The following is a 72,089-nucleotide window of genomic DNA, read 5'->3' as shown; positions in this document are numbered from 1 at the left end:
GAGACACACACACTCACTGGCACAGAGAGAGAGACACACACTCACTGGCACAGAGAGAGAGACACACACACACACACTCACAGGCACAGAGAGAGAGAGAGACACTCACTGGCACACAGAGAGAGACACACACACTCACTGGCACACAGAGAGAGAGACACTCACTGGCACAGAGAGAGAGAGAGAGACACTCACTGGCACACAGAGAGAGACACACACACTCACTGGCACACAGAGAGAGAGACACTCACAGGCACAGAGAGAGAGAGACGCTCACTGGCACAGAGAGAGAGAGACGCTCACTGGCACAGAGAGAGAGACGCTCACGGGCACAGAGAGAGAGAGACGCTCACGGGCACAGAGAGAGAGACGCTCACGGGCACAGAGAGAGAGACGCTCACGGGCACAGAGAGAGAGACGCTCACGGGCACAGAGAGAGAGACGCGCTCACGGGCAGAGAGAGACGCGCTCACGGGCACAGAGAGAGAGACGCACTCACGGGCACAGAGAGAGAGATGCGCTCACGGGCACAGAGAGACGCTGTCACGGGCACAGAGAGAGAGACGCTCTCACGGGCACAGAGAGAGAGACGCTCTCACGGGCACAGAGAGAGAGACGCTCTCACGGGCACAGAGAGAGAGACGCTCTCACGGGCACAGAGAGAGAGACGCTCTCACGGGCACAGAGAGAGAGAGAGACGCTCTCACGGGCACAGAGAGAGAGAGAGACGCTCTCACGGGCACAGAGAGAGAGAGAGACGCTCTCACGGGCACAGAGAGAGAGACGCTCTCACAGGCACAGAGAGAGACGCTCTCACGGGCACAGAGAGAGACGCTCTCACGGGCACAGAGAGAGACGCTCTCACGGGCACAGAGAGAGACGCTCTCACGGGCACAGAGAGAGACGCTCTCACGGGCACAGATAGAGACACTCTCACGGGCACAGAGAGACACTCGAAGGCACAGAGAGAGAGAGAGAGACACTCGATGGCACAGAGAGAGAGAGAGAGAGAGAGAGAGACTCGATGGCACAGAGAGAGAGAGGCACTCGATGGCAGAGAGAGAGAGAGAGACACTCGATGGCACAGAGACTGAGAGAGAGAGACACTCGATGGCACAGAGACTGAGAGAGAGAGAGACACTTACTGGCACAGAGACTGAGAGAGCGAGACACTCACTGGCACAGAGAGAGAGACACTTACTGGCACACAGAGAGAGAGACACTTACTGGCACACAGAGAGAGAGACACTTACTGGCACTGAGAGAGAGACAGAGAGAGACACTGGCACACAGAGAGAGAGACAGAGAGAGACACTCACTGGCACACAGAGAGAGAGAGACACTCACTGGCACACAGAGAGAGAGACAGAGAGAGACACTCACTGGCACACAGAGAGAGAGACAGAGAGAGACACACTCACTGGCACACAGAGAGAGACACACTCACTGGCACACAGAGAGAGACACACTCACTGGCACACAGAGAGAGACACACTCACTGGCACACAGAGAGAGACACACTCACTGGCACACAGAGAGAGACACACTCACTGGCACACAGAGAGAGACACTCACTGGCACACAGAGAGAGACACTCACTGGCACACAGAGAGAGACACTCACTGGCACACAGAGAGAGACACTCACTTGCACACAGAGAGAGACACAGAGAGACACAATCACTGGCACACAGAGAGAGAGAGAGACACAATCACTGGCACAGAGACAGAGTGAGAGAGAGAGACTCACTGTGAATTATTTCACAGATTCAAGTTTCCTTCTGCCTCCATGATATTCTGTATTTTCAGTACTTCTGTTAAAACTGCATCCTCACATCCCACGTTATTGAAAAAGAAACAGCAGCCCAGCACAGCTCAGCTCATTTGTAGTCATTTGCACTTCCCGTGCTGCTGCTGCTTCTTCTTCTTCCAGTAGTTCTTTGTACCATGTGACCAAACAGTCACATGGTCTGCTGACATCACCAGAGTCCTTCTACTGGGTAGGAACTAGCCGCTACCGTTAATATATGTTTCAATAAAGACACAGAAGCAAGGAGTACCTGTGTGTTTTGCCTCCATCTTTATATATATATAAATTTCTTATATACCTGGTTATCCTATCCTAATAATTCAAATGGCAACAACCGTGAAGGAGCCATTGCAATTCAACAAGACCAAGATACTCTGAGCCGTCGCTTTAATCAATTGATTGGCCTCTCAGAGATGGTAAAGGCTGCTTCTCTTTGTGAACTGATCTGCATATGGCTTCCACAGACACTCAACATCTCTTTTCTACAGAAACAAGTTAATTATACAATGTCCCCACCGCACTGGCCAGGAAAACCAATCCAAACAAGAGCTGTAATTTTCACAGTTCTCAACTATACAGATAAAGTCAAACTACACTACACTCCCGTACCAGGGCCACAAATTGCTCTTGTTCCAGGACTTCTCAGCTGTGGTCACACCTAATAGGCAGCAGTATTCTTCAAGTTACTTGGAGCTCTACAAGAAACAAGTAAGATTTACACCGGGGCGGACTGGGCGTACCAAATATAAAAGACTATGCTAGAGCCTCTATATTATCTCAGGCCATACTCACACAACTAAAAGGGGCCGAAATAGAAGGATGGTATGGACTGGAGCTCGACCTTTTGGGTGAGACTACTCTCCTGCACCTCTTTTGGCCAATACAAAGCTACAGGAAACAACATATAAACAGTTGTATACTCTCAGATATTCTTAAAGTATGGGAAAGTTTTAAAGAAAAATATAGGAATCAAAGATAATTTGATACATTCTCTTTCATTATCAATTTGTTCAAATCTAGTATATGACCTTAATCTAAATACCTGGTAAGGATGTGGTATTCAGACTATCAGTGACATGTACGACACAAGAAATATCAAAACGTTTGAAGCCCTAATTCAGTCATACATGATTCATAAAAAAGAGCTGTTTACGTATTTTAGACTAAAGGGCTTCTTACTTAAATATAAAAATAACAACATGTCTGATTCAATAAAAAAATTAGAACAAATGTTAGGTTTACAATTACAAAAAAAAATCCGGTGTCATCAGCTATGACACACCCAGCACTGGAGAAATGGAATGATGACCTAAAGTTATCATCCAATAGGGAAGACTGGAATAGGTAATTGAAAACAGTTAGAGAATCTGTTCACTGTTCACATCTGTCTCAACTTAGTGGAACTGCACTACAAAATACTAAACCGTTGGTACTTAGTCCCCATCAGAATAGCTAAAATGTATCCGCAAGCATCAGAGAGGTGTTGGAGATGTGAGGCTGGCAAGGAAATTTTACTCATATCTGGTGGTCCTGTTACAAATTACTAAGCTTTTGGCAAGAAATTGCCACACAACTTAGAGAAATAGTGGGAGTAAACTTGGATTTCGAACCTGCAAAGTTTTTGTTACATCTAAATTTTCCTTCTATGACAAAAGAACAAAGTGTAATAACAATCCATGTATTAGTTGCAGCTAAACTAAGTATAGCAAGGTATTGGAAATCTAAAATCACTCCGTCCTGGTTTTCAGTCCGGACTCAATTGATTTACCAACTTAAAATGGAATCTGGAATTAAATACTGTAAAATATCAGCTAAACCAACAAATTGGCACGACTGGATGATGAGGTTTCCTCCATCAGAGGTTAGGGAGTAGTAGAAAGTGAAAAATCCCTTGTTCCCTGCATACCTACCTTATTAATAGATCCAGAGCTCATTATTGGAGGAGCATTGTCTTTTAACCCCTTAAGGACAATAGGGGTTATTACTCGTAGTATATTGTGGGACAATGGCTATTTTAACATTTTTCAGTGTTGCTGTTTAGCTGTGATTTTCTTCTTTCTCATTCCGTGCTCCCACACAAATTATATATTGTTTTTTTCAGGACACACGGGGCTTTCTTTAGATACCTTTCATTTTATCATATCATCTAATTTACTATAAACAAAATGATAAAATATGGGGATTTTTTGTTAAAAAAATTACTTTTTCTCACTTTTTAAACAAAAAACGTTTACTCATCTGCAAAAATGAATGAAAAAACCTGCTAAATAGATTCTACTATTTGCCCTGAGTTTAGAAATACCCAATGTTTTTATGTTTTTTTGCTTTTTTCTGCACGTTATGGGGCAATAAGTACAGGTAGCGTTTTGCTATTTCAAAACCTTTTTTTCTAAATCTGGTAATTCTTCCCCCCATGTGCCATTTCGGGCATCTTTGAAGCCGGCCAATGCAATTTACCCCATCAAATCATATATTTTTGAAAACTAGACACCCCAAGGTATTTGAAATGCTGGTATTTTAACCCTTTCCATGCACTAATTTTACCACCAGCCTTTGTGAAACTTTATGGTAGTACATTTTTTTTGTATTTTTTTCACACATGTTGTACTTCAGGTATAAATTTATCGCTCCTGGTATATGTCCGTGTCAAACAACACCCCAATATGTGTTCAGTAACATCTCCTGAGCGCAGTGATACCCCCATGCATGGGTTTGTAGAGTTATTTGGGAGGTAAAAGGCCGCCTTTGTGAGGTGTGTATTTTTATGCCATTTAGACATCTGATCCTACTGCCCCCATGTCCCATATTTGGGACATCTTTGAACCCGGCCAATTCAATTTACCCCATCCACTCATGCATTTTTTAATATGAGACACCCTATGGGCATTTGTAATGCCAATATTTTAACTCTTTCCATGCTGGAATTTTTGTAAAGATAAAGAATTTTAGGACTTGCTTATTAAATATTTTTTTGGTGACGGTGGGGATTTTTACATGTTACCATATTATTTTTATTTTTTAAAAACATTTTTGAACAATTTTTTATTTATTTTTTTTACACTAATCACTCATTAGTGAGCTCGGCTCCATAGACCTTGCATGGTTGGATGCAGTACCTGCATTCAACCCGCAGGAGGAGCTCGAGAGTTCTCAAGAGGGTCTGGATAGATTATAGACTATTGTTGATGCCATCCTGTGAATGACGGCAACGTCGTTTACAGGATGGCACTTGTGGTTGCTCCTCGGAGCAATCACAAGGCTATCGGGGTAGGGGTCTAGTGTTACTGACATGCCTCGATATCGAGGCACATCAGCAACACCGTTTATGCTTAGGAAGCGATTTCGATCGTTTCCTAAGCTGTTTTAGCCGGGCCATTTTTCTTTCCTCCCCGGATCCACGGTCAGCCTCACTTGTGAGGCTTCCGTGGATGCTGCAAAGCCGGCGATCGCGGCGAAAACGCAGCGATCGCGGCGATGCAGCTATTTAACGGCAGCCCGTACATGTACAGGCATTGTCGTTATCTCGTTGCACGGCAACCCCGTACATGTACGTGGATTGTCGTTAAGGGGTTAACCCACCTGAACCGTTTGTTTATTGTTTTTTATGTCCATCAGGTTATCTCCAATCTATAGTTTTGATTTTGGTAAAAGATGTGATAACTTGAAAGAAACTCTACAAGCATCCAAAATATCTTAAATATATAACTAATGAATATTTGTTTGTAATATGATTTGTAATCTAATAAACTTGTTTACACTTTTGTATCCCACCAAATTAGGAGTTATCTTCTTTGATACGCCGGAAGAAGCACACAAATTTCTCCAAAATGATTTGGCCCTCTAGCACACTCTTTGGGGAATGTAAGGTCTCCATCTCCTTCTTCTCCCTCCCTCTCCGGGGGCCTCTCTTTATGCTTTATCCAGTGGGTGCTGCGCCTAATGTAATTGCAATATATCTCAGGTTTTTTTTGCATTAGTTATGGTTATCATTAGACTTGTGCACCAGGGGGCTCTTCATGTTCGTCTTCGTGCTCGTCTTCGAGGGAAAAAAAATCTTTGTATGAATGTCCACGAATATTCGCCTGAAAAGAAGACAGGAACGGGCGAATATTCGTGGACATTCTTCGTGCTCGTTTTATCTTTGTTTTCTCCCGGTTGCCTAGCAGGGGTTAATACGGGGTTAAGAACACATCGGAGCAGCAGCAGCAGCAGATGCGTTCGCGCCGTGAAGGTACGTGTGTGCAACTCTATTGGTCGCCGGAAGGCGGCTGGTCTGGCATCAACAAATGAATTGCAGAATGCACTTCATTCGTTGATGGCAGGCGAGCCCCCTGCCGAAACGACCAATAGAGTTGCACACACGTACCTTCATGGTGCTATCCGAGGTGTACACAATACACATTGCCCGAAACTGAGGGCCAAGTTCCTCCGAGCAGTTGTCTTGTCTGAGACCTAGACAAATGCTCCAAGGAACTTGGCCTTCTTTATTTATCATACACAGTCACACATCCATAGATGTTTAATAAAAGAATAGGGATTATTTTACACCACTTTTTTATTGATTTTAGACCACTTTTAAATACGTGCCTAACATTTGCTACCTATTTACAATGGCATACTTTGCAACAACCCAACTTTTACTGGACAGGACTGGAAAAAAGCAGGACTGTCCACGAAAATTTTGGGTGTGTTGGCAGGTATGCGAATGGAAAAATGTGGTTTAAGAGTATTAGCAGTGCACTGTTTTGGTTAAAGATGTATTATGTCTAAATAATAATTTAATTATATAATTTTAATGGGTGTTAAAAAAAAGGAGTTTATTTAATTTTATTTTCAAGTTATATTTATTATTTACTTTATTATATTTATTTAATGTTGTAGTGCTACCCTACCCAGCTATACCTACCTACGTGCACTAGCATACCTAGTTTAGCTAAATTTGATGGGACAGGACTGCAAAAAAGCAGGAGTGTCCACGAAAATGTTGGGTGTGTTGGCAGGTATGCAAATGGAAAAATGTGGGACAAGAACTAAAAATAGCTAAGGGTTAATGTACGGTTATGTTTAAGCGTATTAGCAGTGCACTGTTTTGGTTAAAGATGTATTATGTTTAAAGAATAATTTTATTTTAATTTTAATGGGTGTTAAAAAAAATGAGGGGTTTATTTAATTTTATTTTAAAGTTATATTTATTATTTACTTTATTATATTTATTTAATGTTGTAGTGCTACCCTACCCAGCTATACCTACCTATGTGCACTAGCATACCTAGTTTAGCTAAATTTGATTGGACAGGACTTGAAAAAAGCAGGACTGTCCCTGAAAAAGTTGGGTCTGTTGGCAGGTATGTGGATGGAAAAATGTTATAGGGTGAAGTGTGAGTTATAGCGTTAATGCTAGTGAGTGTAGAAGTGAAGGCCAGGGCAAATAACAGGAGGAAAGGTCCTTGTGATTTGTGAATTGTACGTGTGTGTGTTACGTGTGTTATGTGTTATGTCATTGTGTTATATGTGTTATTGTGTGTGTTATGTTTGGTTGGTTGTGTATCAGACGGAAAAAATTTAATGGAAATGGAAAAGGCGAATGAGTGAGCAATTGGCGACCCACTCACCTGTTTCACCCCAAGGCAAAGCATCCAAACAACTGTCAGTCCTAGACGTTTGGCAGCGGACTTCCAGAGCTCAGACACTAGGCCCTAGCGTAAATTAGCTACACTGGCAGAGGTAGCAGGCGTTGCCACACCGCAAACAAGTGCAACCAGGGGGTAGAAACTACCCTGAACATTTTGGACATTTGAGGCATGATTTCAGCCAGGAAGCGAACTGGCAAAAGATGCTGGCACCACCAGCAGCAGCATTGGGAAAGGCGAATGAGTGGGCAATTGACGACCCACTCACTTTTTTCACCCCAGGGCAAAGCATCCAAAGACTGTCAGTCCTAGACGTTTGGGAGCGGACTTTCAGAACTCAGACACTAGGCCCTAGCGTAAATTGGCTACACCGGCGGAGGTAGCAGACGTTGCCACACTGCAAACATGTGCAACCAGAGGGAGAAACTACCTTGAACATTAGAGAAAAATTAACTTTCCAAGCTAAGAGCTGAGTAACCCAACTTGGGCAGATTGAATTTAAGAAAGGCAATCTGCTCCATCAGATGAGGTGCCATGCGTGAGCGCTGTGGACTCAGTATGTTTCCAGTCATAGAAAACACACGTTCACTTTGAACAGTGGTTGTCGGACATGATAGTAGCTGCTGCGCAACCCATGAGAGTGCAGGCCACACACTCTTCTTTTCATCCCAGTAGCTAAGAGGATCAACATTAGGCGCAGAAGGAACTTCACAGAGGTAAAGTTTGACCATTTCAGCAGCACTACTCTCCTTTCTTCTGCTAGCTCTGTCAGATGGTCCAACTATACTCCCAAGTGCCTCTTCCCAAAACGCAGCTGCTCCACTCAGCTGTATTGTGCTGCTTGTGGCACTGCTGCTGCTGCTAGGAGTAGCAGACAACATCATCTCTTCCTCCTCCTGCACCTCTCCCTCCTCGGACAGCATTCCCATTTTACGCTTCCAGTCACGTACCTTTTGAACCAATTGCTCTCGGTAGCTACTGAGAACATTGAATTTCATTGCTAGCTTTCCCTTAATTCTTGGATCACAAAGGCACGCTAGCATCATTTCAGGACTTTCTTCCATGCGTTTGCGAAGGTGTACTTTTAGCAGATCCTTCAGCTTCCTGACTATGGCTGCTACATCAGGATGTAGAGTGCCACCTTGAACAGCCTCATGGTTTTCAAGGAACATATCCATCTTGCTGCCTAGATGGGAGAACACTGGGATTGCCTGGGCCAGACTGGCAGTGTTTGAGCTTAAATTTTCAGTGGCATCCCTGAATGGTTTAAGGACTGACACTAGCTGGGCGATCACTGTCCAATCCTCCCTATTCAATGGAGATGTAATCCCAATATTATGCTCTGAGGCAAGATTATGGATTATCCTCTACTGCTCCAAAATCCTCTCCAGGATCTCTAAAGTGGAGTTCCACCGCGTACTGACATCCTGTCATAGGCAGTGTACGGGAAGACCTGCCCTCTCTTGCTCTTCCCTCAAAAGTTGGCTAGCCTTAACACTATGGTGAAAGTGCCCAGCGATCTTTCTGCAGCGGGACAGAACTACTGCTGCTACATTAGTTCCTTCTGACATTGCTGCCTTCACTACAAGATGGATGATGTGGGCTGCACAGCGCACACCAACAATATGACCATCTTGCAGCGCTTTCACCATATTGGCACCTCCGTCAGTTACCACAAAACCAACTTCAACATTGGTGCCCACCTCTGCTCCCACCCAAAGGCTAAACATTTTCCTTATTGCATGCAGAATATTTTCGGAAGTGTGCTTTTCATCCATCACTTCTGCATGGAGAAGGAATGATCGGTAGCCTGGTGCAGCAGCTTCCTTAGACACACCGGGCTGCCACCAGTGTGCTGTCAAAGAAAGAAAGGCATGCTGCCCACTAGGTGCACTCCACAAATCTGTTATGAAATTAACAGACTGACCAGCAGCCTTGGGAAGCTCCTCTTTCACTGCTGAAACACAGGACCGATACAATGAGGGGACAATGTTCCTACTGAAAGTGGAACGTGACGGAACTGTGTATTGTGGAGCCACAGCCGCCATCAATTGTTTGAAAGGCTCCCCTTCAATCACGGAGAAGGATGCCCCTCCAACAGCAATGAACTGACCAATAAGTCGTGTTACTTTATTGGCCTGCTGTTTGGGCATTGATCTCTTGGAGTGGAATGCCCCAAATTGTTCCAGGGTGGGCTGGACATGCAGTGCTCCAATCTGCCTTGGTCTCTGTCTGCCAGCACTAGCTGCTGCTGCTATTGGCTCAAAAGCAGCTGTTGGGGTTTTTCCACTCTCTCTGGAGATGGTACTAGTTGTTGTTGTAGTACCACGGCCACCAGCTATGCTGCCTGCACTACGTTTTTCTTCTGCATCTTTCCCCAATAGAACAGCCATGTGTTGAGTGCTGAGGTGATGCTTCATGCTAGCATTGGTAAAATGGCCAGACACTTTCCCTCTGCTTATTAGCTTCCCACAATGTTTGCACTTTCCATAGTGCCCTTCTTTGACATTTTCAAAGTGCTCCCAAATTGGGGGGCGCATAGCCTTGGAGTGTGCCTTGGGTGCTGCTTCTACTGCTCGGGGTGGATGAACAGCGGCAGAACTAGTGGTGGTGGCACTGGTGGTACCAGTACTGGCCATAGTGGGACTGCTAATTGCTTTAACTCTACCAAATTTGGTAGGTTTTGCTGCTGGTGGTGGTGGTGATGATCGTAGTGGAGAAGGTGGAGGCTCAGGGGAAAATTGTGCACTAGTCATTTGTACATTGCTCCCTGAGGAATCTGATTCCTGACCACTCATCTCCTCTACTTCCTCTGGCTCATAGTCTAGTTCTTCATTAGCCAGATCAAATGGAATTCCTGCTAGGCTGGAGCTAAGACTGATATCATGACTTGTAGTGCGAGCAGGAAGAACAGACTCTGCACTTGGCCTCTCAGTCTCAGGCTCCTCTGGTACCTCGCTAGGTGGAGTTCCACTATGTGTAGCCCTCTCTCTAACTGTCTTTACAAAAATATTGTAAGGACTTGGTGGCTTGCTAGAGGTGCTAGGAGGACATGGCGTGGTGGTATCGGTGGGAACAGTAGGCGCAGCACTAGTGGTGGTAGAGTTGGTGGTGTTCCCTACGAAGGAATGAGATCCGTAAAAAACCATAGAGCTTGTGGGCCTAGCAGCACTACTACTGCCTGCTTTTGGTGCCTTTCCTTTACTTGATGATCCTTCAAGCAATGCTTCCCCAAACGATAAGCGAGAGCTTGGCCTACTTGGTCGACTAGACTGACGCAAAGGCTGCATCTTAGAACTGGTGGTGGTGCTGGTGGTTGTGGTAGATGGAGCTTGTCCTTAGTCCCAAAAGGAGGATCCATTTCAAATTGTGTGTTGTGTGTGTTGTGTTTAAAACTATAAAAAAAAAAATTTAAAAAAATATTTAAAAAAAAGGGAAAAAAAGGCAGAGCACTCTGCCAGAAATGCCTTATGCCCCCCATTTAACACTCCCCTGCCCCCCCAACTTACCGGTGCTTCAGACTCCCCTGTCATGCAGCCTGGGCAGCGTGTAGATGTCTACGCGATTCGCGTAGACAACTTACGCTGCAGCCGGAAGGAGGTGTGGCTAGCAGCGGGGGTTGTCTGCGTCCATCGCGCAGACCTTCCCCGACTGTCAGAGAGAATTCCCTGCACCGGTGCCGGTGCCGCGAACTCTGATCTCTGACAGCCGGGGAAGGTCTGCGCGATGGAGGCAGACAACCCCCGCTGCTAGCCACACCTCCTTCTGGATGCAGCGTAAGTTGTCTACGTGAATCGCGTAGACATCTACACATTGCCCCGTCTGCACACGGGGGACTCAGAAGCACCGGTAAGTGTGTGTGGGGGGGTTACAGGAGGATCCAGCTGCGGGGGATCTGGATCTTAGTCGTTTCATAGTCAGACCTATTTGAGGTCTGATTATAAGACGACCCCGATTATAAGACGAGGGGTATTTTTCAGAGCATTTGCTCTGAAAAAAACCTCGTCTTATAATCGAGCAAATACGGTAAAATGTCACAGCAAAACAGTTAGCTTCACTGCTTGCTGAACAAAAACACTCACTAGCCCAACAAGTTCACTTCACTGATGGACTGAGGTGAGCAAAACACTAAGGGTACTTTTAATAAAATTAAAATAAAATGTAAAATGAGAAAATCTTTGCAAAACACAGCACTTATGCGGCTGCACTCACTAGCCCAACAAGTTCACTTCACTGATGGACTGAGGTGAGCAAAACAAATGAAATAATCTTCGATTCTTCGTGGTTGTGAGTCTTCGTCTTCGCCTACGTTGTGTCGGCACTGTATTCTGTTCTACGTTTCTTCGGAACGAACAAAAAAACGGACTCTTCGTGCTCGTTTTCATGTTCGCCCGAAGACGAATGCACAAGTCTAGTTATCATTGTTCAAATAGTTGTTTGCTTGTTGCAGGCAGTTGTGCACCATGTTTTCTTTTAAAATTGAAAAAAGTAAAGTAATATTTTATACAGGTACCATGTACTTCTCAAAATCTAGAGGGTTGCGACCATGTGTCAGGCTAATCATATCTCAGCCCTTACTGGATGTCGGAGTGAGAGACACACATGTCAAAAAAGCTGAATGTTTGAATATAGGTATATTAAACAAAGCAGATACATCTCACCATAAGTAGCAGAGTAGGAGGCATATCAAGTATACAGACTACTGGGGAGTATGAAGTTAGAATAGTTCAGGTAAGAATCCAAAAGGGTTTGGGAAAGGGTAGAAAACACGCAGGGCCAGCATGACTGGGCTGGCCATAAATTGCCCAATGTATCTTTTTAGGTGGTAGCCCAATAAGGACCCCCTGTTAGGGGATTATATGAATGTCCTCTACTATTCTCCATCTATACTTCCTCACTTGGAAAACTTAACGATAGCTTTGGCTTCAAATACCATCTATATGCAGATGACACACAAATCTATCTCTCCACCACCAATCTCTCTGCATCTGTCCTCTCTCAGATAAGCAGCTGCCTATCTGGCATCTCTTCCTGGATGGCCTCTCACCACCTCAAGATAAACATGTCTAAGACTGAGCTCTTTCTAATCCCTCCCTCTAACTCTATTCCCCTTTTTGACCTTTCTATCACTGTCAACGGTACCACTATCTCTCTACACCACAAGTCCGCTGCCTCGGAGTGACCCTAAACTCAAACCTATCTTTTATCCCTCACATCAACTCACACTCTAAATCCTGCCATAACCAACTACGCAACATTTCCAAAATTCGTCCATTCCTGACTGCCAGCACCGCAAAACGACTAATCCACTCCCTCGTAATCTCCCGTCTAGACTACTGCAACAACCTACTTACCGGCCTCCCTCTTTCCCGACCATCCCCCCTTCAGTCTGTCCTTAATGCCTCTGCCAGACTAATCTATCTCACCCGATGCTGCCGCACTTCTCTGCGAGTCCCTCCACTGGCTCCCCATCCATAGCAGAATTAAATTCAAAATACGAACTATCCTACAAAGCTCTCACTAATGCCACTCCCCTCTACCTATCCACCCTCATCAGCAAATATACTCCAGCCCGCCCTCTAAGATCCAACAATGACCTGCTCCTTGCATCTTCACTTATCAACTCCTCCCATGCCCGCCTACAGGACGTCTCTCACGCAGCACCAACCCTCTGGAACTCTCTTTCTCGTGCTGTCCGACTCTCATCAACTCTACCCTCCTTCAAGTGCTCCCTAAAAACTTTTCTCTTCAGGGATGCCTACCACTGACATAAACATCAAACTTCTCTATCACCCACTTACAACCCTTATCTCGCCCTACATTAACATCATTCTCTAACACGCAGTCTTCGCCTCCTGTTTCTCACTCCTTATGCACCTAGAATGTATCTGTATGTCAATTGCTGTATTATACTTGTTGTTCTCTGTAAACTTTTCATCTTGTACAGTGCTGTGGAATCTGTCGGCGTTTTATAAAATAAGTATAATGTTAATAATAATTAATAATAATGTTATCTATTACCCCTCCAAAGGGGTATTTATTTCTTCACAGGGGGGATTTACCTTCAGTTTTAGAAAAGTTATACAGAGTGAAGTTCCCTGGGGTTTCACATTTGCTTACTTGGATCATGGAGGTGCTCCTTGATCAGCTCCGCTCCGCTGCCTTGGTGCATAGGGATTCCTGGCTGCAAGGAAGAGTGGGTGAGATTTTACATCCCCTTCAATCACCCTCCATTGTTCCACCTACGGCCCCTAGCCCCCCTAGGGCATCCAGGTTGAGGGCCAGTCGTCCTCCCTCTGTTTTATCCCGGATCCTGCCCCCCCTGACCCCCCCTGCTGCACCTCTCCTTGCTCCCCAGGTGGCCAAGAAGCAAAAAGGTTTCCCACGCCCGCCCCTGCTACTGCTGCTGGGATAGCTCCCATTGCTGCCAGTCTGCCTGTCCCATTTCTGTCCCCGCTGAAGAAGCCTGCCTGTGCCACCCTCTCTCCCGTACAGAGTGTCTTACCTGCTCGTAGTGGCCAATTCAGCTGGAGAGTTTGGTCCCCTGTCGGTCCCGCAGTGCCATTCGGTGATCCCAGGCCCTCATCTTCAAGCTGGGGCCTTGTTGCCCTAGTAGGCCGCACATCCGGGGGCTCGCATAGTGAACCGCGGCCGTCCAGAGACGGGAGCAGGTCACGATTGCGATCCCGTGACGCACCTCCGTCTGGGCCTGACGCAAGGAGGAGGAGTCCCTCGGCATCCCATGGGTCTCTTCTCGGGGTACCCAGGCGCCATGTTGCTCCAGGCACACTCCAGCAGGCCTTCTCAGTCTCAGGGGGTGGGGCCGGCATCTCCTGCTACATCCAGATCTACTGACAGAATGCCAGAATTCTCACGGTCAGTGCTTGGCAGACGTGGAGGTCACGGATGGAGCAGCAGGCGTTCCCTTTCTCCTAGGTCATCTAGCAGACAGCATCACAACACTGTTCCTGCGTCTGCGGCTCCCAGGGGTGACGGACGGGTCCGATCAGCTCACTCAAGAGGTCTGGTGGACGTGGCACGCTGCAGCAGTCCAGAACTGCTTCCTGATTTGCATGCTGGGATGCATGTTCCTGCGCCTACGACTGGCCCTCAGTCCAGGGGTGAGTCCTTGGTTTCTTCTCCTTTACCTCCTAAAGCTCCGGGACCCATGGGTCCTTCCTTGGGGGGGTGTCAGGTTTCTGTGAGTGAAGGGAGCGTATTATCCCACTTAGTGTCTGGGCTCTGGGACGTGCTTCGTGTGGTGGAACAGGGCTATTTCCCAGCTTCAGCATCTCCTTAGCCTTACCAGTTTTGGAGCATTATGCGCCTGCGGAAGAGGTTCCAGCTCCTCTGGCTCCCTCTCCTACTATTGGTGTTAGTGAGGTTGCTGCTGCTAGGGCTCCTACCGCTGCGCCTGTGACGTCTGAGTCACCTGCTGTAAGGCTTGGGGAGAGAGATGAGTCCAGTATGCAGAAAAAAACACACCAGGCGAGATGCAACAGGATCTGAAAGCATCGAGGTCTGTATACGGAGCCGGGATCGGTAAACGGAGAGCAGCATAGACCAGTACACAAGCCGGGTTCACAGAGAGTAGTGTGGTCCAGTATACAAGACAGGTTCAGGTTCATGGAGAGTAGCGTGGTCTCCGGTACACAGGAGATCGGGAAAGCCTTTAAGTAGACCAGGGTCGGGACAATAGAAGGCCGCAAGGTCAAAGGAATAGCCAGGATCGATAACTGTAGACAGAAGAAATTCACAAGGAACGCTATACTCGGCTCAGTGCTGGGTTTTAAACTTGCCGCTCGGGGGATACTCCGCACCCGAGCGTGAAGTCATTCAGGCGTGTTCCCCGCGCGCGCCCCTAGAGGCAGACACGCTGGCTGTTGAGGAGGAAGGAGATGCGTTGTGGGATCTGATACCCGCGGCTAGCGGGTATTCAGGTGAGTGGCTTCGTTGTGGTCCGTGTCTCGGACCCTGACAGTTTCCCCCCCTCCGGCCTCTCTCAGGGCCTGGTCTTTCCGGATGGCGATGATGAAATAATGAGAGTAGATCTGGGGCATGTACGGTATGAGCAGGTTCCCAGGAATCTTCATCTGGGGCAAACCCCTTCCATCGGATTAAATATTGTAATCTCCTACGGTGATACTTGAAATCCAAAATCTCCTCCACCTTGTATTCAGTGGCGTCATTGAAAAGTACAGGAGGAGGTGGATTAGGGTGTCGTCCTGGAAACGGATTGGACCTCCATGGTTTGACTAGGGAGACATGAAACACCGGATGAACGGACATAGATTCGGGCAATTTTAACTTCACCGCCGAGGAGGAGACAAGACGTAGGATGGAAAAAGGTCCGATATACCTGGGACCCAACTTCTTCGTAGCACATGTGAGTTTGAGGTTCCTTGTGGAGAGCCAAACTTTGTCGCCTGGATGGAACAATGGAGCAATACTACGATGGCGATCTGCAAAATGCTTATAGCGATACTGGGCCTTGGTCAAGGCGTCACGTAAGAGCAGGTAATTCTTGGTAAGTTTACATACATGTTCAGAAACGGAAGGAACTGGGCTAGATATAGGTCCTCCGGGTAGCATAGTAGGGTGATAGCCGAAGCTGGCAAAAAACGGTGACATATTGATGGATCGATGTATATGATTATTGTATGCAAATTCAGCCAGGGGCAAATACTAGGACCAGTCGTCCTGCAGGTAAGTGGTGTAACACCGGAGATATTGTTCGAGTGTCTGGTTAGTTCGCTCAGTTTGGCCATAAGTTTGAGGGTAAAAGGCCGAGGACAGGAAGCGTTGGATGTGGAGTTGCTCACAAAAGGCCTTCCAAAAATGTGAAGTAAACTGGGAACCGCGATCTGACACAATGTCGGTAGGCAATCCATGCAGACGGAAAATCTCTTTGATGAACAGGGTGGCTGTCTCCGTGGCTGAAGGAAGGTGTCCGTACGGAATGAAATGAGCCATTTTCGTAAAACGGTCGACCACCACCAGTAATGTGGTCAGGTGGTTGGACGGAGAGAGATCAGTAATAAAATCCATGGATATGTTTGACCATGGTTTAGAGGGTACTGGGAGAGGTCGCAGAAGGCCGGCGGGTTGTTTGGGTAGCTCTTTAGCACGAGCGCATGTAGGGCAGGAAGAAACAAATGTTTTTACATCCTCTCTTAATGTTGGCCACCAGAAAGTTTGTTGAATGAGATCCTGGGTCTGTGTGATTCCTCCATGTCCAGCTATAGGTGTGTCGTGAAAGGCTTGCATGATCTTTAGTTGAACCTCTTTCGGGACATAGATGAGGTCTTGATGATAGTAGAGACCTTGACGATCCTGTAATCCTGGAATATCAACAGGATTATTATGTGCGGAGAAGCGTCGGACCGAGTCCCAAATTGTGCATGTGATAATAAAATGTGTGGGAGATAACACTGTGTCTGGATCCGAAGAGTGTATAGCAGGAGCTTCATACATACGGGAAAGAGAATCAGCTTTAGTGTTTTGGGACCCAGGACGGTAAGTAATATGGAGTTGGAAACGAGTGAAAAACAAGGACCACCTTGCCAATCGAGATTGAAGGTGTTTAGCGGAGCGTAGGTATTCCAAATTTTTATGATTGGAAAATACAGTGATGGGGTCCAGTGCACCCTCCAGGAGATGGCGCCATTCCTCCAGGGCCAGTTTGATAGCTAATAATTCCCGCTCCCCTACACAATAATTCCGTTCGGCCGGAGAGAGAGACCGGGAAAAGTAAGCTACTGGGTGAAGTTGTCCGTCTGCAGCAGTGTCGGAGGCGTCCACTTCCAAAGTATAAGGGCATTGGGGGTCTGGCATCTGGAGAATAGGTGCTGAGATAAATTTATTTTGAAGACAGTCGAAGGCTTTCTGTGCTGCATCGGTCCATGCGAATCTCGTATTCTTGGAGGTGAGGGCGGTGATCGGTTGCACAAGTTTGGAGAAGTCTCGGATCAACTTTCGGTAGTAGTTGGCAAAACCGACAAATCTTTGTACCCCCTTCTGATCTGTAGGAGGCGGCCAATGCAAAATAACTTGAATCTTCTTAGGATCCATTTGGATATTGGTGGGTGAAAGGACGTAGCCCAAAAATTCAATCGTTTGGACCTCGAATGTGCATTTCTCAAGCTTAGCGTACAGTCCATTTAGTCTAAGCCTCCTAAGTACTTGACATACGTGTTCCCGGTGTACCTCTAGAGATGGGGAAACAACTAAAATGTCATCTAGATATACTATCACATATTGATCCAGGATGTCGCGAAAAATTTAATTGATGAAATGCTGGAAGGTAGTAGGAGCGTTACACAATCCAAATGGCATCACGAGGTATTTGAAGTGTCCGTAACGAAATCTGAAAACACTTTTCCATTTATCCCCCTTGTGGATTCTCACCAGATTGTAGGCTATTTTGGTGAATATCTTGGCTCCTCTCACGTGTTCAAGTAGTTCTGGGATGAGAGGTAGAGGGTATATATTTTTCACTGTGATATTATTTAACTCCCGGTAATCAATGCAAGGCCGGAGTCCCCCATCTTTTTTGTGGCCGAAGAAGATTCCTGCTCCTGCGGGGGAAGTAGAGGGTTGAATGAACCCTTTAGCCAGACTGTCATCAATATATTCAGAACACCATGAGTTCTGGTTCAGACAATGGGTATATACGACCAAACGGAATGGCTGCTCCTGGGTAAATTTCTATGGGACAATCTTAGGGTCGCGACAGAGGAACTCTGTCAGCCCCCTTTTTCTTAAAAACATCATGGAAGCATTTGTAAGGCAGTGGTATCTCTTGAGGAGAAGGGGAAAGGTGAGTGAGACATACTGCTGTGTTCCTCAAACAGGTTTGATTACAGTGGGTGGATGAAAAACGGAAAACCCCTGACTCCCAGTTAATAGAGGGGTTGTGGGTTCTTAGCCATGGAAGACCAAGAATAACAGGAGATATGGGAGAAGGGATGACGTCAAAACAGATGGTTTCAAAATGTCTATCTCCAATTTGAAGTAGCAAGGTGGTGGTCTCCCAGATGATAGGACCGGTCTTCAGAGGGCTGCCATCGACCAGTTGAAAGATGTTTCTTTCGGTGAGTCGGTATGGAGAGTGACTGTACGACTTCATGGTCCATAAAGTTGCCACTAGCCATGGAATCCACCATTGCCAGAAGGTTCACGGACCTCTTATTCCACTGTACAGATACAGGGAGAGAGAGATGAGACGAGAAGCTAGACAGTTTCGTAGTAGTGACATGTAGAAGAGTGGTGGGTTCCTTACCCTTGGAGAAACGAGCGCGAGATCTGCAGTCCTTGTGTGCGTGGCCTGCTCTACCACAATAAAGACAAAGTCCCAACGATCTACGTCGCTCTATCTCAGCAAGAGGCAAGGGTCCTCGGACGATGCCTATTTGCATAGGCTCCTCTGGAGGGAGTGGAGAACCAGCTGTGGGGCCGAAGGCCAGGTAGTATTTGAAGATACACGTTCCAGTCTTCTCTCTATGAGACGGCGGTCGATCTGGGTGACGAGTTTAATGAAATCCTCCAATCCAGAAGGAATGGATGTATGAGCAAGCTCATCCTTGACCATCTCAGATAGACCCCAACGGAATTGATCATGAAGAGCCGGTTCGTTCCATGTGGATTCGAGGGCCAGACTCCTGAACTCTGTAATATAGTCCTTTACAGGTCGTCTTCCTTGCTTGAGGGCTCTTAATGTAGCAGTAGCTGAGGATGTCCTGTATGGATCATCGTAAAGGGTATCCAGCGCCTGCCGGAAGTAAGGCCAGGAGTGGAGGAGCGGGCTACGGCTATGAAGAAGGTGGTGAGCCCACAATTGGGATTCGTCGGACAGAAGAGAGATTACGGTATGTATCTTGACATAGTCCGTGGTATAGGTTCTAGGCTTTAAATTGAATAGAATCTGGCATGACGTAATGAAGGACCGATATTTATTTCAGTCCCCGAGAATCTCTCCGGAAGGGGAACCTGAGGTTAGAGGGCCGAGGCTCCTTCCAGCATAGGTGCCTGGGGGGCCAAGGCTGGTTCGGCTGGAGCATTATGTTGTTATTGTAGCGCGTGCATCTGTTGCCGTAGTTGGTTATGACTCGCCTGAAGCTCTTGAAAAGACTGATTCATAGTAGCCAACTGTTGGGTCAGAGTAAAGATGGCATCAGTAAGTCTTGCATCAGTAAGGCTCCATAGCGGGCTCAGTTATTATGTAAGGCTTGGAGAGAGGAGTCCAGTATGCAGAAAAAACACACCAGGCGAGATGCAACAGGAACTGAAAGCAACAAGGTCTGTATACGGAGCCAGGATCGGTAAACGGAGAGCAGCGTAGACCAGTACACAAGCCGGGTTCAGTTTCACAGAGAGTAGCGTAGTCCAGTATACATGCCAGGTTCAGGTTCACAGAGAGCAGCGTGGTCAAATAACAAAGCCAAGGTCGGTACTGTGACAGGGCTAGGCTAGCTGGCTCATATGTTCGTGATATCGTGACCCGGTAATATTTTATAAGACGTTTTATTGTGTAACCGGCCCAGAGACTGATGTGGCTGCAGCTCCAGCCTTCAAAGGAATAATCCTGTAATCTGGCTGGGGCTCTTAATCAGCAGCACAGCCCTGTCTGCCCAGACGGCACCTGCACTACAGGGGGGATAACACAGGTGGGGGAACCCATTGTATTCCTTAATCCCCTCACCTGATACATGTCACGGACTGGGTCCAAGCTGGTGACTGGAAGGACCCAGCGCGCCCGATGGTTGTTTGCAGGAGTCTCGATGCAGTAGCGGAGTCTGGGGCAGGGCCTGGTGCAGGGTGACCACACTCGCCCAGGCGTAGAGCACCTAGGATAGTGCAGCCAAACACCAGCGCCCTGATATGGCAGCAGATGGAGTCCAGAACACAATGAATCCTGCAGGCACCCTGGAGCAGGCATGAAACATATCACATGGATCACGAGCAGGATGCTGCAGGCTGGGAGAATGAAGGCTAAGCAAAGGGTTAATGTAGCAGACACAAAACAAGCAAGGGAAAGAGAGACCAGGCAAGAAACATGATATGAGATATACACGAGAAGTGGCTAGAAACATGACATGAATAGCGTAAAGTATAAACAGGCACAAGACAAGGAATAAACATAACCTGACAAGACATACATGTTACAGGGCACAACAAAGGACAGGGAAGAAGGCAAGGAACACAGGGGAAGGAGTGAGGAGCCGGAACCCTCGGACGCTTCTCCTATAAGCAAGGATAGGACATATTAACAGGGACATGGGGAGAGGAGAGAGGAACCGGAATCCTCAGATGATTCAAGGAAGAAGGGCAAAGGTACATAGGAGACAGACAAACATGAATACAGAAACTAGCCTAGGACTACAAGATAACTATTGGAGATTTCGTCACATGATATGGCCATAGTATGCTTAGCCCACCACTACGCCAAAGTACTCCAATGACGGTGGGTCCTAACGCTAATCCCTGCTGACAAAGATACAAAACAAACCAAACATGTAAACCAAACACATAGCACTGAGACATACCTTAGACTGCAGACTGCAGACTGAGACAAACAGAACACACAGGTGGGGCACACCTAATAAAGGAAGCAGAGCTAAAGCAAAGAGCCGGAGCAGAAGCAAGGAATGGAAAATAGAACAAAGCAAAAGGAAATCCAGGAATGGATCAAAGCAAAGCAGAAAAACTACAGCAGGACAGATATGCAGCTCCGCAGCCTGGGCAGACCGTGACAGTATCCCCCTCCAAAAAGAGCGGCCTCCGGACGCGAACAGAAACATCAATAGAAGGAGGGCCCGCCCTCTGACGGGAGAACGGAGGAAACAAGTCAACCCAGGAACCAGCATACAGAGTCCGAAAAACGTAGGAGTCCTTCGATGACCAGCACTGCCGCTAGTAGACAAATCTCCTCCAAAAACAGGAATCAGAATGACTGTACAGGATTGAGGAAGTAGTCTCTAGCTGACATTTAGAGCCAGACGAAGGCAAGGTAGATAAGCCACTTGACAAGGCAGACACGGCAGGTAACCCACTTGCTGGGCAGACACAACTGGTACAGGTTCAAGCACAGGCACGGTTTCAGGCACAGGCACGGGTTCAGGTTCAGACAACAGGTTGCCCACTTGCAGGGCACACGACAGGTTGCCCACTTGGAGAATACTCAACCAGGGTAGCCCGGATACAGGCACTCATACTGGGAGTCCATAGTGGGACGCTGGCCGCAACTCAGGAAACCCTCTTTCAGGGTACACGGCAGGTTGCCCACTTGGAGAATACTCAACCAAGGTAGCCCGGATACAGGCACTCATACTGGGAGTCCATAGTGGGTCGCTGGCCGCAACTCCGGAACATGACAGGAAGCCCACCGGAAGGGGCAAGCTTGGCAGGAAGCCCACCGGAAGGGGCAAGCTTGGCAGGAAACCCTCTGGAAAGGGCACGCTCGGTAGGAAGCCCTCTGGAAAGGGCAAGCTTGGCAGGAAACCCTCTGGAAAGGGCACGCTCGGTAGGAAGCCCTACGGAAAGGGCTCACACATCAGGAAACCCTACGGAAAGGGCACACTCGGTAGGAAGCCCTATGGAAAGGGCTCACACATCAGGAAACCCTACGGAAAGGGCACGCTCGGTAGGAAGCCCTACGGAAAGGGCTCACACATCAGGAAACCCTACGGAAAGGGCACGCTCGGTAGGAAGCCCTACGGAAAGGGCTCACAAGTCAGGAAGCCCACCGGAAGGGGCGAGCTTAGGAGGAAACCCCTTTTGATGGGGTGCACACGATTGGATAGCCCTCTGGCCGGGCTGGAATGCTGCAGACAGGTACGGAGGCCCACTGGAAGGGCAGACGGATACGGAGGCCCACTGGAAGGGCTGACGCTGCAAAGTCCACTCCGCGAACTCCTGGCCTTTTACCTGCGGCCATGTGTCACGGACTGGGTCCAAGCTGGTGACTGGAAGGACCCAGCGCGCCCGATGGTTGTTTGCAGGAGTCTCGATGCAGTAGCGGAGTCTGGGGCAGGGCCTGGTGCAGGGTGACCACACTCGCCCAGGCGTAGAGCACCTAGGATAGTGCAGCCAAACACCAGCGCCCTGATATGGCAGCAGATGGAGTCCAGAACACAATGAATCCTGCAGGCACCCTGGAGCAGGCATGAAACATATCACATGGATCACGAGCAGGATGCTGCAGGCTGGGAGAATGAAGGCTAAGCAAAGGGTTAATGTAGCAGACACAAAACAAGCAAGGGAAAGAGAGACCAGGCAAGAAACATGATATGAGATATACACGAGAAGTGGCTAGAAACATGACATGAATAGCGTAAAGTATAAACAGGCACAAGACAAGGAATAAACATAACCTGACAAGACATACATGTTACAGGGCACAACAAAGGACAGGGAAGAAGGCAAGGAACACAGGGGAAGGAGTGAGGAGCCGGAACCCTCGGACGCTTCTCCTATAAGCAAGGATAGGACATATTAACAGGGACATGGGGAGAGGAGAGAGGAACCGGAATCCTCAGATGATTCAAGGAAGAAGGGCAAAGGTACATAGGAGACAGACAAACATGAATACAGAAACTAGCCTAGGACTACAAGATAACTATTGGAGATTTCGTCACATGATATGGCCATAGTATGCTTAGCCCACCACTACGCCAAAGTACTCCAATGACGGTGGGTCCTAACGCTAATCCCTGCTGACAAAGATACAAAACAAACCAAACATGTAAACCAAACACATAGCACTGAGACATACCTTAGACTGCAGACTGCAGACTGAGACAAACAGAACACACAGGTGGGGCACACCTAATAAAGGAAGCAGAGCTAAAGCAAAGAGCCGGAGCAGAAGCAAGGAATGGAAAATAGAACAAAGCAAAAGGAAATCCAGGAATGGATCAAAGCAAAGCAGAAAAACTACAGCAGGACAGATATGCAGCTCCGCAGCCTGGGCAGACCGTGACAATACATCCCCTGTATACTGATGGGATTTGTGATGGGATGTGGCTGATGGGATTGGGTTCGGTGCACATTGAATTGAGATTGTATAAAGTTCTGTGTGTTTGTAATAAAGAGGGTTCTTCTTGTTTTGCTACGAATGGTGGCCTGACTGATCCGTGGATAGCTGAGTGCTATCACTTACTGGTGATTCCTCAGCCCTCAAACAGGGGTACCCAGCCTTGGGTACGGTGACCCTGTAACATTGGTTGGCAGCGGTGGGAAGAATCCCACCACTTCGGTGAAATCCAAACCACCAACTGGGACAGAGACCTCAGATTTATGGAGTGGGTCTATGAGAATTGAAGACGAGAGACACCAAGAGATCTCCTGGAGGTTTGTAGCAATACAAAGGCTACCCTGATTGCGGACTGCAGAGAGATGGACCAGCACCAGGATGCCCCAGAGGAGAGCCTCGGACTGAGTGCTCTACAAAAGAACATTCTATGGCACTTATCCCTGTACCCAGGAGGGGCTACAGGTTACAGATAGACCAGGTTACAGCCGAGGTGTGTGAGCTGGAACATCAGCAGTGGCAGTTAGAGTCTGCGCCTGCAGACTGGAGGGATGATTTCTCCCATCCCCACTTTGAATCATACTGGGCACAGTACTGGACAATGTGGGATCTACGAGTTCCACTCCTGGGGGAGTATCCATTGCTGGAGTGGGAAGACGAATTGAGGGGTCTCATTTATGCAGAGCTCGACCTCCACAGTCGGTACCAGGGTTTCTCCCAGAAGTTAGCAGGTGAAGACCAAAGCGATCCTCTGATGTTGTATAGCCCCGTCGAACCAGGACTGATATATGATGCCTTCCAATTTGACTCGTCCTTTGGAAGCCCCTGCCAGTACCGCAGGGATGCAATCTGGGACAACAGGGCAGAAGTCCTGGGTTACACTATTCCCCCCCGAGCTGGAGGCTACTATGGATTTCCTGGTCCAAGAGGAATGGCAGCTCAAGAGGGACTATAACGAATTGCTGCGGAGAGTGGAGCTCCAGGAATTACAAGGAGACCTAGAGCATGATACCCCAACTTGCAGGAGTGGGACAGAGGTCCTCCACATCTACTCCACAGCCCCTGCCCTGGCAAGAGGAACCGAGGTCCTCGTCGGCAAGAAGAAGCGGAGGAGGAAGCCAAAAGCTCCGACCCAAGTCCCCACCAACAACCCTGGCTGCTCTACCCCGGCGGAAGAGATGACTGTCCCTGCTGTCCGGTTCAAAGTCCCTGGTCGAGTAAGTGGCACAATCCCCCTCACCAAACCCCTAGCTATGCCCGTAGAAGCCAGTGCCCCAGACTGTCCGCCTGATTTCCCGAGTGTCCTGGGAGAAGCCCAGGTCACTGCCCCAGAGGTTCCCTCTGAAGTCCCCGGTGACCCGGTAGAGGCACCGTTCCCTGACCTAGCGAGGATGCCAGAGGGGCTGCCGAGTTCCCTGGGTCCTCTCAGTAGCCTGGCGAAGGCCCTGGTCCCTATCCCTGTGTTCTCCAAAGTGTCCCCTGATTCCCTGAGTATCCTGGGAGAAGCCCAGATCCCTGTTCATATGTATCACCCTTGTCTTCCCGAGATGCCCGCAGAGCTGCCTGGCCCTGCGTGCACCCCTGAATTTCCCCGTGTCCTGATAGCGGCACTTATCCCAGAGAGGGAGATTGAGGGTCTGCGTAGCCCTCCCGGTGCATCGGTAGTGACACTGGTCCCTATCCCCAAAGAGTTTCCTGTGTCCCTGGATGAAATTCAGGTCCCTGTCCCTGATTACACCCCTTCTGTGCCTGAGATCCCAGCAGAGTTGCTGAGTGCACCCAGTAACCCCGTAAGGGTACTGGCCCCCAGCCATGACAATGCCCCAAACCTGCCCGCAAAGACCCTGATCCCTGTGCCTCTTTCTAAGGTGCTTTGTGGCCCAGGAGCGGCACCGGGTGTAGAGGTTGTATTTCCTGTTGGCTTTTCCCAGCTCCCTGCAGAACCACCGGTCTCCAAAGATACCCTTGGTAGCTCCATACTAAACCCGGTACCCATCCAATAGTGTCCCCTGGTTCCTCCAATATCCCAGTAGAAGCCCCTTTTCCTACCTCTACGTGTTTCCCAAGTGGCCCCAGCCAGATCAGCAGGGGTTTCTTTCCATGCAACCGCCCTGGCCTAGCAGCTGCCCCAGACCCAGTTCCCAAGCCCAAGACTAGGGAGCAAGAGTCCCCAGGTGCCCCTGTTACCCCGGTGAGGAGGATAGCCATGTGCCCCCAGCTGAGCTGGGACCGTCCTCCAATTCACAGAGGACTACTGACTATCTTTTTGGGCAAACAGGGCCCTGGCCCACCTTCTATGGATGCTTCTGACAAAAGAGGGCCATGAACTAAGTCCTGCACCATTAAATTTGTCCACTCGGACAGCCTGCAGCAGACCCGCGTGGATCTGCCTGGTCTGCCGGACCGTTGGTCGAGGGGGAGATCTGTGACAGGGGCAGGCTAGCTGGTTTATATGTTCATATGAAGTTTAGCCGGGTCACGGAGCATTTTTATGTCCAGTTCGTGATATTGTGACCCGGTAATATTTTATAAGACATTTTATTGTGTAACCGGCCCAGAGACTGATGTGGCTGCAACTCTAGCCTTCAAAGGAACAATCCTGTAATCTGGCTGAGGCTCTTAATCAGCAGCACAGCCCTGTCTGCCCAGACGGCACCCGCACTACAGGGGGGATAACACAGGTAGTGGAACCCATTGTATTCCTTAATCCCCTCACCTGATACATCCCCTGTATACTGATGGGATTTGTGATGGGATGTGGCTGATGGGATTGGGGGTTGGGTTCGGTGCACCTTGAATTGAGATTGTATAAAGTTCTGTCTGTTTGTAATAAAGAGGGTTCTTCTTGTTTTGCTACGAATGGTGGTCTGACTGATCCGTGGATAGCTGAGTGCTATCTGTATGAGGGACTGACTGGTGATTCCTCAGCCCTCAAACAGGGGTACCCAGCCTTGGGTTCGGTGACCCTGTAACAGGTACACAGGAGATTGGGAAAGCCGTTAAGTAGACCAGGGTCGGGACAATAGAAGGCAGCAAGGTCAAAGGAATAGCCAGGATCGATAACTGTAGACGGAAGGAATTCACAAGGAACGCTATACTCGGCACAATAACTGAGCACTGAGCTAAGCTCAGTGTTGGGTTTTAAACTTGCCGTGACGTCATTCAGGCGCGTTCCCCAGCGTCTCCACTCGGGGACAGATAACGTTTGTTGAAGGTGCACGCGCGCGCCCCTAGAGGCAGACACGATGCCTGTAGAGGAGGAAGGAGATGCGTCGCGGCTAGCGGGTATTCAGGTGAGTGGCTTCGTTGTGGTCCGGGTCTCGGACCCTGACACCTGCGGAGGATCCCCCCAAAGATAAGGACCCAGTTAGACTTGCCGACGCTGCTCATGGTGAAGTTTATGTGTGCTTTGATGGTCCCTTTGGGGCGCATCTGAAACAGGAGGTTTGGGACTTCTCCTAAAGAAGTTTAACCTGGATAGGGTTTTGAAGTCAGATGACAGTAAGAAGGAGGATGGGGAGAAGAGGCTTACCGACTCATACCTCGCACCTTTTTGAATAGGCCAGTGTAGTTGGCGAGCATTTTGTTACATGGTCTGTTTTGTTACATGGATTCTATCCATGAATCGTACCGTCTGTACGACGAGCAGTTCAGCCCGCGTATGGCTATGAGACAGGGTATCAGGTGGGATCACAAGGATATCTCTTTGTGGCTCGTGGTCAGAGCACGGTCCAGCCCTTACTATTGGCCGCCAGGGGCTCAGCGCTGAGCGGATCCTCAGCCTCTGCTAGAAAGGGTACATGCTGGCAGTACAACAACAGTGCATATAAGTTGGGTGCACTCTGCCACTTTGAGCAGAAATGCTCTGGCTGTGGTGGCTCTCACCCCCTCACCAAATGTTTTAAACAACGGAAGCAGGGTAAGATTTCTTCCGGCTCAGCTCCAAGTAAAGGGGACGAAAACAGACATCGAATCCGCCTTTCGCCTCCTGCCTGTCCACCCTGAATGATTCCATCTTTTGGGTTGTCACTGGGAGGGCAAGGTGTTTATAGATTTGTCTCCCAATGGGATGCTCCATTTCATCATTTTAGGGCCCCCTTATCCCCAGAGGGCCCCAAAGTTGACAGAGGGCCCTTTGTCAACCATTACATTTTCGGGTATTGAGTTGGATTTGGTCGCCATGGAGTGCCGTTTGCCACAGGATAAGATGAAGGTTTTGAGGTTTGAGGTGTCTAAGTAGCGGATTTTTCCAATTGCGGTTCAATTGCGCCAGCTCCAGTCCCTGATCGGCAATCTTAATTTTGCTTGCCAGATTATACCCATGGGTCATATTTTCTGTTGCTGCCTAGTGCAGGCTACAGTGGGAGTTCGGTCCCCTCACCATTATGTTCGCCTGGCGGCTGACCACAAGGCCGACCTGGCTGTTTGGGATTCCTTTTTGCAGCAGCGGTCGTTGTTTTTGGAAAAGGGTGTGTGTAACTCTGAACTCGGTCTCTGGACCGACACTTTAGGTGCAGTGGGTTTGGGGGCATTTTTTCAGGGTCACTGGTTGTTTGGGTCTTGGCCTGCCAGCTGGGTGATGTATGCCGCTACTCGCAATTTAGCTTTTTTGGAGTTGCTCCCCATTGTCGTGGCAGTTGTAATTTGGGGTTATTTCCTTCGGAATAGGAAAGTTACCATTTGGTGTGACAACCTTGTGGTCATGCAGGCGATCAATAGTATTTCGGCATCGTCTCCTCTTGTTATTTCCTTGCTGCGGCAATTGGTTCTTTACTGTCTTGCCCTGAATCTATGGGTGTGGGCTGCGCATGTTCCTGGGGTCGAGATTAACATTGCAGTTTCCTTGTCTCGGCAGCAGTGGGTCGTTTTTGGCAGTTGGCCCCCGAGGCGGATGCGGCAGGCTATCAGTTATCCGGATTGGGTCTGGAGGATGGGAGGAGACATGCCATGACGTTGATACCTTCCACATGGTCCGCATACGAGGTCTGGAAACAGTTGTGCGGCTTTCTGGAGTATGTGGGTAACCCTGTATACTCTGAGGGTAGGAGATCGGTCCTGTTGTGGTTTATTGGGCAAATGTTTGCAGAGGGGGTTTCTGTCCCAGCACTGAACTGGAGATTGGCAGCTTTGGCCTCCTTTTTTAAGTTTGCGGGGAAGCCTGATCTCACTAAGTAATTTCTGGTTAGACAGGCCCTGCGCGGCTATCTCAAGGGTTTCAGTCAGGTTGATCACCATCGCCCAGTCTCTTTAGCTCTTTTATCCAGGATGGTGGGGGTATTGCCGTATATTTGCAAGTCCTCCTTTGAAGTGTCATTTTCTCTGGCATTTATTTGGGCTTTTTTGGGTGCTTTTCGCATCAGCAAATTAGTTAGCCCTTCTAGGTACCGTTGTGGTGGGCTTATGCTGTCGGATGTGGGATGTTCTGATGATTCTGTGGATATTGTTATCCGGCGTTTGAAGACGGATCAACAGGGAAAAGGTTTGAGGGTATCATTGCTGTTCCTTCCTGGCTCCCCGGTGTGCCCAGTGGGTGCTTTCAAGGTATTTATGGCTGTAAGGCCTGCTGGTGTGCATTCACTGTTGGTTTATTCTGATGGTTCTTCCCTCTCCCGTTATCAGTTTGTTGCAGTTTTTAAGAGGTGCTTGTCGCCTCTTGGCCTCTCCCCTTCGGACTATGGCACTCATTCCTTTTGCATTGGGGCCGCCACGAGGCTGCTAGATGGGGTTTGTCGGATTCGATCATGCGTCGTTTTGGGCGCTGGGAATTGACTTGTTTCCGTTCATATGTTCAGCCTCACCTTGTGGAATATGTCTGGTAGATGGGTGTTGCCTTTCTGCCTTGCCTTATCTATCCCTTGCCACGTGGTTGCTTTAGTGCTGTCTCTTCTTTTCTGTGTTCTGTTACTTATGTTTATTCTTGTTCAGGTAATATGACTTAAATAAAATAAAAATAAAATAAAAATAATAATATAAAAAAGTATATATATATATATGTGTGACAGGGAACAGGGCATGGTGGTGGATAACATGTACATTTCCCACAAAATACTGCAGTGCAATGTATTCGATAACCCCAGGGAGAATGTTTTGTTACCAACAAAATAATGGTAATGTTGTAGTTATGTTTGGGTCCCTGGGGTGGAGCATTTGGAGAGAAGGGAGGGCCAGTGATCCACTCCACAGTTTACTTGCAGCAGGTGATGAAGCCAGTCCAGGAGTTCTGGTTCTCTCAGATTGTTACTCACCTGTTACCAATGAGCAGCAGGGGGCTGCTACAAAAAGGAGCCCTGTGAGTTATTCAGGTGAGAAACATACAAGCAGTGAGTGAGACTGCATTTTCTCCTAACAAATCTGCTGAACGGTTCCTAAACGAAAAAGGTCTGTGCCAAATGTTTTTTTTGTTGGTAGCGGGTAAGCCGTCCAACGATAGTTAGTTGCTGTTTGTCAGTAAGGGCTTTTCTTTTTGTTTGTTTTATTTATGTTTGTTTACAGACCTTTTAATAAAAAGGACTACAATTCTAAAAATAATTTAGCCTTATGTGGTATTTCAAACCTTAAGACTGTGTGGTTACATGATCCCAGCTCACAATATATATATATATATATATATATATATATATATATATATATATATAAAATAAACAAATTTCACCAAATGATTGGTTACCTACGAAGGTTGCGTTTATTACAGACAACGTATTTTACTTGCTACTTATGTGGACGGGACGACGGGGTGTTTGTAAGGTATTTGTGGTGTTTTATTCATTTGCCTTTTTATCCCATATAGGTGTTGCTTGCTGTCAAGTTTGGATCCTCGGGCACTCATTTGTGTTCTGGGCTGCTCATCGGGCCTCCATCCAGAGCGCGGGTGAGAAACTGGGTTTCCACCCTTAATGGGGTCACTTCCGCTGGATGGGTGTACAGGGTTTATGTTGGTTGGGGTTGTCGGACCAAATTTCCCATGCTGTTCTTTCTGTCGGGCCCCCTCAGGTCTTGGTCCTTCATCTCGGGGGTAACGATCTCTGCTATGTTCCCCTCCAGGATCTGTTGCGCGAGATGAAGGCTGATATTCTCTCTCTCTCTCTCTCTCTCTCTCTCTCTCTGTCTCTGTCTCTGTCTCTGTCTCTGTCTCTGTCTCTGTCTCTGTCTCTGTCTCTGTCTCTGTCTCTGTCTCTCTCTCTCTCTCATCACCTTTTTCATAGGGATGGTGTTTATCTCACTTCCATTGGGCTGGATTTATTTAACCTGTCGGTTCAGTCAGGTGTGGAGAGGGCTTTGGCGGTGTAGGGTCATCAATAACATGCAAGGGGTCCCACGTATTGGTTGTGGCAGAGGGTCCCTCCCGGTCTGGCATCAGTACGGGAGTTGGCCATCTGGGGTATGGCAACTCGTCTGGCAATGTTGCAGGTGATTTTAATAAAATCTGTGACCGTTTTAAAATCCAGCAGGTCTCCTTGTCTTTATTGGGTGATTGATGATCGGCCATGCCAATGTCAAGTATTGGCCTGAAGGGGACATACACACAGGGAATGACTGGGCTGGCCATAAATTGCCCAAATGTTAATGTTATCTGTTACCCATCCCAAGGGGTATTTATTTCTTAACAGGAGGATTTCCCTTCAGTTTTACAAAAGTTATACAGAGTGAAGTTATCGGCCACCCTCCCTTGTTTCGTTGTGTTCTGGGTATGGCAGGGGGTCCCTCGGGGTCTGGCCTCAGTGCGGAAGTTGGCAATCTGAGGTATGGCTGCTCAGGTGAAATTAGCTGGATGGCTACATGCAGGACACCCCATGGGATGGCCCTGAGGAGTTCACATCGGTTTCGCTACCATGCAGGGAGGATGCCGGTAAACCTTCTTAACATCGGTTTCGCCTGTGCCAGCATTCCCGCGGGATCCCGTCCTAGTTGGTTTTTGCACTTTATTATGATGTTATTAGCTGGAGCTAATTGCGAGATATTAATATGTTTACATGTTTGAAGTTTATGTTTATGAATGTTGCAGGTGTTTTTAATAAAACCTGTGACTGTTTTAAAATCCAGCAGGTCTCCTTGTCTTTATTGGGTGATTGATGATTGGCCATGCCCATGTCATGTAAGGTCCACCGGTGCGAAACTTGATGTTCATTTTTCTTATTGTATGCTGGTGTCTTATTCTTCTTTGACTAATAAAAATAATGATAAAAAATAAATAACTATATTAAAGTGGGCTGATGAACTCTCAAATAGAGCATTCCATCGCCCTAGGCCAGAATAATGATGAGGATAACCCTAAAAAATGTGTGCACCTCCTGGTGAATGTGAATATTCTATCTATCTTTTACTACATTTTACTACATAAATACTGTTTACTTATTTTCATAATTTAGGATTGGGCTTTTGGCATGTATATGGCCTATTAATTATTATTTTACTTTGTCAGTTTGTAGCAGAGATACACACATGTAATGAACTGCATCCAATTCTATAAAATCTGAATATCAGAGTGTGAATACCATATAGATGCTCCAGATTTTACTGTAAGAAGTATTTTACTTTTAAGGATAATGTAGCACAGGAGTGATACTGAACAGCTCAAATTTAAAATATATTTAAGTGTTATTACAGAACTTAGATATATTGATCAAACTATGAATTTGTCATATGTAACTTGATTATTGCAGGAGACTTACTTTCAACACTAGGTCTAACTTTAGAGGTCTTGGAATTGTTGGAGATTAAGTGGTAGCAGACTTATAACTAGAGAATACATGATATTTTGGTTCCTTGGATGGTTTCCAGGGTACAAAAGGCTCAAGCTGAAACACTTGTAAATCCTAGCATACTCTGCTACAGTTCTCTATGTGGCATTTATTTTTCCAGTGAGAGTGTACACATTAAATATATAACGATATAGATAAAAAGAAGGGTATACTGAGCAATGGGATGTCAAATTATACACAATATGAAGATCACCCTACATAACATGCACAGGATAACCGCCATACTTTCCCCTTATCTACATTATTGTTCAATGTATAGTGCAACAGTAGGTTTCTTTTTTTCTGTACTTGCAATATGGCTGTAATTTGGGGCTAACGTTTTTAAAGCACAAATAATCGATTATGTTTTTTTTTTCTTCTAAACATATTTATACTGCTATTATGGCTGTACTCTCTTGAAGGCAGCTTTGTGTATGCCACGGGCAAAAAATTTACTATAGTAAAAGTACGAAAGAAATACAAACAAAATATTCTTCCGTAAACACTGCCATTAACATTTTATGAATAGACTCCATTGTATCTGAATCATATAATTCAGATTATACCTATCTGAAATACCCTATTTAAATATATAAAATGCTTATATTGTCAGTGTTGGTTCCCTGCAGAGAACAATAAGTCAGACATCATGTCACTAGCCCAGCCAATATCCCCTCCAATTGCTACACAGTGTAAGGTTGCAGTTGATCTTATAAGATGAATGGAACGTGCAGCTGTTGTTGGTATTTTGTCATCCCTTGTGTCAAATGCAGCAGTAAATAACATTTCTTTTTACGTACTCTTTAAATAGATATTTTAGCAGACCATAGCTATTTTGCCACATCATTAATACATTACTATATGTTAAAAGGAAATGGGATGCATCTTATTCGGGAGAAAGGTTGATGTCATCACTAGACATCATGGCATAAAGCACTCCTATGATTCCCTTTTTTCAGTAGTTCAGTATCATAGGGACCCCTGCATCCAGCCAGACTTTCTGTATCATATATATTATATCTTATCATAGGTCTTAACAGAGCTAGAGACTGTACTGTATGTATATGGATAATTCCCTTCATGACTTCATTCAGCAAAGTGGGTTTAGTCTCCCCTGCAGTGTTGTGCATTGTTTTGTTTTCCCGCTATAAGTATATACCCTGAAGGTTTCACCATTTTACTGGGGAGCTAATCTAAAAAAATATGAAAAATGGCAGCGAGCAGGTCTTTTAAGGGAACCCTCATCATTCTATGTTTTACTGGTGTCAGATAATGCCAGATTAAGTCAATGTACGGCTTGTGGTAAATAATTGCGGCCTCGGTTTTAATCACCCAGTCGAACATTCTGACTAACGGGAGTATAGCATTTCTACAAAGAATCAGCTCAGTGTGGTGATTGTGCAGAGAAAATCACACCAAATATCACATGACTGACAACAAAGGCAGGCTTCAGACCTGCAGATAAAGGAGGTTTATTGGAATAAATGGATAAAAAAAAATTTGGTCAATGCTAACCTACATTACTGTCTACAGCACTGTAAAATATTTTTTTACCCCATGGGACTTCCCTTTTGATAAGGTGAACAAAAATTAACACCATCAGATCAAATGTTAGACCAGAACATTTTAACTCTGGGCAGAGCCAGTCTAGGAATTAAAACCAGCCTTTGAAATAATTAAATGCCCCAATAATTTTTTTCAGAATAGGGGCAAACCATGGATTTTAAAAATGTATTTGAAAAATGCATTAGTCAGAAATGAAACGCAAATACATATGGAAACACATTGTTCCTAACATGATAGTGGACAAAGAGATCATGTAATGGGTTGAGACCAACTGAAAGATCACCAGTATAATTCCAATAATGAAGAGAGGGGGGTTAATTAAAATATAAAATTAACTTTTAAAATTGTGTTAAATAGCTGAAAACAAAGTTATTTAAAACACAGAAATTACTTTCAAAGTAGATACTAAAAAGTAAAAATAAACATGTAGCTCCCCTAAATACAGCTAAAGTGTATGAGGGAGGAGGACTTGTGGATGATCAAGCTCCTCTGAAATGTCCAGGGGGTCTATATATCACACTAATGTGAACAACCCCTTAGATAACAAGTTCTAAAGTTACCCAAACTTACTATAGATTCTCCTTATTATTTTGCATACGATTGTTCAAGTTATTTGTTACATAGAGGGCAACCTCTCCTTCTTTTCTGCCATATCTATACTTTCTGTACAACATGTATCCTGGTGTGGCAACATCCCAACTATTTTGCGCATTGCACTACAACCCCATCAAACTTCTTTGGGGTGTGTGTATATGTATGTATAAATGTAAAGCTATCCCTGGCCATCATCATACCCGTGCCTCACCACAATCATTATTCCCTAACCACCATATTCATAACCCCTATCCTCATCATCTTATCCCCCCCATCAGTTCCACTCCCTACCATTATCATATTGTACCACAATTATCTCCCTACATCTCAATACCCACCCATCATCTTCCCAAACAAGCATATTCGTCCTTGTCCTTGGCCTCCGAGTCTGGAAGTCTAGTGTCATATCTGGTGCAGTGCTAACTGGCAGAGACACAGTGGGAGTTTGATTAGGAGATCTGTGCATCAGACAGCACAAATCTCTTTTGCTCCTCCACTGCACTGGCGGCCATGTCCACATGCATTATTGGATAGCCAGACTCAAGATAGGCCTCAGGTGAGGCGGGAAACTTCCAGGTTTCCCGGTAGGCCAGTACAGCCCTGCCTCTGGGCATTGCAACCAAAGCAGGTACATTTAAGCTATTAATATACTCCATCTAAATAAAACTTTTTAAGAGGCTCCAGATGGCAGACACACACCAGAAAGCTTTACATAGAAACATAGAATTTGATGGCCAATCTAGTCTGCGCATTTTTTCTGATTTTATGGCTCAGACCTTAATCAGTCCTTAGTATTGTCTTAGATTCAGGATAGCCTTATGGCTTTTCTATGCATATTTCAATTCCCCCACTGTATTAGCCTCTACCACTTCTTAGTGGAGGTGGTTCCATTTATCTACCAACCTCTAATTACATATGTTTGTAAAGGCCTCCTTCCAATTGTATTTCTTTTGTTTAGAAATAGTATGTAGGAGGGAATAACACAACACAAAGAAATACTAAAGAATACTATATAATATTTTTGCTTTGATTTTCATAGGACTATCTTCATATCTGTGCCAGTCTCTGTTTAAAAAGAAAATGTATGTCCACCTGGCATCACAATGACCATTATACTACTATGTATTATACATTTTACTTATGCTTTACCATGGCAAATATGGATAAACCTGTCTCAAAAAGCCAAAGTAGTGGTGACTCTACTGATTTACTTGTTTATTTAGGTAGCCAAAAGGTCATTTCTAAGCAAACATGATGCTTTTCTTTCACTGCAGCTGAGTTATGTTCACTCAATCATATCATATCAGTAACTGTATACCAAAGGATTTTGGCAATGTGAAACCTCACATCTTGTGGTCTTGGGCTCAAGGCCCACCAGCATAAAAATAATCATATTATCCTTGTCTTGCCTATTCAGCTTGTCACTCTACAGGGTATTCACTAATAGTTCACCATTCCTGTTTTATATAAAAACAAACAATAATAAGCAATATCCACTGTTTGTGACTGTATGCAAATGACCATTTATGTACGTAAAAGACAATGATGCCTAATGATACAACCTTATTTATTGCATGTACATAGAAAAATACAAGCCACAAATCAAAACATTTTAGTGCAAAAAGCAAGGTTTGTGACAATTATCCATTACAGATAAGTATATTTTGTAATAAACAAAACAAAAATTAATTTACTCAATATTTACATATAACTACTACCTTTTATCATACCTTGATGCATCAAGTCTACTTATAAACTCATGAGAAATGTCTACTTTAAACTTGTGTGCACATTGGTAGTTTAGTTTACTGCAATTACTTTAGCAAAGCTCTTTTTTTTTTCTTCATAAGAGTCGTCTGTCGTTCAGTCCATAAATTTATCGAAGATATTCTGGTACGTCAACCTATACAAAAAATAGAAAGTAATATTTAATATTTACTTAAGCACTGCTAAATTACAAGCATTGTTTTTTTCATTTGCCCTAACATGTCCAAATGTATATATAAGAATTCGGCTGAAACAAGATACAACGTGATTTGACTTATATTTATTTGTTGCAGTTCAACTGCATGGCTGATTGGAGAACAGGCACATTATATATTTTACAAAAACCCTTGATGGCTGAACCTTGATGCTACAATTGTGTTTAGGCAAACTATATTTCTTCTCAGAAACGTGTAAGTTTACTTTTTACAATTACAATGTTATCCAATGGAAAGCAGAGCAAGCAGATTATACATTCATTGCTCTAACAAATAGAAAAAAATATTTAAAAACTAGTATTCCAAGCATTATAAACATATTTGCTTACTTGAATAAATCACATCACGGACACAAGGTTTTTAAAACATTTTCAGCCCTATATTTACAGGTTAGATTTTCTTGTGTTCTACAAAATCCAATTTATACATTGTGCATTCCTGCTGTGGAAAAGCTGAATGTATCTTAAATCAGCAGTCCCTGGCTTGTATTGAATCCTCCGAAAGTCTAATGGTAAATATATACCAGATGGAAAGGCATTATAAAAAAAATAATGTTATTGAATACTATCATTGATATAATATCAGTGATTATAATACATTTAAGTTATTTTTATATCTCAAACAAAACTAGATTTTTGATTATGTATCCTTTATCATGAAAGCATGCCTATATCTTATTCAGATTGTTATAATAGGTATCATAAAAAAGTTTGGCGGGGGCAAACACAAAGTCAAAGGGAAATTTTGTATCGACCCATAAAACATATAACCTCTAACCAAACTTATGTAATGTAACTTACTCAATGGCTAGGTCTGACTATCAATTAATTTGATTGTAGAGGAATGTTTGCAGACTGCCGACTCTTACAACAACATAACTGAAACGTTTTGGATAAATGTGTTCTCTTGTGGTGGTCAAACACAAAGCTTAGTTCTGAGTCATATTAGAAATAATATTCTAGTTCCAGCATTCTCAGCTGTGTAATAATAAAATAGACCTTCCAAAACTTTTTTATAGTAGCCACAATATCACTTGGTAATATCAGCCAGCTATGATCACGGAACTATGTCATGCTCAGAATGCTACCCTCAGCCTAAAGTACTCCAAGCTATGAACAGATGTCACCCAAAGAGTGAGGCAACCAAAGCTGTATGACATAGGCTTTAAAATATTAAGGCAATAGTTTTTCTAGTGTTCTATAGTCACATCATGTGATTTCACATTTTATTCTGGTTGGGTTTCAACATGTCCTTCCATTCTTTTCCTCTCAGACCACAAGGCATGAAAATAGTTTATTATCTTAAAAATTTAACCACATAGCACTCTACATAAAAAGGATGCCATAATAAAGAAGGTAGACCAAAAAAATTGAAATCTACATGTGATACGTTTTGGTAGGAATTTATTAATACAATGTATTATTGATTTGTGTCCATGGTGATTGCATAAAATCAACAGGATGCAAAGTCTTCTAACAATACCCACCCATTTTGGGCAACTTAAACCAAAAGGAAATGTGGCAAAGAGATACGTTTGAAAAAGTAAAGGTAATGAGACCAGCATATAAATACTGAACAATGGTTAAAATGCTTCGTTTTGAAAGATAAATGTTTAGTTCAAGTTTCCCAGCATCAATCAGCAAAAAGATGGAATTCAAATCATAAGCGATGACTAGGAAATGAAGAGGTGAAAATAAACTAGATGTGTTCCTATTACTAAAATACAATGGAACAATAAAAGTCAAAAAATCCAAGTCCCATAGTAAATTCATATGTATCTAAACATCTGAAATAGTGTTGTTCATATAAACTGGACTTTAATTAAAACATTACTCTTGAAAGGAATTAAAATCGTGTATCACCATATTTCTTCATACGTTATAATAAAGAGAACTTTAATCAGTCTAGAAAGATACCTTTCTTAGCTGTTTAACACTGCTTCCCCTAATGGCTTCCATGAGATCATCACGTGCTGATCGCTGGGGTGTAGAGGGTCTTGACGTTTCTTCTGCTTTATTCTCTGATATTGATCTTAAAGAATTTTTTATATCTTTTAAGATATTGTTCTGTTCCTTTTTGCACTTTTTGCCTTTTGACTTATGTCCAGTTCGTAGCTTCTTGGCAGATCTTTCGTGTTGTTTAATAACCTCTGCTATGTTTCTAGAAGGGATCTTTTTTTCTTTAATCAATGGAAGCATTGGAGGTGGTGGAGGAGGAGGTGGCGGCACTGGTGGAGGTGGTAAAGGAGGAGAGGGAGGCAATGTATTTTCTGGTGGAAATTTCCTAGAAGGCTTTGGAGATGACCAAGGTGAACCTCTAGGAGAAGAATAAGGTGAGACCCCTGGAGTTCCTCTTTGCAAGGTCTTGGTCCTCAAATTAGAAGTGGGGTCATAACCTGACTCTTTTTGCTCCTGCATTCTTTTCTGTCTCTGTTTGTCCATATTTCTGGTAAGGATACTTGTCATAGACATCCGTGGTCCTGGAAGTTCAAAGTGATATCCTAATTTGACAACACTTGTATTATCTCTCAGCAATTTTGCTATTTCCATCTCCACCTGACTTCCCATGATATGTCTTTGATTGTGAAACCTCAATTCTGTCAACACATTGTTGTTGTACTGTAAAGCTCTCATAATGGCCAAAATTCCCTTTCCTGTGATGAAGTTTGATTCTATGTTTAGGCTTGTAATACTTCTATTCACTCTCAGCATGCTAGCAATAGCAACGGCAGCATTGTCTTCAGCATGGGTGTTTGCTAAACTAAATATTTTTACTTCAGTATTCTCTTTCAAAGCTTGAGCAAATGATATAAGTGTCTCTGTTGTAATATTTTCTATGTTGTTTAGGTTGACTTCATATGTGTCAGGATCATTCCTTCTAATATTTTCAAGAACATCATCAATGACAGTTGGATTGGAGAGTGCAAAACCACTCATTGTCTTCTGGTTTGGTGTCTCTTCTGTTTGTCTGCAATTTTTTTCAGCATTTCTGCTATAGCCATTGCATGCATTGTTATTGTTAGTCATTTCTTTGCATTTTGAATTAGGAATCTGGTCAGGACTTTTTCTGACTTCAGATTTCTCATCTTCTTTCATTTCATCCTTGCAATTTTCCTCAACTTCACTGACTACTTCATCTTCTTCATCTTCCTCTTCTTCTTCTTCCTCTTGTTCCTCTTCTTCAGTGTATATCTCCTCAGAAACCTCACTGTTACTCCCTGTGAAGTCATCTTCTTCACTTCCTTCTTCCTGTTCATCTTCCAAATTCTAAACAGTAAAAGGAAAAAAAGCGCTGAATTCTGTTTTATTTTTCTGCTTATATTACCAAAAAATGCATTTTTCCTTATGTACTATGGATTACTTTAATTCTACCTGCCAGTTTAAATCACTTTGCTTAAAATGTTCTTTAACTCTGCAACTGCACCAATGTTTAGTAAAGTTTTAATTCTTTTTAACTTAAATTCTAAAAATAAATTTAGATTTTTTTTTTCATTTTCATGGAACATGTAGATTTTCAGGGAATACGGGGTCTTTTGTCCCATGCGATGCTTATCCAGCACATTATCTTTTCCTGCTTCAACCAGCCACAGTGTAATTATTGAATAGTTAAATATAGAAGCAACATAATCCATACTGATAACTACCATGTCTGGAACAATTAAATACCAAAGTGCAGTGCAGGCTGAGCCAACAATCAAACAGATCTAGCTGCACGTAGACAGTGGGTTTACCAGCTTAGTATCAACTCAAGAATAGTTTAACAGGTATGATTAACAAGCCTAATAGTCTTCATTGTTTTCACTACTAACACAGCAGGAAACAACTGGTGGCTTAATATTAACTAGCCAGCACCCCTTTACACTGCCAATCCATCTTATCAAGTTTAAACCACACGTTGATATTATGGTCATCAAATTTTAAATATCACGTTGAGGCAAGGACAGTATTAATAATCTGAAAATATTACCATGTTTATAATTTAAACTGGTAATAACAGAACCATTAATTTTCAATATGATGTGCTACGGTAACTAGTACTAGTAACTACTGTATTTCCATATATAATATTGCAGGATAAAAATGAAATAGGGGTCTAAAATGATATTGCACAGTAAAATAATTTGAACTGTATTACAAGCCTACCTTCTCACATGCCCCACTCTGTTCCTTCTCCAGTAACTTTTTGGTCTCCTTTTCCCAGTAGGCCATTAGGGCTTCTCTGCTAAAGTTTGCTGTTGGGGATTTCTCTGTTAAGCTTTTTTGCCTCATCCCAACTGGAAGATTACGGTCAGGTTCAATATCCTCCAATTCTCTTTCCAACTCTTGGAGCTCTTCTGGGGACAGAGATGCCAATAATTCATCTTCATCAATATCTTCATATTTACTAATTTCTCGCCTATATCCAAAGGTAGACATGGTCCCCCTGAGGTAGTTTAAAACTTTGGAAAACCAGAATTACCAGGAGGTAATTAGCCAATGCAAAAAGACAGAACAATATGAAAGCTGTGTGCTGTGCCTTGTGCAAGCAGCCACTGGCCACTTAACAGGCAGGAGGCAGCCTTTTAAAAAAAGGCTCAATGGGTGTTCCCTCAGTACAAAAAGCGATGAATGCATACTCTATTTCAGCCTCAAACGTCAGCTGCAGAAGGACATAGACAATATGACATCACAAGTAAATTCCAGACTCTCAGACTGAGGGATTATTGACATATGGACGTTACCATATAAAGTTGAGTGTGAACAAGAAGTAACTTACATGAATTAACAAAAGCTAATAAAGAAATGTTGCTTGAACATTTGCAGTTTTTCTTTTTTTCCTTTGAAAATAAAATGTGTCCAGTATTGTTTGATCTTGATCTGTATTCAAATGCCATTTTAATGAAGTGTAACACACTGCAATTAAATGTAAGAACATCAGATTCCAGGTGAATTCTTAATTTCAACCTAAACAACAACATATTTTAATGCTGATATATCGTTGCATGTAAAAGGCAAGTTTGTATATAATGACTAACCACAGTTGTGTTATTGACCTATAAGCACAATAGTTATACTATTAATGTGTGCACATTACAAAACAAATGTTATGGTCCTTGTTCGTAATATTGTAAATTATTGAAATTAGTTGATAATACTTTTATTATTGTCCTAGTGATAGTCAAATAGTTTTGCTAATGTAGCACTGAAAAATTCTTAACATGGACTAGTTAACCCAATAATGATCAGAACCACTGGTGTGTCCATGTAGCATTGCTTAATGAAGGATTCCTACCTATATGTTTGCAGGCATTAGTTTAAAGCAGCGTTTAGGTTGATGTCATATGTGTCAGGATCAAAACAACAAACAAACAAAACACAATATTCTATTGCAAAGTGGCAACACTAGAACAATCAGTAGGAATTTGTAAGAGTTGGTATTATAATTTTAACAGAATGTACACGAAGCATGAGAATGTTTTGGGCTCTAGGATATTACATGACCACTACAAATACTTAACAAATCTCTCTGGACTTTGTGGTAAATGGCTTTTTAACGACATCCATAAGGAACATACATGACAAAAATACTTGGGCTATCAGACTGTTATATTTTATCTAAATGCCTGCTACAGTGGACATTTCACAGAATGTGTTTTGTACAGTATATATATATATATATGTGTGTGTGTGTGTATTTATATATATATATATATATACTGTATGTCTTATTGCATACATTGACACGTTCTCTCTATATGCATTTGAGTTGAGCTGTGTGTTCTATATCGTATGATCTGAATGTAGAACTGTTAATTCTTCTTCCTTGTCTTATACCTTTTATGTACCTCTCACTAGTAAAAACAAATAACATTAATAATATACAATTTAAAATTCAGGTTTATTTAATTGCAAAAAAACAAAAAAATACACTTGTCAATCTATGATTTTAGAGGAACCTGGCAAGTATTTGTATTTTATTATATTATTTATGTCGTTACCTGAGCACCTCACACCTGTGTTTCACTGAACAAAGGCTTCATACAAATAATGTATGTCTATGCTGTATCACCAGATATTCCTTTTTCCATAATGAATGTGCAGTATCTATATTTAAATACACTACAATTCTGTTTTCATAATTTTATCAAAGTAACAGACTTCTATAGCAAAGGGTTAAAGCCATATGTAGCAGGGTCATCTATTGTCCCCTAAATGTAAACATATGTGAGGTTAATGTGGTTTAATCACTAAATGGGGGTAGTTTAAAGGTAAATTTAGAGAACAATATGGTTTTAACAGTATGCAACTTGTCCTTAACTTCTCACAGATACAATTCACTGGAGGAGTCATTCAAAATGCATAGTAAAGATGGCAAGTTCAAACCATAAGTTGCCAATTCACCTGTAAACTAAAAACATGCTTTATAGATCATGCAAAACGTACTCAAACATATATTCAAAAATAAAAATAGAATTTTGGAGGCTAATTGACTCTTTCACTAACTACCTTGTCTTGGATTGGCATAAGACACATATCCAAATCCATCCGCACATGCCCCACCATGGAACCCGCTCATATACGGGGGATGAAGTGATCAGGGATATAGATATAGCCACAGTTTCTCATTTGACACAATTACTCACAGCCCAGAACTTCCTGAAGAGGATGACTCCTTATTGCCTGCCACATACTATATCATATTCTAGAACTGTGATCCAAAGCTACAAACCACTCCAGACCCTGGAATACTATAACACACGAATGTTTAATACTAAAGCTCTGAACGTTTTCAATAAACCGCTTACTATGCTGAATATAGTTCCACAATTATTTCCACAAATTGAAAGGGAATGCTGGACATGCCAATAAGATTACCTTCATATCTGCTCCAAAGCTTATGGCTCCTAACATTCAATAATGAAAATTATCCAACAGGTTACTGACCCCATTTTCAATCTGATGCTGGCTGCAATTCTATGGCATTCTACACCAAAGCACCAAAATACAAAAATCACTTTTCTTTCACATGCTTCATGCTGACAAATTATAATGCTGACACATTGGAAGACCCCAAATCCTCCCCTACTTACGATATTGATAACAAAATAAATTGTCCATCTGTGGACTGGATGACTTGTTTTAAATTACCCAGGGTACTGGGTACCAAAATGGATTTCACGGGCTTCCATCTGACATCTGATAGTCTTCTTCTTTCTATTAGGCATTTCAAAGATTCAGGCAGGAATGACCTCACACCACATCTAAGATGCAATGATTCCTTTTTTCTTTAGATTCCCCCTTTTCCCCCTATTTTTGTTTTTACATATGGTGCAAAAGTTTCCTTTATGCATTATTTTCTTGTTTTTTTCTATACATTAATATTTACTTTATGTTATGTGTGATGTACCTTCTTCTTATATCAATCTACTGCTCTAAAAATATATATATATATATATGTTAAATCAATCTAGTGACATCCCAACCACATATTTGGCTTGGTACCTCGTTAAAAAGGGTAGGGTGTCAACATTAGCTAGAAAGAGTGCAAACCATATTGTTTGAAGAAAAATATCATTGCTATGTTATGGGGGAATACAAAGGAATATCAATATTTTATTTAAAAATAAATACACATGACCGTTCTGTTAAAAGTATATACGTTTAGCTAACCCAAATAGAAATTATAGTGAAGTTGTTTGTTTATAACAGTCATTTATCTATGTTCCGTAAACACATGACATTCATTTTTTTTTAACCTTGTGTTTAGGCACTCTATGGAATGCTTGTAACTGTGAAGAACAACAATGACTCTGTTATCTGATAACTTACTGAATCCCTACCATACACCAGTCTATTTTATGCTGATAACACTGAGTGCTGAAAAGTTCCTGGTATCTGGAAAACTATTGTTAGCAAATTCCTCATGCCAGCATCCCTTCCTCCAATCGTGCTCTACAGCTGTGATGCTGAAATCTCTTAGTCCCATATGTCAATTAAGCTGGATATATGAAACTTATACAAATAAAACGGCATTTAAGTTTTCTTTAAAACAATATTTATACAAAGGTTTTCTAGTCCCTTTCCCTATTATTTTCTTAGGTACTCTTACTCCTTATCTTGGATGAAAAAGGTGAACAGGGCACTCTAGTGGTAGGGCTACAGAGGATATCAGGTCCCCAATATTTTTCTTCTATTCAAAAGAGGGCTTGCTCTTCTAGCCTCCTAAAAGAGAGGACCGCTAAAGTCTTTGGAGGAGTGGCAGGCAAAATGTACAGTCCGCTCCCTCCATGGAAAAGTTAAGTCTTCAGCAACCCAGCTCTGCATTTTGGGGTTTTTTTTCATTGCAAAAACCATTTCAAGTGCAAAACTATACCAAAAACAAAGATGAACTAAAACAAAACTCCAAAGTGTGACATTTTGTGTATGTGCCATTTCTGTCCCTAGCCCATGGCTGGTGTTGTAAAAAAAATTCCCCTTCACAACCAGCCAAAGGCCAGGTCACATTAAGCATGGAAGTGCAGGTAGAAGGTGTCCTGGCGAAATGTTCACCCCACACAACGCTGTGTCAAGTGCCCCGGTGGACCAAACCAGAGGACACTGATGCATAGGTCTAAAGTGGAGATGTTTCAGAGGCTCCCAGGAGCTTAAAAAGAGATATAGTGAAAATAGTATATTTCCAAAATGAGGATAGGAATGACTGGAGAAATAAAAAAGGGTTGTGATACTGTGAAAAAGTATTCATTTCGTATATCGTATATTGCAACAAACAAATGTATTTATTACTTATATAGTATATTGCAACAAACAAATGTATTTATCACTTATATAGTATATTGCATTCAACATACTTAACAAAACTGTAAGACATTGAACATTGCTGCTTTTATCTTCGTTTGCCTAGAATACCAAGAGAACAAGCTGTGAACCTGAGAGCTAATAAAAGAGAAGCATTTCTCTGTTATAATATGTACTTTGTTTGTTTTAACACTCGGGGGACAGAGTGTTTTGTCTTCCAATGCACGCTCCTCAAAGAGCACACAGTGCTCACAGAGGGCTTACAGCACTTTAATAATGTATTACCACACGTGGCTGTTCTTGTAACTTATCCGTTTTCTGGAAACTAACTAAAATATTTATACCTCTGCCAGCTATCAGTTACTTGAGGACACACCGGTTACCTTGAATAACAAAGCATCCTAAACAATTGCATTTTCCTGAAAAACTAAATTGGAAATTGCTTGCTGATAATAGACACACAAAAGTATTTTTTTAGATTCCTTACTCCTTTCTCGCTCAAGACACATATCTGATATGGGCTCCCATAGGTGAAATGGGAGTCTTTGTATCTGAAACACACAAATGTACCAAAAAAGAATGGAAAGTCATGTAGTACATGATTGCTAAACCAGCCTGGTACAAAATTGTAAAATGTAAATTACTAAATCGAGTTATGTTTTCATAGGAGAGTCACAAGATTATTGGCATCATTTTTATCCTGCTAGCAAAACAATAACCCTAACCCCTTCTTCCATAAACCCTTCTAATAATATTAAGCAATAGTCAAGTCAGGTTTGCTAGGGAACACTTTTATGAAGTACAAATGCTTTAGACATCTTAGCAAACTGCCAAAAGATGCAATGGAAACATATGTGCTTATCATAGTAAAGCACAGTGCTACAGTATCACGTGTACCTCCAGTTTATATCTTAGTAATGAATGCCCACGCTCAAAGTAAAATAATCCCTTGCACCTTCTTATACACAAGGACTAGATGCTTAGTCATCTTAGCACTCACCAAGCTGTATGGTCAGCATAATTAGCTCAATACTATTACCTCTGAGAAATGGAGAACTGATTTTACACGCCAAGATTGTACCAATCTTGACATATAAAATCAGTCCTTCATTTCACAGAGGCACCTATAAGTGTGACTACAGCTGGAAAGACTTGGAAAGCAGCATAATTTGGAGAAATTGGTGGAAACTGGCTTTGGAATAGTTTATAGTGAGGAAAAGGGAAAGGTAGGGAACCTGGCATGATGAAAGAGAATGGTGAAATTGCCATTAAATCCAAAGAAGAGACCTCATTATAAGGGGATGGGAAACTCAAGAGGTGGAGGGTTAAAGAGTGATCTACTTAAAGGTTCAAATGTGCTACAATATGTGGTTCTTCAAAGTATAGTGAGCAGAAGGACACGACATCATGCACCAATGTTCTCTTCCAAGATTTGTTCAGGGACCTGTTAATGCCAGTGGCCACCTGTTAGTACCTAGGTTTGCAGCTGGTTGGCAGAAACGGGCTGCTGAGTTGATGGTCTGTCCAGCAATTTCCAGAAGACAGACTATGGTTGCCCAGCAGTGATCCAACAATGGAGGACAGCAGCTCAGCTGCATTTAACACAGTGTCCTGAGAAGCCTTACATGATAGACACCTTCTTACAGGTTTGATTTAATGTAAGGTGGTTTCTTCTATTTTCCACAATGTTTTTCCTGTTTCTCATAAAAACGAAGATTACAGCTTCCTTCCAAAATAAACAAATTCAAATAATAAACATAAGAATGTTATGAGCTAATCAAGTATATATATATATATAACAAACTGCATGTTGTTAAAAACATACTGGACTGATTTTTGTGTGGGGTTTAGTGCACAGGGTTTAGTGCGTGAGGTTTATTGTATTCAGACCAGTGCAGGCATTTATTAAAAGTAAATATGACACTTCTGTCTCACTTTACTCCTTCCCCAGGTGCCTCTACTGAAAGCATGGAGCATACTGCTGTATGATTCTTGCACATGCTCAGTAGAAATCCCTCTGTAGTCAAAAGGGAACTGATTTATGTGAATTATCTGGACACAGATGTTTTGCTAGGATACATGGCTGCTGATTCAATGTTTACACTTAAATGCTTCCAGATTTCAGCAGACACAGCCTTGGATTACTTATATGAAACAGAAGCCTCATTTGCTAACTTAAGTAACTAAAAAATGCATGCTCCAAATTACATGTAGTAAAATGCAATGGGGTCCATGTAAGGTGGCCTCCAACATGTGTTAAAAGTAAAAATTTGTCACACACAAGGGGGCCATATCCAGCATGGTTCAGGAATGCAATTATAAACTATTATCCCGTTTCCTTCCTCGAGTCTCCCCTCTTTGTTGGAGGTGTGGAATGGAGGATGGTACGTACAGGCACTTATGGTGGGATTGCGCCGACATTCGTCCATTCTGGCAAACAGTGGTGAGAGTAATACAGGACATTACGGATCCAGATTTTGTGGCTTCTCCCCAGACTTTGCTATTATACCACACTCACACCTCGTTCTGCTCCTACAAGAAATCGTTAGCCATACATCTAATACAAGCAGCCAAAGCTACCATACCCCGATTCTGGAAGACACCTGGCCCTCCCCCTGTCACTGCTTGGATAGCAAAGGTCAATCTTATTTCACACATGGAAGACCTTGTGGCTTCTGCCCACGGTCGAGAATATGCCAATGGCCTTAAATGGCTGCCCTGGGGAACTTTTGTCTCCTCACCTCAGTTGCATGACCTATGTTATTTGCGGTAAACATTGTTTCTCTACATTTTTGTGATTTCAGGGAGCTCTGAGGACTTTGGTTCTTTTTTCAGCCCCACTTTAGATCTCTGTAACTGTGTTGATTCAACCATCAGATATCAGAGCATGTGTTACCCTTGGAGCATTTTATTATTTTTCTTTCAGTTTAATTTAGCAGGTGCACTATGATGTACGACCCCTTCAGTAACAACCAGCGTCGTTTCTGACAGAATGTTAACATTATTACTTATTATTGTTCTGATGTACAATGTACGATGCCTTTCAATGACTTTGTGTAAACTGTACTTCTGCTGTTCCCGACATACTATGTATCTGATTTTCCACTTACAAGAATTGTGTTTTATTGCACCACGCTTTGCCAATAAATAGTATTAATACAAAAAGTAAAAATTTGGGGACTAGACGGTTTCCTTTTGGTAAGGTGAATTTGAATCCAGTGCAAAGGAATTAGTTATTGTATATAATGAAACACTTCCCCAAATTTCAGATTTTGTCTGCAAAAAAACATATTTTTCAGGGCTTCACAATTTCAGGCAGTTTACATGTCTGTGGGTGACACAATTTAAGATGACAGTGAAACAAATTGCCTCTGAAATATATATATATATATATATATATATATATATATATATATATATTTACATATAAATATGCAATATGTAAAAGGTGATAGGCCATAAGGAGGAGCTGTGGATAATCATACACACATTACACTGTTATTAGTTGAAATTTTTAAAAAATACACGTTAAATTATTTTCTTTTAGGTACTTTTAAATATTACTATTCATTTACTATGAAACTATTATCATACAGAAACAATATCTGGAAAAATGTCAGCAAGTTAATATTATACTGCTTACAATTTAGAGACGTTGCACAGAAGAAAGAATACCTCACTGAGTAACCCGGAAAGCAACATGTTTAGTACTGCCTTGAAAAAAAATTGAAAGGTGTATATATTTGCTTATTCCATATCAAAATGTAGTCCTTCCCCATATAAATCATATTCCTTATACATTAAATATGATTTTAGCATAGGAGGTAGAGGCAGTTTTTTTCTCTGTAGTCTCTTCAGTCCAATGAGTTTTCGTATTTTTAGCCGACACAAGTGTTTTAATGGACGAGGATTTCCTAAAATAAAAAACAAAACAAAAAAACACATCGTTGTAAAGTAAACCATTTTTATACAGCAATACAGCAACATAATTATGCCTTACACCAATTTTGTTTGGAGGGCATATCTCATTCTACACTTCAGAAATGGCACTGCCTTATCCAATACAGATGTATATTAACATATATTTACCTAAAATCTCATGAATTTCAGTCCATTCTTTTTGAACTTCCAAAACAGATTTTAACTTTGTGCATAAAGGGACATAATCCATGTAATCCACAAATATTCTGATAATTTTGCCAACCAGATGTTTCATCCATGACACAGTAACAAAGTCACAAAACTGAAAAAAACAAAAGAATATATATAACTAATAATTGCCACATTATGTATACTTCATTATAAAAACAATTATAGTATTAGGGGAAGATGTAGAACTATATATATAGATTAGAAATAACAATGATTACTGTGTAAAAGGTTAAGTAACATGTAATCATATTTGGTTATTAATGTGTGTCAAAAGTATTTATTATTGAAAACTACACTTTCTCTATTTAAACAGGAACCCAGCATTTGGGAAGGCAAAAAACTGGAGCATAACACTTCAGTTCAGATTCAGTTATGAGAAGATAGAAGACCTTCCAAGTTGTCTATGTATAACGAGGGGTGTACCAAGAGTATTTGGCATCCAGGGTGGATCCTATATTTGGTACCCCCATCAGTCCCTAGCTCCCCTCCACATTAATGCTCACACATACACATTGATGCTCACAAACACACATTTTATGCTCACACTTACACATACACGTTGATGCTCACACACACGTACATATACACATTCATGTTCATATACACATCCATGCTCACACACATATGCATTCCTGCTGACACACACTAACACATCCATGCGCACATAAAGACTTAAACATGCACATACACACTTACACGTACTCCCTCCCACACATATACATCCATGCTCATACATACACACGTATTCATGCTCCCACATACACATCCATGCTAATACACATCCATGCTCCAACACACTTACACATCCAATGCATATACACGCATACACATCCAAGCTTACACACCAACATTTACACATATACACTCATGCACACTAACACATACACATTCATGTCTACACATAAATCATTACGCATACACATCCATGCTGACACACTTACTCATCCATGTTCACAAACTAACATTTACACATACACACTTACACATACACATCCATGCTGACACATTTACCCATATACATCTATGCTAACACATTTACCCATACACATCCATACTAACACATATAAAAATCCATGCTCACACATTTACACATATACACATTCACATCCATGCTGACACACAAACACGTACACATTTACATCCATATAGATCCATGCTCACAAACATCCAATGCACACACAAACACTTACATATACATGACCATACACACTTAGACATGCACATCCATGTTCTCACACACACATCCATTCTCACACAGATACACATGCACATCCATGGTCAAACACACACATTCATGCTCACACACAACAGTTACACTTACATATTCATGCACACTTATACATACGCATTCATGCTCATACACAAACCCTTACACATATACATCCATGCTGCCACATTTACCTATACACACACTTACATTTACACATCCACACTCCCACACTTATACATACACATTCACGCTGACACCAACGCTTATACACTCTCACTCTAACATACATGCAGCCATAATACCCTTATCCCCCTCCCCCTTCCTTCACTCACTTCCTTACCTTAACTGCAGCTTTCCCTCCAGCTGTAAGCAGCCTAGCGTTTAACCTAGCATTACATGACCCTGCCATGTTCCTGCCTCCCTGGTCTAGTCCAACATTGTTTACAAAGGGCTGGTCTGAACCTGGTTCAGGCTAAAGCTAAAGACACTTCATAAAGGCTAATGCATAGACTAATCGCAATGAAGATGACCTTTCACCAAGCTTCACTCAGGTCTCACTGAGTAGGTTACTTGCTTGTAAGTCTATACCTCTGAGTTGCAGTATACAAATACTCACAGGACTATCTTCTATGACGCATGATGTCCATCCTGGTAGCACATCTGAAGATGGCCACTTGAATGATGCACCAAAAATGCCACCATGCATGCAGTCAAAGCACATTTCAACATTGTATCCACTATTTAGCAACATCCTTAGCATAATTTCATCATTTAGTGCATATTGTATTGCACTTGGAAAATGGGTATGATTCACTTGCATGAAGTAGCAGTTGACATCTGCTTTATGAGCTAAAAGCAATCTCACAATTTCATGATTTCCAGCTCGTACTGCCACTAAAAGACAGTTTAGAGGATCTTGATTTGGAAAAGCTCCAGATTTTAACAGCAGCTCAGTGCACAGAACATCTTTGTTGGATACTGCAAAAAACAATGCACTTTTTCTTCTGTCATCATAATTTTCAGAAATATGTTCAGCCAACAATTCATTGACATCAAAGCCATTTTCAATTAGCAGCTCCAGGCACTGTAAATTCTGTCCATCTGCAGCAGAGTGGATGGGACTTAAGCCACTTCTTTTGATGGCATGTTTTGATGTTACAGGAACAAGATACTTTAGTGCTCTAGAGATAAGTGTCAAACAATAAACACATCAAAACTAGATTTATTAACACAATTTATTGACAGTAGAGCATAAGCGAAGATTCAGTATTTATGTTCACTTTTGTTTTGATTTTCACTTTACTGTTCAAAAATACTAAATTTGACAAAATCAGATGCCTATGTCACTAGGCATTTGAGAAATAGACCACAAGAACACCAGCTTCCGAAGTCAAGAGAACTGTGAAAATATGAAGGTGCAAAGTCGGGTACTAAAAAAAAGGAACTCTATATTATTGTCATCTAAAATGTTCTGTTAATCTCAAATTATTTTTTACGTATTTTTCAAACAGACAATTTACTTTCTCTAATCCTACATTTCATAGTCCAATGCACATAACAGGTCTTTGTGCAGAATGCAGACAAAAATAAGCATAACACATGCATTAGAAGTCAATCTTGGGTAGAGAGCATCTATCTTTCCGACATGAACAGGGATTGCATGATTATCCCTGCCCTTTGGTGCAAGATGACACTCTAGAGGTACCATTAGGCACTGGGTTGCCCACTAGGTTGCTCTGATGTTTAGCTACAGTGAAGGAAAAATGTACTTGATCCCCCTGCTGATTTTGTACATTTGCCCACTGACAAAGACATGATCAGTCTATAATTTTAATGGTAGGTTTATTTGAACAATGAGAAACAGAATAACAACAAAAAATCCAGAATAAAGCATTTCAAATAAGTTATAAATTGATTTGCATTTTACTCAGTTAAATAAGTATTTGATCCCCTATCAATGAGCAAGATGTCTGCTGTATAAAAGACACCTGTCCACAGAAGCAATCAATCAGATTCCTAACTCTCCACCATGGCCAAGACCAAAGAGATATCCAAGGATGTCAGGGACACGATTGTAGACCTACACAAGGCTGGAATGGGCTACAAGACCATTGCCAAGCATCTTGGTGGGAAGGTGACAACAGTTTGTGTGATTATTTGCAAATGGAAAAAAAACACAAAATAACTGTCAATCTCCCTCAGTTTGGGGCTCTATGCAAGATCTCACCTCGTGGAATTTCAATGATCATGGGAATGGTGAGGAATCAGCCCTGAACTACATGGAATGATCTTGTCAATGATCTCAAGGCAGCTGGGTCCATAGTCATCAAGAAAACAATTGGTAATACACTATGCCGTGAAGGACTGAAATCCTGCAGCGCCCGCAAGGTCCCCCTGCTCAAGAAAGCACATGTACAGGCCCGTCTGAAGTTTGGCAATTAACTTTTGAATGATTCAGAGGAGAACTGGGTGAAAGTGTTTTGGTCAGATGAGACCAAAATCTAGCTATTTGGCATCCACTGAACTCGCCTATGACCCTAAGAACTTAACCCCCACCGTCAAACATGGAGGTGGAAACATTATGCTTTGGGGGTGTTTTTCTGCTAAGCGGACAGGACAACTTCACCGCATCAAACGGACGATGGACGGGGCCATGTACCATCAAATCTTGGGTGAGAACCTCCTTCCCTCAGCTCGGGCATTGAAAATGGGTCATGGATGGGTATTCCAGTATGACATTGACCCAAAATACATGGCCAAGGCAACAAAGGAGTGTCTTAAGAAGAAGCACATTATGGTCCTGGAGTGGCCTAGCCAGTCTCCAGACCTTAATCCGGTTTGAGTTGCAAAACCTCAGCCTCGAAATCTTAATGACTTGGAGAGGATCTGCAAAGAGGAGTGGGACAAAATACCTCCTGAGATGTGTGCAAATCTGGTGGCCAACTACAAGAAACATCTGACCTCTGTGATTGGAAACAAGGGATTCTCTACCAAGTACTAAGTCATGGGCAATCAGAGTTGAATAAAGACATAGCAAAAGCACAAAAACTGCTCTGGCCATTTAGTGCAAGCACGGTAAAAACAAATCCCGGTCCTGAAGGGGTTAAGATAGCTTTATGCCCATCTCATACATGTTTAAGTTTCCTCATTATATTAGACCCTACCATTTCTGATGGGAGGCTGTTCCACTTAGCTTTGTACAAATAAATTAAAGTTGTATTTAATGTGGAAAAATTTACTGAACTTTGTTGAGCTTCCATATTAATGTTATCATTTCTCCGTATTAATGTTATCACGTCTGACCTTCATGTGAGTGAAAGTACTACTCACAGATAATGACCTCCATAAGCTGCCTTGTGTATGGGTAGATTGCCTTCTTTGTCAGGAACATTTCCACTTGCACCATATTCCAATAAAAGAGCTACACAGTCTGGATTTCCACCAGAAGCTGCATCAGATAGCACTGAGGATCCATCATCTGCTTGAACATAGACATCACCACCTATGATGGCATATTCCAAGCAACATTATTAGATGTGGTAACTTGTAAGATTTTTCAAGGTTCATAAGGCAGAGGAAACAACCATATGTTATTAACCATCTTGCAAGATTTTGGCAAGGAGGTACAAACTATAACTGAAAGACAGCTATACAGTAAGACAATTTTAAGGTAGACTCATCTTAAGTTTAAAGGGCACTGACAAAAATGAGGATGAGTGAAGGCTGGCTAATGAATGTGCCTAAAAACTGTTTCTCTATCGAAATACAAAGATAACATATTACTATATACCTGACTAGCTTAGCACACACCTGAAATATTATATAATATGGTGTACTGATAATATTAAAAAGCATCTTTGTCATTCCTTGTTGCACTCTTACTTGTGTGAAGTCAACACTATACTTTACTTTTCACATACCCTTATGAATCAGTTGCTCCAGTACATCACAGTGTCCGTATTCAGCAGCAACTCCTAACGGTGTTACACCAAAACCATCCCTGAGGCCAACCTTTCCTCCATTTTTCAAAAGTAAGGAGATAAGATCAGAGCGCCCTTGTTTAGCTGCTTCATGTATTGCTGACCATCGTTTGACGCATGGTTGGTTAATACTGCAGTTGTAACTGATGAGCATTGTTGCCATGTCATAATTCCCAATCCTAATTGCTACAAAACAAAAGAGAACAGAGCAATTTCCTGAAGAAACTATGAAAGAGAAGACAATGGACAATATATGTATTTTACCAGACATCCTATGTTTTTAATTCACATAGAATAAGCATAGGTCCACTATACTTGTCCTTTCAATGGATGAGGATGCATTGACACATTGGCTGGTTAATACTGCACTTGCAACTGATGAGCATTGTAGCTATGTCATAATTACAAATTATAATTGGTACAAAAAAAACAAGCAATTTCCCGAACAAACTATGAAGGAGAAGACAATGTATACAATTATTTACTTCCTAATAAGCATAATCCCATTGTATCTGTCCTTTCAATAGGGCTACATTGACACACTGGGGTTTATTGACTAGGGGAAGAGTGAGGAGAGTTTACAGGAGAATAGTTGTTTTAATGCTCTAACTTAACTACTCATCATGAAGGTCCAGCACTGGCACAGGCCTGATCTGTCCTTGTATAACGCATAATCCAGTGTGGAGACATTCATGAATTATTGAAGATTTCATAATACATTTGTTGCCAAGGTTTAGACATTAATGGCTGTGTGTTGAGTTATTTTGATGGGAAACCCAAATTTACACTGTTATCCAGGCTGTACACTCACTACTTTACATTGTAGCAGAGCGCCATTTCTTCAGTGTTGTCACATGAAAAGATATAATAACATATTTACAAAAGTGTGAGGGGTGTACTCATTTTTGTGAAATACTGTAGTTTTGTCCTGGCACCATTTCTGCTTCTGAGATGCCATGTCCACTTCGCACACAATTTTGCCCTGTATATTAACATACTGGTACATTTTTTAACATGGGCTAACAGTTATATTGTATTAATATGCTTATGAACTTTATCCAAAGACATTAACAATTACAACATTATTTTTAGCTTTTTCTTACCAATAAGAAGAGGAGATTCCCCTTTTCTGTTCTTGGTGTTTGGCCAGATTCCCTTCTCGAGTAGGACCCTGACATTTTCTACCAATCCAGCTTTTACAGAAAGAGTTAAAGGAGTTTCCCCATCATTGGTCTTCTGTTCCCATAATGATTTGCCTGATGCTGTTTTTATTATAAAAGAACAAAGATGCTTTGTGAAACTAGTGTTTCCATTCATGATATGAAGAGAACATGAAAAATATTTGTCCATCGAATCATACAGAATAAGAAACTATTTCTCTGCTGGGATTTTCAAAATTGTAAAAAACATGTGAATAATGTCCTTGTTGTGTATTTGTGATCTCATTTAATGAATCTATAAAATATATCTATTTTTTTCCAATCCAATCTAGTGAAAGATTGTCATTGATTACTTTTGATATATTTAACTCTGTTATTGAATACAGTTCATTTTGTGCATTGGAGTTATGTAATAAACCAAATTAACTCAACCCCTCGTATTTCCAAAGTACAAACTGGGCCATAGGTGGTGAGTTTATTAACGCAAGCCAAGGAAATAGCCCCTATAAAACAATAATGACTAAATCACAATTTCCCTACCACTTTTCATTGATAGTCATTCTATGACTACTTACCATCAAGAACTATTTCAGTGATTTGTCCAACTGGTTGTACTACAGCTTCATGTAAAGGAAACCATCCTTTTTCATCAGCTTCATCAAGGGCATATTTATAATTCATATACTGTTGTAGTTCGGTAATTTCCCCTGAATGCCCCAAAAAAGTCATTACTATTCAGTTGAAATATGCTGGCTACTATGTTTACATAAGAATAAAATTAAGTACGTTACCTAGTTTTATTGCAGACACAATTTTCCGGTTTATCTCACTGGGTTGTACAAACCTGTAACAACAATATACTATAAAGCTTTTTAAAATAAATATATAGTTAGATACATATCAAAGGTGTAACTTTCACATTTCTAGTGACCATTGATGCATTCTAGCCTAGGGCAGCAGGTCCAGGATAGTGACAGCCACAAAATAGGTAGCCAACCGCCATATTGGGATGCTAGGATATTACATCATACCCCAGCACTCAGAAGAAGGACTGTGGTTTAGAGGGGTGGGTGGTGGCACTTCTCTGGCATGAATTTGGGACAGCGACAAATTAAGTTACCTTTCATACATCCCATAATTGTTTTTCTACATGATTATCATATGCATTCAATCCTTGAGATTATGTCATTACATGCTGCCCACTTTGCCTGGGCCTAGGTGGACCATGCAATGAGCAGATGATGTCTGTACAAATGGAAGAACAAATCTCCCTGCACCAAACTAGGCTCTCGAGCTCGTCTTTCCGAGATCACACTGTGGAAAGGAGAATGGGGACCAACAAATTTTGAAGGGCAGTGGACCACCTAGTTTGAGATAAAAAAAACATTTAAGCAAAAATTAGAAAACCAAAGTGAAAAGTATAACATTTAATGAACTGAAGCAGCAGTTAATCAGCACCCATGTTTCAACCTTATTACAATCATCTACTCAACTACACTTTCAAAAACAGACTGGAAAGTGTTACGAACTTTAGCGACAGGGTATTGTAGCATCATAATACCCAAAACTGGATGTTCCCCTTCTAATTTTAGCTTCAGAGAACAATATCAACCATTTGCCAATAGAATGTGCTTGTAAACATGAAACTATTCTTTACAAACCATCATACCGAGACCTTCTCTGAATTAGTCATCTCTCCTCATTGGTCTGTGACACTGAATGCTGATCAGGGTTGTATTTTTAGCTGGGTTTTAATAGATTAAGGGCTTGACTATGCTTGAACATTGTTATGCCTGGACTCAAAGATGTACCATCAATGTTGACCAAATTGAATACTTTGAATTACATGCGTAACAGTTGTTAGTATTAAAGGGACATCCATAAGTTCACAACAAAAAAATTGTCTTCACAACAAAAAATTGGGTACAACTAGTTTAAAGATATTTGATAATGTATATTTGTAATCCTTAAACCATATAAGGTACAATTTGTATATACATATATTAAAAAAAAGCTAAACATATGAACAATGTTTGCTTTACTTGTTTTATGTATGTATCCTTAAATGTTTGATAAGAATTATTTAGTAAGTTCTGAAGTATGTATACGATTTATTGTGTAGGTGAATGATTGCTGCTGTCAGGGTTTATTTTATGATAAGGGGGGATGTTGTGTCTTTTATTTAGCAAGTGCATTACATAATACATAGATTTATTTTACAAGTGCAAAGAGCTTTCTAAAATAAAAACCCTCATGGTACATTGCCTTGGAGCACATGAAAAAGAAACATCAAGTTATCCTAGGAAACTCAACACTGACATAAACACTAAAATATTTTTCCTATACGTTACAAAGACACTGATGACTTAAGGAAACATAACACCTTGATGAAATCTATCCTAACACTGAGTTCTACAGTGACGGATGTGATCAGTTTCAAAAGGTAGACGTTGATAACATTATTTATTTTAAATAATGAATAGACATCTAAAACAGAGGCTCCTGAAAGAAGAGAAGAAAAAGATTGAATGAGCTTTTTTGGTATAATAGGTTTACATAAACTCATGTACCTTGTGCTTGTTAGCGAAGCCACAGACCACCATTGAAGAGTTTAGTGCTGGGAGTGTAGTAAAGGTGCCAGTAAACCTTATCCAGAGTTATACATAACACTACTGTGCATGCAAGGGTGGCACGTAAGAAGCCATTATTCAAAAAGTACCATCTATTAGCATCTCACAGCTATGGGAAAAGGTTTGGTTGTGAAACGTTGTTTTCAAGAAGGATTTTTTTGCCCAAAATTCCAGAGCTGGAAATAGGACCCTTGGCATCAGGGGCACAGCTGGAGGTCTAGACCCCCACTGATACCACAATTGTTACTGTATTATGTGAACTGCCTTATTGGTGTCCTATCAGTGTGCTGAGAACAGGAAAGCTCTGCCCAATACCAATAGTCTGAGCAAACATTCCCTGCCTGGAGAATGACAATTCCGTCACAGTTTTTATTGAAAGCTGATATTTAACTGTAATTATTAAAAGTTGTGATTTTTTTTTAACTTCGTTTTTTTGGTATTTCACTAATATGTGGGGGGTTGAATACTTATGGAAGCAACATTATTAGATTTTTTATTTTTCTTAATAAAATGTTACCAGGAAAACAAATGTCACATTGCTTGTTTTAGAATTCCAGTAAACTTTTATGATGGGGACATTCCAACGTACCCAGTCCATTCCTGGTGCCTCTACTACATTGGTCAGTGAACCTATATGACAAAAAAGGACTTTGTCTAACCTGTCAGTATAACGAGGTGCATTGGTTTCCAGAGATTCTTGAATGGCAAACTGAATTTCATAGCTACTGGGTTGTTCTTCCACAGTTTCCTCCATCATTTTTTTATTGGTATAGAAATTTATATGATCCTAAAAAGAAAACAAAGTTCCCAAATTAATCTTGTGTGCAAACACATCTGTGTAAGAGTTATTTGTATAACATACCCCACAGTAAACTCGTTTGAGCAGGGCCCTCATCACCTCTTGTTTCTGTGAGTCAAATTGTTATGTTATATACTACGTGTTATGTCCTGTCTACCCATTGTACAGCTCTACGGAATTTGATGGCGCTATATAAAACAATAAATAATAATAATTAGAACATTCATGCAGGTAATGTGTATGAGCTTCACCCAGTACACAAATTACTATAATATACCTTTAATACATTATAGTATACTTGAATCAAATAAAGTACATTGTTACTGAATTCACTGGTTGCTTAAATCTGTGCGTGTTTTCTTTACTTTTTTATTGGTTGGAATTTAGTTGTAGAGGAGGGGGGCACTTGCAATGTCACGATCCCTGGTAGCAAGGATCAGTTTTTTTGCCAGGATGCCAGTCATCTGATCTCACGATAGATTAGTTGGCACTTTAACTTAATCCCCCACAGCATCTGTTACTATGGTAGCAAACAGCTATAATAGGCTGCCTGATGGCAGCAATCAAACTTTGAAGGGACACTCCAGCCATCATATGCCATTTAATGCATATTAAAGCTGTGTGGTCCCTTTAAAGTTCATGGTGTAGCTTGAGCAAATGCATATGGTGGGATTCTGCAAAATCCCCAGAGGCATTTGCCACTTCCCCCGCTATTTCTTGGCATTGGTGTTGGCATTCTAGTTTTTTTGCACGCTATATACCATGTACGTAGCTGGCGCAGAAAGGGCAACTTTTCCCTTTTTTAACTGATACTCCTCCATATCTGCTATCTCTTTCCACTTTATGTCATATATTCCTCCATACCTGCCACCTCTTTCCCCCTTTATGCCTTATATTTACCTTCACCCCTGCCATCACTTTTCCCCATTATATATTTTCCTCCTCCATCTGTTTCTGTTATGTTATATACACCATCCTTGATCAGAGAGACACATACCCTTGAAGAAACGCCACTGACCTGACGCTGAAGTTATACATTTTGAAGGCATGAAAAAGAAAAGTTTTTCCCCAGAAAAAAAAATTAATTTCTTTTCCAAAAAATTAAAAAGAAAAGCAGAGTGGAGTAGTTCTACAAATAAAAAATCATTTTGTTACATTGGGAATATGAAATGCACTGTATATAACAGTATTATGATTGGTACAGCTTATTCAGTAAATAATAAACTATTATTTTTTGTTACAAATGGAACAAGGTCTGTATATGTTAAGAATATTTCAACTATGCATGAGAACAGGATTTCAGTTTTTATGAACCTATGGTAAATAAAAGTGCTTAACAGATAGATATCCAGTTCCCATGACTTATTCCACTTTCTTCCAAGGAGAACTATATAATTTATAGACCGAGAACAGCAATAATGATCATGTCTGCTTTCATAGTATTGGCAGTGCTAGCTGTAGCTCCTTGCCCCCTCCGTGTTCCAACAGGGGAGACCTAGAACCAAGAATAATGTGCTATTTGACACATGACACTTATTTAAAGAGTGCAAGCAGACTCATTAGCGGTATTACAGTGAATGGGGGGGGGGTAGAAAACCCTGCTATTGCAAACTTACACGTTAGACCATTCTATTTAACTCTAACTTTATAATTTATAAAACAATTAGAATATTTATTTTTATTTTCAAAAGGTAGAGCTCAATCTTAGAAAGAGGAACTGATATTGCTACAGTCTATTATTTGTTAAATACTTTGCATTTTATTGTTGTTTATGACTACAGTCCTCTTTTTAGAGAATACCAAAAAAAAAACAAGTTCCCATTTAAATCAACTCTTGCTTGCGGAATTACAGTTAATTAAAAGTTATTCTCACCTTTTCCAGTCTTCATCTAAACACTGTTACGCACAGGCCTTAACCACAGGCCTTTACACTGGAATAACAGCTTGTACAGCTTGGGTCATTCACATTTTCTAAAATTAAGTATTAAGTGGTTGGTTAAATTTAGAAATGACCTTGGGTAGAAGCAGCTCAAGCACAACAGGAAAAGCTACAAGCTGATTCCAGACACAAACCATAACGGTTTTACAAAATAGTCTTATTAAACTAGATGATTGCCCTCTGTCTCTCTCACAATGGAATAAAACCCTAAAGTCTCATTTTGCATGGCTTAGTGATCCAGTTATTGTGTGGGTTAACTTTGACTTCAAACCCAGTGATAGAAATAAAACACACAATTGTTGTGAGAGAGACAGAGGGCAATCATCTTAAAATAGACTTAAATCAGCTTTGTAACACTGTATGTTTAAAAGACAGGATAAGAAAACACCTAAATGATATCACCAATAATAGCATAACCTCAATGGTGAATAAACATATTCAGAGCTGCTTTAAGGGTGACAAAAAATATTTCGAACGTCAAGCCATAGAAAAAATAGTAGGTTCTAGAAGAGGAGAGAATAAACAAAATTTACTAAATAAAAGGGAATTATGTTTGGATTTTTAGATTGGCCATCAGGCAACCAAAGGGTATTAACCATTAATGTGATTTAAATTATATATTTAGACACATTTTTTTTATTGTTTCTAAAACGAGATACACCACATTTATGAATCGCCACATGAATGTTGCTATTGATTTAAAATGTTGATGTTAATCAATTTAACTTTATTATAATGTTTATTTGGGTATAGACATAATTTAATCTAAAATAGCGAACATGAAACTTTTCTGATTATCATGTTGATTATATTCAAAATTATGTCAATTAATAATAATTGTATAATCATATAAATCATTGCATAAATATAAGCTATTGTATAAATAAATTAATATTATGTTAAGTAATCATAATTGTGTAATGTAAATCATTGCAGAAATACAAACCGATTAATTATATCCATGTAATCTGTACTTACAAATTATGTTCCTCTTTAAATGTAGCACTTTGGGTAAACACTATTTAAGACCGGAGATAATCCAGTCAGTATGCTTATGACGAAGTGCCATTGTTGGGCGTGAAACCTGTAAGGCGTTGACCTACTGGGTGTCGAGTTCTCACTGAGGTTGGCCAAACGAGGTAAATAAAATCGACATATTGAATGCACTACCTTGTTGGACATTTATTTTCTCTGGTGTTATCCTTTCTTTGACACTCAAGAATGTTGTATTTTGGCTTTATGGAAAGTCCTACTTTGTATATAGGTATTACCTAATTGAGTCTATGCATTTAAAAGGCATGACCAAACCTAATCCATTGGGCAACTTCATCAGAAATGAGTGCGTGGGCCTTTTATGTCATTCTATCAATACTAAATTACTTGAACAGTAAAACAAAGTCAGTCCACAAACCACTTAAAACAAGTTTAGCCAAATAAAACTGCACACGGCTGGAGAACACAGTGGGTACAAGCTGGATTTAAGGTGGCTGATGCGCACTGGAGGCAGGGCCGGATTAAGTGCATCAAAGGCCTGGTGCTGAGGATTTTGGTCTTCATTTTATGGAAATAAATAAAATAAACAAAATCTTAACTCCTCGGCATCGATATGTACTGGATAAAGAGAACACCAGTGCAGAATATATAGGATAGAATCTTATGTGATGGGATTGAGAGTACATCAGTACAAGTCATCGTACATGGGATGCCTGAAGCCACAATTTAGTACCACTAATCCTTTTTAATAAAATATGCAGATTGTAAGAGAGTAAATAACACAAAACCATTACTTTTCCTCTCACTGATCTCTGGACCTTGTCCTCTGAAGTGACTACAAATTCAGGAGTGCGTTTTATCTCTAGATAAGTAACAATTAAATAGTTCAATTTATTCCTACAGAAAGCAAAGTGCTAGGAAACACCAATACAAGCTCTGCCACACCGATACCCAAACACACACACCAGGACAGGCTCTGCCACACCGACACCCAAACACACACAGGCTCTGCCACACCGACACCCAAACACACACACCAGGACAGGCTCTGCCACACTGAAGCATAAAAAATGTATTTTCTTCACTGCTTGTCATTAACTGCCCCTTTTTGATTGATGCCCCAGCCAGGCCCCCTTTACTTTTGATTAATGCCCCTTTGTGCTTTGTATTGTTTAATGTGATGCCCAACCACCCTCTTGCCCTCTTGTCTATTGATGCCCCCACTGCCATGTGTATTACCTCCCAGCCACACCCGTTTATATGTATTTTGTAATGCCATAACACAGCCACCCCCCTTGAATATGGGTCCACTTTCCTATAACCCCTTTTTGGTAATACTTACAATACTAATAATACTAATAATACTAAGTAATACTTACTTACTCCTCTTCTGTGAGCTTGCCCCCTCGAACGTCATGTGTTCTAAGCGGCTGGCGGAGGTGGTCTTACAGCCTGGCAGCCGCATTGAATGTGGTCTGCCGGCCTAAGGACCGGCCGGCCCACTGGGAAATTTCCCGGCGGGCCAGTTCGGCCCTGCTCATTCGGATATAGATAGATAGAATATTTATCAACTGATTTTGAGATATTTCATAATTTTCATTTAACTTTTAGCCCAATTACCCCTAAGAGAGGCACAATCTGTTCTGATGTTCTCTTTCTTCACATCACCCTGCCTTGCAAATAACAATTGTTAATAAAATTGAGGGATAATCCTGCAGATCCTGCACACCTTTACCTGAGGTATACACATAAAATATGTTACAGGCCTTAGGAGACAGTGTTTCATCTGGGCCTTCAGGTTTTAGAAATACCTATCAGACCAACACTCTGAGGCAACACACCATTTTGTGCCCTACATTTTCAGCAGGTTCATGATAATCTGACTCATTGCCCATGTGAACCTTGTCCTTCATTTCATTATCATGAGTAAGTGAGACATAAGTATTATGTCAAGCTCCTGCCACTTAAAAGGAGTCTAAGGACAAAGGGAATATATATTTCTGAACTAAAACAATTTTTTCTGGCAAAAATATAAAGCATTATCTAAACAATTTTACACAACATATATGCTTTTCTAGTAAAGATTAAATTCTCTCAGTTTGTAATGTATAATATACCTAAACAAATGGCCCAAGTAGACTCGAAAGTTTGTGATCTATTATTATTTTCGAAAGGCTATTATCGTTGTTCTTCACTCTTCCATTACCTGTTACTTTTACTTGAGCTGCGTGTTGGCATAGAAGCAAAAACCCTCCTGTGCCAATAATACGTCAAAAAGGCGTTGGCACGAGCATTGACAGACTCACCTCACATCTCTTAATTTGAAATAAAAACAGGGGCTACTTATTCCAGTGATTGTCTCCGAATCTTAGTAGTCTTTCAGATGTGCTAAACATAGCTCACTGGCATCACTACTAACAACTGTTCCTGTTTTCTTTAGTTGCTGACAAGAGAGAATATCACAGCTAATCATGTCCAGCAGAAATTTTATCTTAGCTAAAAGGTTGGGGAAAATGTTAACCCATTGACTGTTAGGTCTGTAACAGTGTAGCAGATATATTTTACAAACCTTTCATCAGAAATTACAATAATGTGGACTTAAGAGGAGCCACATAGACTTGGCCTTTGGCATTTAAAAAGCAAGTACAGTTTATATATCCATGACACAACAAAAAGGATAAAACTATAGGAACTAAAGTACCCACACATTACGACTGCCTATTCTGACCTGTAAAAGACTATACACATTACAGGCTAACTGTAATAAATGTAATACTAAATTATTTCTAGACATGCAAGGAATGTAATATAGCCAATGCACCAGTCCAGGTTTAGACAGTGACATGCATTGCCGAACTCAGGGGAAAATGGGGAATACATAATGACCGTCTACCAGAGAGTATGAGCAAATACCCAGTCCTTGTCATTTGTCTATAAGTAACCCCGATTTCACTGAAAGAGACTAAGAATACAAAATAGTTTTTTCACTAATTCCTAAAATAAAAAAATATCGCCCTTTACACATGGTAATTAAGCACCTTTTATGCCTTGGGTAATACAGGTCATTACGTATTCCCCATTTGCTTCTGGGTTCGGCAGTAAACCAGTGCCCACCAGTTCCTGATTTGTGACTGAGCAAAATGTAAGTGCTTAGCAGTCTTTATTACGATTTCATGTAGAAAAAACACGTGGGGAGCATAGCTTCAAAGGACTGGTGAACTTCTTCCGTGATTGCGTTTTATTTTTGTTTGTTTTTTATAAAAACAACCAAATGTTAAAAAAATGCATTTTTTGGGCAAATCTAGTAAAAACATTTTTTTTTAAAGAAAGATTTATCCATATCTCAGCTTACTGACTTAGAAAGCCCCACAGCTACTACTCAAGTTCAAAGGACAGCGTAATATGCAGTCTTCCAAAATTAAAAAAAATGGATTAAACCACTTAACATGAAACAGAAGAGGCAGCCCTGCTGCATTAAAGTGCATATCACAGCTGGAACCCTCCTTTGAGCTACTAGAGCACATGGTGAGGATGCTACAGCTGCGATAATACCACATCATACCACCACTTTAGTCTGAACAATCCTTGTTAGGGGTCTTCCATCCCGACGGCCTGGTATCTCAATACAGTACCACATTGGGTGTAGACAATGTCTACTTTGTGAAGAATTGAGTTCAGTACAGGGAAATCTGTTGATTACATGGACAGAGGGTGACATTTTGAGGCTGTCACATAATGTGGACAGCATGAGATGTTACAGCCACATTCTGTCCTGATCAATCTGGTACAAATGGTGTATGCATAAATAAATTAATGGATTATTTACTGCTTAAAGTTCAAAAAGTCAACCTCTAAATGTATATCAACTTGAGCATATTACCCTAAACCTCAGGTTTAAGCAGGGTGCTGTACTTTGGTGCCCCTGCACCCCAGTAACTAAAATAAAACACACACAACATACTAACACAAAGCCTCAATGTAACACCCACTCACTCTAACACCTTATAAGCAATCTCCCTCTCTCTTCTCCTCAGCATGCCGCCAGTAACACCATATACTTACACAGTCTAAATGTCTACTGGAGACAATTAGCTGGAAAGTGCTCCCATTTAGATCAGAATGCTTAACACACATACACTCCGGAGTCAGAACACACCTATATCAGCGTTAGCTGAGTCACTGGAGGTCACTTGTGGTAAGTATATGACGTACTGGGAGATGTGTCTGGCCGAAAAATATCTCCTTCACTAAAAATAGCTGAAGGTGGAGAAAGGGACAAATGCATATTTGCAAAACACCCCAGAAAAAAATTAAAAGAGCCACACAGCTATCATATCATTAAAGAGCATAAGATGGCTAGAGTGTTCCCTTTAACCACTTTATGACCACTGATATACCAGGTAATTCATGCCAAAGTGTTCTCACAGGATCAGTGACATTAAATCGATCGTGGGGCACTGCTGCTGTCTGCTCAGGTGTCCGGTCCTCCCGAGCCTTTGATGGGAGGTAAAAGGCCACCTTTGTGAGGTGCTTATTTTTTGGCATTTGGACTTCTGGTCAGTCTGTGCCCATGTCCCATATCTGGGACATCTTTGCAGCCAGCCAATTCGATTTACCCCATCAAATCATACATTTTTTTAAACTAGGCACCCATGGGCATTAAAATGCCAATATTTTAACTCTTTCCATGTAACAAGTTGTGTGAAGATATAGCGCTAATTGTAGGACTTGCTCATAAAAAACCTTTTTGTATATATGTATATATATATAGACTTTTTGTGACTTTTTTTTATTTTAGTAATCACATTGTGATTAGTGAGCTGGGCTCCATTGATTTGCAATGTTGAATGCAGTACTTGCATTCAATCTGCAGGGGGAACTCAAGACTTGTGACAGTTGGCGCAGCCATCTTGTGAATGGCAGCAATGCCATTCACTGATGGCCCTTGCAGTTGCTCTTCAGAGGTGATCGGGGCAACTGGCTTTGTTACCAATCTGGTGCATCGTGGCCCCATGCACGCTTTGTCGTGAAGGGGTTAAGAGAGTGCGCCTAATCGCAGCTTGTTACCTTTATAAAATACACCTGGGAGCCAGACATCTTGTTGATTGATAGGGGATCAAATACTTTCACTGAATAAAATGCAAATCAATGTATAATTTATTTGAATTGCGTTATTCTGGATTTTTTTATTTATTTTTTATTTCCCATTGTGAATAGTAAGCTTTGCACCATTGGCTTGCATGGTTGAATGCAGTACTTGTATTAAACCTGCAGGGGTAGCCCAGAGTTCTGATGAGGGTCTAGAGATAGCTTTCTACACATCATGACGTGCCATGATTTTTTAAAACCTTTTTCTTCTTGAAAAAGTGAATACACTTGCCAATTTAAAATCTCCGGGGTGAATTAATTTTTTTTGCACATCATTGCACTTCTAATAGCTTTCGGAACATGTGATATTTTTATAACTAATGCAACTTTGCATGCAAGACTATATTAAACGGTGTCTACCATTTTATAACGAACAAGTCAAAGTTATATCACCAGAATCCAAAACTTTTTATAAATACTACATTATAATGAATTGGATTTACATTTAACTTTGCGATACCATAAAAGGGGACATGAACACAAAGGTAATTTCTACACAATTTCTGTAATCGCGAATTAATTAGTGAAGAATCAGCTCCCGCTTCCCTCCGCAGCATCACGTACTCGACTAGGACGCGCACGACTTCTCGGCTACAGATTGCTCCTGCCTGTGCCAGAACGAATTTCTAAAACGATTATTTCGAGCGCCCTGACGTTCATGACTGATTTTAGGTTCGACCTCTCTTGTGTCTATTATTGATGTCTGCGGCTTACTGCAACAAAACGCGTTTACCCTTAATGCACCGCGGTGAAAACATGGCCGGCTTACTGAAGAAGGTGAGAAAGCGGAGGTCACTGAAAATACGCATAGACAAGCTAGTGCTGAGGGGGGATTTTTTTTTATTTTTTATAATATATTTTTGTATATATTATGATCGCGGTTATGACACTTCAATTCGTATTAAAATTCTAATAACGCCGTAGAATTGAAGTGGTTATATAATTGGAATGACTTGTCTCTATTAAAAACGTACGCATGTATTTGACAGCACAGAACGGCTGGTAGCTGTTGGATGAGAAGTTGTGCAACTGCCTTTTAGCAACAAAACATGCACCTGTTTGTTGAGGAATATATGTCTAAGATACTGGCTTTGATAGTTGTGTATTTATTCCTAAGGGTTGCCTTAATGTCAGTTTATAGCCATTTAATATTTCAGTTATTCTTTTAAGCATCTGGCTATTGGCAGTTCTAAACACGTTAGTATGGATCCAGGTTCTGCCGACATCAAATGCACTTTAATGCATATTAATGTCGACTGGTCAGAATGGCTGTGTGTATGTATACGCTTATGATGGCAAGTGTATGGCGTTAGGCGGTGTGGAGGTGTATAAAGGGTCTGGGTTCGTGTATATATTTGTGTAAGTGTGTATGTACTACAGGCTTAGATGTAAAGTAAGGAAGTTCTACTTTACTGGGAGGGTAGTGGATAAATGGAACAGTCCACCAACAGAAGGTGGTGGAGACTCATGCAGGTTTGAAATCCTTACATCAGGAAAGCGGGCAGACTAGATGGGCTGAAAGAATTCGACAACAAATAAGAACCAATGTTTCTGTCGAAGTGGCGTGTATTTTTTGTTTGTTGTGCTTTCTCTGTCGTGTCTTTGTATATTAATTAATGCTTTTTTTTATTTTTTTTTTTAACAGACCACTGGTTTGGTTGGACTTGCTGTATCCCAAAATCCCCATGAGGTATGTTGACTGTTCTAATTTCATATTTTATAAATACTGAAAGTCTTAATTCTTTAACACATTTTTTCTGCTTTTATTTACGGATACCTCCCCCTTTTTGGCTCTTTAATGAAACTTGCTTCTAATTTCTCTATAGGCCGTTTTAAGTTCTGCTTAACAGGGAATCTCCTTGGTTTTTGAGGGAGGCAGAAAATCCTATTAACATGACAGGGTGTTCTTTTTGCCATAGCTAATGCCATTTCTAAATTCAACAGTTTGTATTCATATGAATTTTAAAATTGGACTAGCCAATTTTGAATATCAGACTAGCCACGACTTTTTCGGACAAAGAACACAGTAGGTACGTTATTATAGCATGTTGTATTTTGATGACATCTTGTTGGAACTGTGTGATCTGAACCATGTAAACCAATTGTCGTTTGATCTATAATAAGTAACTTAAAAGTTATTGCAACATTTTGACAACTGTTTTGGTTTTCAGAAAAAAAAAGTTATTTTCCTTCCGTAATTTAGCACCTTTGTCTATTCAGCAACTACTGTCGTTGGCACACTATACACGTAGGAGCATTTTCTGCTTTGTTCTAAAATTTTTCAACCAATTTTTTTTCCCCCAGCGTCTAAGGATATTATATTCAAAGATTCTTGCTACGCTGCAGACCATTCCTAGGGATGCAGCATACAGAAAATACACCGAGCAGATCATCAATGAGAGGGTAAATGCTGTCCATACAGTAAGTAGTTCCTAATAATTTAACGTAATTAAAGGAAATTACCAGTCCAAGCATTAGCTTACATATAGACATGAATATAGAATTTATATACGTGTGTATATTGCAACAAATTGTACAGTATTTTTGATGGCACTAACTGGCATCTGAAGAAAAAGAATCCTGGCAAGCTTCCCCTGTGAGAGGGTTAATAGCTAGCGTTTCTTGACTTCTTTTCATTGATGGGACTACACATCTTTCAGAGCCAGCTCAGACCTCTGTGCAAGAGAAACCTTGTTAAGGTTGACGCTTCTCAAATTGATATGTTATGCTTTACATGTTATGACCTGTATACCCCTTGTACAGCGCTGCATAATATGATTGTGCTATCTGAATCCAAAAAATCATTAAAGGGAAACTCCATTTATTTTTATTGCTAGTATCAGATTAAACATATTTTCAGAAATAGTGTGCTTTATCCTTTTTTGAAAAAAAACAAAAACTCAGACAGGTGCTTATTAGCCATCCATATGACTTCTGACTGTTACTTTGAACCAATGTATCGGACAAACATCATCACTATTTATCGTGCTGCTTGTGGTTAACAATAGAATGGTTCAGTCTGAATAACCCAGCAATGAAGGTCTATGTCGGAAGAGACTTCGTAGCATTGCCAGAAAGAGGTCTGACGCTTATGAACATCTGTGGTGTTTGAACCAAAAAAACAATACTAAAAACATTGGCAGCATCAAGTCTGCACAACATTTATTGAAGCACAATGAGCAGCACTGCACAGCACACGACACAGTAGTAGAATTATCTTTTCCACAGTACTTTGAGTAATTTGAAACCTCAACCCTTGCACGATTACTTTCGTAAATTAAACCTTATGTCTCAAAGATTCTATTTCACCTAATCAGTTAATGTAGCACTTTTATGCATATTCTACACCCCATGCATGTACAAAGGGACAACACAGCTGTCATGTGGTGTTCCTTTAACTTGCGATAAATGTGTGGCACGTTATGCTGTTGAATAGTACAGTGCGTTTTTAAATGCTCCGTCTGCTGTATGTTACCTCCCAAGAAGCTACATCACAGGTGGAAACATCAGATAACTTTGTTTACACACTTGTTTCAAGAAATGTCCTGGAATAGCTGTTCCCAGAGAAGATGTACAGGAGCAGGCTACAAGCAGCATCCTTTGGCAACACTTTCAGAGAAGACTCTTGTTTCTGGTAGTAATTCTTAGTGTGACTGTGTTCTTAAGACTGATCGGGTCTTTTCAGGCAAATTATGCCTTGAGAAGACACCTGAGTAGTCTTAAAACATGCAATCTAGTTAGCCAATCAAGTTATTGTCTCTACCAAATTTGCATACCTACTTCCAGGACTGACACAGTACAGCTGTTTGTTCACACTGTGATTGACTTGTTTAAAAATTCTGTTTAGAGTGTTACCTGACAATGTTCTGTACATCCCTCTGATTTTCAAGTGCCTCTTATTTTTTTTTACATTTATATTATAACCACTGTGTACATTCCAGGAGCCAGATGTTCAGAAACTGGAGGATAAAATTAATTGTGGCCAAATAGAAGAAGTCATTGTGCAGGTAAAAAAAAAAAACACTTGTTAGAAACCTTTGTTTTCCCAATATTTATTCAGTGAAAACATTAAAGAAGCTTTACCTTTTCTTATTTGAAAACTTTAGATAGATTAACCCCGTAATGACTGATGACATGCGTTGCACATAATTGCTTTAAATGAGCTTGGGTGACTTTTTGCTTAAACAGTGGTGCTGTAATGCCTTGATGTCAAAGCATCCAGCAACACCAAAATATGCGGCAGGAGCCCTATTTGGCTCCTCTCCAGGGTGAGAAAATCTGCCGCTTATAATATGTCAGTTGCCGTCTGATTTAAGAGATCGCCTCCTAAGCGTAAATGGTGTCACTGGAATGCCCCCATAGTGAGGCATTCAGCGACACCGCAAACCCACCCTAGGATTTTATGGAAAGGGTTTACCAAACCAAGGGTCTAAAATACCACCATTTGAACTACCCTGGGGTATTTATTATATTAAATTAGATATAATAAAAACTATCATTTGCATTATTATTTGCTGTATAAGTGATGTTCGATTCTTTTAACAGGCTGAAAATGAATTGTATCTGGCAAGAAAAATGGTGGAATGGAAGCCTTGGGAACCATTAATTGAAGAACCTCCGGCTAATCAGTGGAAGTGGCCTATTTAATACTCCTATTTCCTGTAAATATATGTACAATGTCATCAAAAGAAAATAATAAAAAAGTGACTTTTATGGTGTATATTTACAATATATATATCTCATAAAATACAAAAGTGTGAATCATATCTGCTAAAAGGGTGGCCTCTGGATTGTGTTCTTCTGTTGAAGAAAGGATGCACATCGATAAAATCGTATTTCCTCATTTTATTGTATTTCTACTATTTGTGCAGCTCTGTAACGAAAAATGACCCAGCTACTTCTGCTGGGAGGCTATTTCACATATCCACCACCTCCTTACATTAAGTAACTCTTTC

The 72,089-nt window shown here is 41.6% G+C and overlaps 3 protein-coding genes and 1 long non-coding RNA gene across 4 annotated transcripts; 1 reads left to right on the top strand and 3 right to left on the bottom strand.

Moving 5' to 3' along the window:
• Nucleotides 1-35,917: 35,917 nt before the first annotated feature.
• On the bottom strand, nucleotides 35,918-40,882 carry LMOD2 (leiomodin 2). Its single transcript, XM_053464952.1, has 3 exons — nucleotides 40,492-40,882; nucleotides 38,266-39,615; nucleotides 35,918-36,270 (listed from the first exon to the last, which is right to left on the bottom strand). Exons 1-3 carry the CDS (start codon nucleotides 40,762-40,764, stop codon nucleotides 36,244-36,246), a joined length of 1,650 nt encoding a protein of 549 aa, XP_053320927.1. The 5' UTR covers nucleotides 40,765-40,882; the 3' UTR covers nucleotides 35,918-36,243.
• A 7,845-nt stretch (nucleotides 40,883-48,727) lies between these two features.
• ASB15 (ankyrin repeat and SOCS box containing 15) lies at nucleotides 48,728-59,009 on the bottom strand. The gene is made up of 9 exons (XM_053464344.1): nucleotides 58,915-59,009; nucleotides 56,417-56,469; nucleotides 56,201-56,332; nucleotides 55,569-55,727; nucleotides 54,406-54,651; nucleotides 53,816-53,987; nucleotides 51,102-51,666; nucleotides 49,213-49,366; nucleotides 48,728-49,037 (listed from the first exon to the last, which is right to left on the bottom strand). Exons 1-9 carry the CDS (start codon nucleotides 59,007-59,009, stop codon nucleotides 48,871-48,873), a joined length of 1,743 nt encoding a protein of 580 aa, XP_053320319.1. The 3' UTR covers nucleotides 48,728-48,870.
• Nucleotides 59,010-60,426: 1,417 nt separating this feature from the next.
• LOC128490267 (uncharacterized) lies at nucleotides 60,427-67,721 on the bottom strand. The gene is made up of 3 exons (XR_008353937.1): nucleotides 67,699-67,721; nucleotides 60,928-61,025; nucleotides 60,427-60,549 (listed from the first exon to the last, which is right to left on the bottom strand). It is a non-coding gene; the product is annotated as an uncharacterized LOC128490267 (long non-coding RNA).
• A 113-nt stretch (nucleotides 67,722-67,834) lies between these two features.
• Nucleotides 67,835-71,854, top strand: NDUFA5 (NADH:ubiquinone oxidoreductase subunit A5). Its single transcript, XM_053462085.1, has 5 exons — nucleotides 67,835-67,911; nucleotides 68,780-68,824; nucleotides 69,439-69,555; nucleotides 71,076-71,141; nucleotides 71,680-71,854. The coding sequence occupies exons 1-5, from the start codon at nucleotides 67,873-67,875 to the stop codon at nucleotides 71,779-71,781; spliced, it is 369 nt and encodes a 122-aa protein (XP_053318060.1). The 5' UTR covers nucleotides 67,835-67,872; the 3' UTR covers nucleotides 71,782-71,854.
• The last annotated feature ends 235 nt before the right edge of the window (nucleotides 71,855-72,089 follow it).

The sequence above is a fragment of the Spea bombifrons genome, chromosome 4 (assembly GCF_027358695.1).
Source record: "Spea bombifrons isolate aSpeBom1 chromosome 4, aSpeBom1.2.pri, whole genome shotgun sequence".
NCBI classification, from domain to species: Eukaryota; Metazoa; Chordata; class Amphibia; order Anura; family Pelobatidae; genus Spea; species Spea bombifrons.
Note: the sequence above shows the minus strand (reverse complement) of the source record. Positions and strands in the feature narration are given on the sequence as shown.

Bases quoted from the DNA above. Each gene is read 5' to 3' on its own strand.
- ASB15 (XM_053464344.1), bottom strand. From the start codon at position 59,009: ATGGAGGAAACTGTGGAAGAACAACCCAGTAGCTATGAAATTCAGTTT. The intron at 56,470-58,914 runs GTTAGACAAAGT...TTGTTGTTACAG, and splicing joins GCACCTCGTTATACTGACAG to GTTTGTACAACCCAGTGAGA. The intron at 49,038-49,212 runs GTAAATATATGT...TTTTTATTTTAG, and splicing joins TGAAATTCATGAGATTTTAG to GAAATCCTCGTCCATTAAAA.
- LMOD2 (XM_053464952.1), bottom strand. From the start codon at position 40,764: ATGTCTACCTTTGGATATAGGCGAGAAATTAGTAAATATGAAGATATT. The intron at 39,616-40,491 runs GTAGGCTTGTAA...TTTACTGTTTAG, and splicing joins AGAGTGGGGCATGTGAGAAG to AATTTGGAAGATGAACAGGA. The intron at 36,271-38,265 runs GTATCTTTCTAG...TTTTTTGTATAG, and splicing joins GTGTTAAACAGCTAAGAAAG to GTTGACGTACCAGAATATCT.
- NDUFA5 (XM_053462085.1), top strand. From the start codon at position 67,873: ATGCACCGCGGTGAAAACATGGCCGGCTTACTGAAGAAG. The intron at 68,825-69,438 runs GTATGTTGACTG...TTTTTCCCCCAG, and splicing joins TATCCCAAAATCCCCATGAG to CGTCTAAGGATATTATATTC. The intron at 71,142-71,679 runs GTAAAAAAAAAA...TTCTTTTAACAG, and splicing joins TAGAAGAAGTCATTGTGCAG to GCTGAAAATGAATTGTATCT.